Source organism: Cervus canadensis, chromosome 11 (genome assembly GCF_019320065.1).
Source record: "Cervus canadensis isolate Bull #8, Minnesota chromosome 11, ASM1932006v1, whole genome shotgun sequence".
Lineage (NCBI taxonomy): Eukaryota > Metazoa > Chordata > Mammalia > Artiodactyla > Cervidae > Cervus > Cervus canadensis.
Window position 1 is genome coordinate 25,548,165 of NC_057396.1, and position 64,728 is coordinate 25,612,892.

The 64,728-nt window shown below is 49.4% G+C and overlaps 2 protein-coding genes and 1 pseudogene across 3 annotated transcripts; 1 reads left to right on the forward strand and 2 right to left on the reverse strand.

Annotated features, from left to right (window-relative positions):
- Positions 1-3,422: 3,422 nt before the first annotated feature.
- On the reverse strand, positions 3,423-37,424 carry FXYD6 (FXYD domain containing ion transport regulator 6). 2 transcript variants are annotated; one of them, XM_043481528.1, is made up of 8 exons: positions 37,291-37,424; positions 9,310-9,372; positions 8,646-8,681; positions 8,449-8,523; positions 7,843-7,879; positions 7,078-7,127; positions 6,492-6,542; positions 3,423-4,607 (listed from the first exon to the last, which is right to left on the reverse strand). In XM_043481528.1, the coding sequence occupies exons 2-7, from the start codon at positions 9,365-9,367 to the stop codon at positions 6,514-6,516; spliced, it is 285 nt and encodes a 94-aa protein (XP_043337463.1). In that variant the 5' UTR covers positions 9,368-9,372; positions 37,291-37,424; the 3' UTR covers positions 3,423-4,607; positions 6,492-6,513. The 2 variants fall into 2 exon arrangements, with proteins under 2 accessions (XP_043337463.1, XP_043337462.1); XM_043481527.1 differs by having other exon boundaries at positions 8,646-8,684.
- Positions 36,988-38,097, reverse strand: LOC122449231 (proline and serine-rich protein 2-like). The gene is made up of 3 exons (XM_043480784.1): positions 37,914-38,097; positions 37,291-37,724; positions 36,988-37,143 (listed from the first exon to the last, which is right to left on the reverse strand). The coding sequence occupies exons 1-3, from the start codon at positions 37,969-37,971 to the stop codon at positions 36,988-36,990; spliced, it is 648 nt and encodes a 215-aa protein (XP_043336719.1). The 5' UTR covers positions 37,972-38,097.
- A 4,280-nt stretch (positions 38,098-42,377) lies between these two features.
- Positions 42,378-59,323, forward strand: LOC122449232 (annotated as a pseudogene).
- The last annotated feature ends 5,405 nt before the right edge of the window (positions 59,324-64,728 follow it).

Consider the following 64,728-nt stretch of genomic DNA (forward strand, 5'->3'; position numbering starts at 1 on the left):
TTCTTTCTCTCCGTGGCCTGGAGACAGGTATTTCCAAGGCTCCTCCCCTGGCTCGGGCAAACACACCTGACCTCCCCGCACACCCCCCCCCCGCCCCCTCACCCCGTCTCTCTCACGCTCTCTCCAGGCCCAGGGTGAGGCAGAATAGCCAGGGACAAGGTGGGGTGAACCAGACGGAGCTGGACAGCTCTCTTACCCCTCAGTTCTGCCAGCCACCCCTGCCAACCTCGGATCCCGGGGAGGGCAGAACTCTCCTCCCCACAGGAAGAGAAGGTGCCTGGTGACCTTGGGCTGTGCTTCAGCCTGGAGACCCCCTCACCCACCCCTCTCTCCCTGCTGCTTGCACTCTGCCTCTGACTCTCTTCCAAGAACAACTTGGCAACTTCCAATCCACAACCTGAAAAAAAAAAAAGTGAAAGGGGAGGGCCACAGCCCGGGGTGGGGATTGGGAGCAGGTTGACCTATTTTTATATGGTGCTAAGTAGCATAAACAGCTCATGCAAATAGACTTGAAAATTGTTGGAGTGGAATTCAGCAGGAGGTGGGGAGCAGGGGGAGCGGCTGGGAGGTGGAAGGTGTAGGATAACTAAGATTTCTGCCTGAAACCCTTCTGGGAAATGGCACATCACGGCAGCTTTCCTGTCCAGTCCAGCTTTCCCGTTCATTCCTTGTTATATTCAACCAAGTCACAAATATAAGCCATGTGCCCTAGAGGCTGAGTGGACAGACGAGGTCCTGCCTGCATGGAGTACGGGTCCAGAAGGAAGACATGCCTGGACTCTGGACTCCTCTCCCCTGGCCCACGCTCTCCAGCTAGACTGGCTCATCCATCCATTGGTTGGGGCATGAGGGGTCCTCAGTTCAGGCCTAGACACTTAGGTCATTCTGGGTAGGTTCTCGAGCCCATATTGCCCAGAGGATTCTACCTGTTGGTCCTTTCCCTCACCTTGAACACTTCCAGTGACAGGGAGCTTACTCCAGTCTTGGACCATCACAGCCTGGGAACTAAGGACTCACTCACGTGAGGCCGTTTTGCCTCCTGCTCACGTCCAGCTGACGGCCCTGGGTCCGTTCCCCTGAAGCACAGGGTCACACCGCCTTAGAGCTGCATGGGCCTGGCCCAGACCTTGGCTTTACCAGCAGCGGTGCAAACTCAGGTAGGTCCCACTGAGCCTCAGTTTCCTCATCTGTAAAATAGGGATGCCATCATATACAGCTGTGAGTTCTAAACCAGTTGGAACCCATGAAGCCCTCAGCCCAGGGATTGGCACATAAGTACATGGTAAATGTTAGCTGCCTTCATTCAATCATTCATTATTACTATTTTGATCATCAGTTTCTTTGTTCTTTATGTGTCTTGCTTCCAGACCACTCACTTCCCACAGGACCCTCCTCAGAGGATTCAGCTAGTTGATGCCCCGAAGGGATCGCCAGGCTCCAGCTGCAGTCTTACCAGCCCAGACAATCCTCTTCCTCCGTCTGGATGCCAGCCTCCTGAAGAAGGAAGCCAGGCCATGTGTGTGCTGTGAAGAACTTTGGAGACAGCCAGCCTGCACCCAACACCTAGCTCCTCCATCTGCCAGTCATGTGGCCCTAGACCTGTCACAGATTTATCAGAGAGGCCATAAAATGTGAATATCCAGCTCAGAGATCATGCCAGATCACCAGGAGGAAAAATAGGTAGGTGCTCAAGAGTCTGGCAGAGTAGAGAGAACCATCTTATGGTTTATGCTAGAGATGAGAACTACTATTTTCTATTGTTAACATAATTATTATGAGAAAAATCAGAACCTCCCCATTGGACTTTCTTACACTGGTTTTTATTGTTTCATGTTTTCTTTTCAATAATGAATGTGTGGAGAAAACCGCCAACTTATAAAAAAATTAATCTTATTTATTTGTTTGTTTATGGTGGTGCTGGGTCTTTGTTGCTGCACTCAAAGGCTTTCTCGAGTGGCGGTGAGCGGGGGCTCCTCTCCAGCGGCGATGCGCAGGCTTCTTGTTGTGGTGGCTTCTCTTGTTGCAGACTCGGGGTCTAGAGCATGCAGGCTTTAGTAGTTCTGGCACAGAGTTAGTTCCCCTACAGCAGAATCTTCCTGGGCTAGGGATCAGACCCATGTCCCCTACATTGACAGGTGGCTTCTTAACCACTGGACCAGCCGGGAAGTCCCTCACCAACTTTTGTGCATCTGGGGCCTCTAAGGATCTTCATTCGGCCTTTCTCTGCAACCACCGCAAAGCCTACAAACTCCGTGACCCACAGTCAGAGTTCCACGATTGGTGGTCGTGAGCTTATGTATACAAAGTGTGACCAGAGATGTTTCAACCACTGCCATCTCTGGGTTGACAGTGTTGAGTGCGATCTCAACTATAAGCCTCAGTCTTTTCAAGGGCCTGGGGGCCTGAGGGTACAAGCAGAGCAGAAGCACAGGCATCACACATGTCCCAGGGGTGACCAGGGCATGGCTGAACCCTGCAGTACCTCAGGACCCCGTGCCTTGTGATTCTGCAGCTCCAAACAACTCACAGAATCTAGACAGACTCTATGAAGATTTTCGGAGACTGTAAAGTGTTCCAGGCATTCTTATGTCTGAAGGAGACATAGTCCTTGCCCCCTAGGAACTGGGTCTCACAATAAAGACACACAAAACACTTGGAGGTGGGGGCCATACATGGATGACCTCCAAGGAAAACAGCCCAACAGCTGTGTTTGTTTGGCCAACAGTCCTTTTTTAAAAACTGAATTGGAATGTCTTTGGGAGGACACTCTAGGTGACCCCATGGCCCTATGCCCCATCTCTTGTGTCACTGCCAAAATGGACATTATCCACCTGGTCTCTACAGTAGGATCCAAGGCATAGAGTATTAAACACGAAGATACAAAGGCAGGAGCCAGTGTGACTACGTGCACAGAGAAGAAGGGACTTACCTGCCTTAAGTCCAAGAAGGCTTCCCAGAGGAGGGGGTATTAGGGTTTAAAGAGAGATGAAAGAGTAAGGGCTTTGCTCATAAGCCAAGTAACTCACCCACACCCCTCTTTGTCAAGCTCTTAGGTATTGGCTCCAGAACTGACCAGAGGGACAGGTTAGAACCTCTTATTCCAGGCCAGCAAGCCCCCAGGACTCTCCTCTCTCCAGGACATGTAGGAGGCACGGGTCAGGCTATGGGGTGGAGCCCGAACCCCGTGACCTGGGGTGGAAGCAGGAGGAGGAGGGGGTGCGGGCAAAGGAGGGGAGAGGAAGGGTGGCTGGAGAAGAAGCGGGGAGGAGCTAAGGGGTCAGGAAGCTGAAATAAAGAGCACCTGGCTGCCCTGCGGCATCACTTCCTCCCTCTGACCAAGGACACCCTCCCTTTAGCCCTTCGAGCACCACAGGTCCTACAGACATGCAGATTTCTGCACAGAAAGGAAAGCACCACAGAGCCACTAGGAAACAAGTGGTATTTTATTCCTTTTTGTCCTTGTTGAGGAGATCACGACACAGAGAACGGCAGTCCTGCTCACAGCGGCACGGTTTGGTCAGTTTCCACGAGAACACGAGGGGCGGGAGGGGCGGGGTCTGCCTTTCCACTCTCTTCACCACCTGGGACCTCCTGCTGCTCCCCCTGCAGCGGGGCTGCCCGGAGCCCTGCCCGCTCCCTAACTTGGTGCCAGGCTAGCAGAGGGGGCGGGAGCCGGCGCTGCTGCCTGGCCAGCAGGGCGCAGACAGCGAAGCAGAGGACCCCTGCTCTTTCTCCATGCTGTCCCTCCCCAGAGCACAGGCCCCAGCCAATTGCATCCATTCAGCCATCACCTGCCAGAGCCCCAGTTCAGGGATGAGAGCCTGGGTCCAGCCAAGCTGGCTATAGATGGGAGTCTCTGGAGCAGGGAAGGCTGGAGAAGGGCGTATGGTTCCAGAGCCCAGGGGGTTATTGCTGAGAAGATATGCAAGGGGCACATTTCCCCGGGGGCAGGGTAAGGCGGGGCATATGGGCACCAGGGACGGGGTTCAGCCACCTGAGGGCAAGGTGGGCTCATCAGCTCCTTGCTGGAACCTCCCGCTGCCAAGAGACCTCAGCACAGATTTGGTCCAGGGACAAGGACGGAAGCAAGGTTCTTACAAAAAGAGTGAAAAGTGGCCATGCAGAAGGATCATGAAAGTGATGTAAACCTTCCCAAGTCCCAAGCCAACTGGAGATTCCCACCAGACCCCCATATCCACCCTGAAATCAAGAGAAGGGACTGGTCTGCCAGAGAAAAAGCAGCCTCCCAAAAGTGGGAGGTGATGGGGCCACGGAGAGAGAGAGGAGCTGAGAGCCACGAGGCTCAGCTCTGGCCCAGGAAAGTGGGTTTGGGTTCACTAAAACACAACATCATCCACGAACAAGCAACCACAGAGACCACAGTCATCAGACACACACACACAGACACACACGTCACAGGAGGTGGATGAGACCACAGGCTCCAAGTGGGGGAGGCAGGGTTGCATTATTAAGTTGAGGACAGGTGTCGAGGGGCTGGGGACACATAAGTTCTTGGCTTCTCCTGGGGAAAGACCTGTTGCTGAAGTGGCCGGTTTTCTTAAGCATCAGCATTTGCATCTAAAGGTTCAAGCAGCTGCCTTCAGGTTCTGGAGGTTGAAGCAGAAGAGAATTCAAATTAAAACAAACCCCTGGCTTCCTTTCAAACCTCTTCATCCACGTGTCTCCCAGCCATTCCTTAGGGCAGCCCCTCTGCCCATGGAAACTCCTAAGATGAGACCCACTCCAAGTGCCTTGTTCCCAGTAAACCAAGGAGGATGAGTCTGAGAAGCAGGACCAGGAGAAGAAGGTGGAGGAGGGCATGGAGCTCAGAGGAGGGGCTCTCTCAGAGGGATGGAAGCTGGCAGATGAACACATGGAAGTTAAAACCGAGTTTCTTTATCAGGACAGCCTAAAGAATTGCTCACAGTCCTGAGACTCAGGAGAACAGGGTTTCCGAGGAAGTTCTAGTTTTTTGTTGTTTTTTTTTAAAAAAAGACAATTGTTGGCTCAAGGTTCCCTCCCTGGCGCCTCCCCACACGGCTCCCCAGATTCGGAACCACCAGCTGCCGTGACATGGACAGAACGCTGAGCCACAGTAGGGACACCTGCCACCTGGACTCGATCTATAGCCACGTCAAGCTGAGGCATCCTTGACCTCCCCAGGGCCCAGCTAGAAAATGGAGGTAATGAGCCTCACTCTGCCCACCCATGGAGCTGTCATGAGGATATAAAAGCACTTAGGAGTGAATTCAAATGCTCCACAGGTTCCCCGTGTTATTACCATCACGGTAAGAGCCGGTGTACCAGCATTCTACATCCAGAAATTTCTTTCAACTCACAATTTAGGATAAAGTATATCCTTTATTTGGGGCTTCCCTGCTGGCTCAGTGCTAAACAACCTGCCTGCTAATGAGGAGACACAGGTTTGATCCCAGGGTTGGGAAGATCTCCTGAAGAAGGAAATGGCAACCCACTCCAGTATTCTTGCCTGGGAATACCAGGAAGAATTCTAGTATCCCATGGATAAGAAGTCCCATGGACAGAAGGAGCCTGGCGGGCTACAGTCCACGGGGTTGCAAAGAGTTGACACTACTTAGCAACTAAACCACAACATATCCCTTATTTGTATGACAAAACAGGCAGCGTGAGCTAATAGAAGACTGACCCCTGTCCTGCTATATCCCAGTATGTTGCAGGGCACGCCATAAAGGGAGACAGGCAGGCGCAGAGGGGCGCGGTGAAATCCAGCCCTCAACTATCAGTACAAAGTCCCTGAGCCCAGGTTCCAGTCTGCTACTCACTATCTGGATGGCTTTTCTCTCTGACCTCAATTTATCCATCCATAAAATGGGGCTAAACCCCACCTGTCCTACTTACTTTTTCTGGCAGGCTTCAGTGAGTTTGTGTATGTGGCGGCAATTTGAAAACCGTAAAGCTTTTAGATTATTGCTTTCCTGCATTACTATAATGAACAATGGAAACGGATACTAAACAGTAACTTAATGCCCCTAAACGTCAAGAACTGATCATGCTGGTATGGCATTGGGGGTGGGGATTCGGGGCCTTATACTATTCTTCCTATTTTTGGGTAGGTTGGAAAGTTTCAAAATAAAATGTTAACTTCAAAGGATGGCCTGAGGAACTTGCTAAATCATCACCGGAAGCCATTGTCTTTATACTCCTTTGATATCAGGAGCATTTCACGAATGTTAATTCCCTCCCAAGTCATGCCCACGTGGCAGGTAGGATGACGCCCAAGCAACTTGACTGCTGGGTTGTAAGGAAGCTCTGTTTCCCACCTGCATATTCTGTGTGTGTGTGCGTGTGGTACGGGGAGGTTTTAGTCCATCTGTCTCGTCACCCTTCAGACGTGAGTTTCTGCAGCCGTGCACACTGCAAAAGCTAGCCCAGTTCTTCCCTGATGACTCCTCAGCCAGACTCCGGTCAGAACAGTGATGGTGACAGGAGGATGCGGGCAGACAGCATCTTACCTTTGTGCCTGGGGGCTGCACTTCAGTTCTCTGCTTTCTGGGGCTCCGTGGCTGGAAAAAGAACCAGGATCAAGCACAGTGAATGTATGGAGGGCGGTGAATGAACTTCTCACCCCAGTGGGCCACCCCCCTGCAGCAGCTATGCTTGTCTCGGACGTTGGGGGGAGCCTGACCCGCAGAGCAGATTCATGCAGACTGCAAGTCAGACAGACCTGGGCAGATCCCCGTCTGCTATTCACCTGTTAGAGGACATGGCATATTCCTGAACTTTTTGAGTCCCTCTGTTGTAAAATGTGGAGAGTGATGCCTACCTCCTGGGGTGGTGTGCCTGTTACTGAGAAGTGAAGCACTCTGAGCCGTGCCCAGCACTAAGCAGAGCCCCTGTAAACAGCGGTCGTCAGGAGCAGCAGCCTGTCTAGTGGAGGTGAGGGGTGACATGGGGCAGAGGACCTGGGGACCCCCCTCTGGCACCTGGAAACATGCCTGGCCGGCCAGCTCTCAAGCAGCCACATCCTTCACCCCAAGCTGTACAAGGACCCTTGTCCATTTCCCCTGTCCCACCTGGGCAGGTAGTCTTGACACTTACCATTTGCAGTGACGAGGTTCTCCACCTGAGCCTCCTCATCCCCAGGAGCCCTGCAGGCGGACAAGATGCAAGCCTGTCAGAGGTCTCCGGGGCAAACCCAGAGAACATCGCCACTCTCCTTGCTGGGGCAGGGCCCAGGGATTCATCTCCTCCAGGTCATGGTGGATCATTCTTCATTATGGGGCTCATGGGGTTGGGGGAGGTCAGAGGAATTTACGGGCACCCTTCGATGTTGGCACCCGAGGTGGGGTAAATGCTGGGAAGAGGTGTGTCCTGCCACTGACTTGGGACTTCTGAGGTCCAGGGTTACCATGGGGACTAATGAATGTGCCCTTATGTAGGGGCAAAAGAGTGAGCGAGAGGAAGCCTGAATTTCCACAAAAATCAAAGAGCTTCATGAATAAGTGACCTGCAGAGGAGCATCACAGGTCCTGGAGAGAGGAGACAGACCTCAAGAGAGACCCTGAGGCCAAGCCCAATTGCCTCAAGGGCCTCCAGACAAGGATCCAGCATCTCCTTCCTCCCCCTCCCCCACCCCACACATACATCAGAAAACGAAGGGCAGGCTGACCCTTGACGTTTTGACCTCTCCTTTGCCCCCAAGGTTGCCTGGCAACCCTCAAAACTTCTACCCCTACCCCAACGCACATGGCCTGTCTCTGAGATAAGAATCCAGAAATACATTCATTTGGGGTCACACACCACGGACCCCTCCCTGTCCCCTCCCAGCGTCACCCCGGGTGCCCACAGCAATGGTATCCTTACCGCGGCTTCTGATTGAAACTGCACTTGCATCGGCGACCTGAAAGGCAAGGAAACCATCCGGGTCAGCGTCTGGCTTGGCCAGAGCAGGGCTGCACTGAGGCTGTGGGACTGTGACTAGGAGCCTGGGATCCTGTGCAGTGCACGCCTTGCGCAGCTGTACGTGGCGATCCTTGGTTGGACGAGGGCTCTTCTGATGTCACGGTTCAACGCGTCTGTCTGCTTGACGACATGAGCGCTGACAGCTGCAAGCAGCCCAGGCTCACGAGGGGAAACAAATGCAGGGGGACACGCCTCGGAGCCCTCTAAGGACAGCCCCTGTCTCCCCTCCCCTGTGGCGTCCCACTCGCTCCCTGATGGATCCAGCCACCCCGCCCCTTTGTATCTGTGCTGTTTTCATCGAGTACTTATTTTGTTCACGCTTCACAGTTTCACTGAGCACCTATTATGTGCCCAGCAGTGTATTAGGTCCTGGAGATAACTAGGAAGACAGATGGGCTCCTTCCTTCTCCAGGAAAGAGAACTGCCAGCCTTTTATACCGTATGCCACCTGCTTCACAGCCACAGACATTGCCCTTAGCGAGTGAACAGAGGAACAAACATACTTACTGAGGATAAGCAGGATCCCCACCGAGAAGAGGACCACGGCAAACACCAACCCTCCGATTCTCAGGGTCTGGTAGTCTGCGAAAGGAACAAGAGTGAGAGACAGAAGCGGGGAAGGGCCAGGGAGAGCATGTCGGTCCCTCCCCTGGATGGGGTTGTACCTCCCCTCACCATCACCCAGGGTTACCATCACCACTCACCGTAATGGAAAGGGTCCTTTTCTTTCTCCTGCTCAGCTGCTGGAAAAACAAACAGGTGTGGTCAAGAGGAAGACAGCTCACGTCCTGATTCCCAAGTCTCCCACCTTGTCTCACGGGCTTCACTCCCCACAAAGGGATCCCTGGAAAGCAGGGCCCAGGAAGCAGAGATGCTCAGAGAAGCATGGAAGGGTGGGCCGGCCTGCCAGGGTCACTGCGGGGGCCAAAGGCAGGTGCAGCTCAGAGCCCGATCAGAGTCTTGTGTTCACAGGAGCTGCACGTACTGCCCCTTCTGAATCTTACATCATCCCCCAAAGGCAGGGGGATTTTCTTCCTGTGACAGGTGGGGAGGCTGAAACCAAGCAAGGACACGCGACTCGCACAACCTAGACTGATGTGCAAGTCTGGCTCCCAGGACTCAGGCTGAGTCTACAGGGACCTGCTGGGCTTGAGGGCAGGAACCAGTGGGGAGAGGTGGGCAGGCTGGATTGGGGGCTGAGTTAGCTGCTGCCTTCCAGGACTTTCTGTGCAGACTAAAGGCGGGGAAGCTGATCAGACATGTAGACTCTCAGAGCCCCCCACCCCAAGTGTCCCCCAGGGGCAGGACCTTCCATGAGAAAGGGCTGTGGCTGCCACCCTGCTGAACCAGGCCCTGAGGGGTACTCACCGCTGGCCAGGACCGCTGGGGCCAGGAGGCCGCACAGGAGGAGCAGCACCACTTCCATGGCGTCTGGGGACAGAGGGAGGGAACGGATTCTCTGGGTAGGAGACTCCCCACTCTAACCCTCAGCCCGGCCAGGGCCCCAGTTGGACTCCCACCCTGACTCCAAGCTCTCCCCTCAGATGGTTTGAAAGCCGAAGCAGCTGCTATTGACAGACTCCTTACAGAGGGTTCTGCAAGCTTGAATTCAATTACAATGGGATCAGTTCAACCAGCAGGCGCTGTGACTAATAACCCGTTTTGCAGGTGAAGAGCCTGAGCTTAAAGGAGGTGAATAACGCTCATGGTAGCAAGCAGCGGAGCCTGGATCCTAACCCAGCTCAGGAATGCCTCTACTAGGCTGCCTCTCTGGTGCCAAAGTCACAAAACCCCAGGGGTTTGGGGAGATCATCTCATCTGAGTCCTCCTCCCTAGTCCACCCAGAGACGTGGCCATCTCTAGCTCACTGAGATGCCTGGGACTTCTGCCCTCGTCCTCTACAACCGAGACCCACTGGTGGAAGTTCTATCAGATTAAAAATGGGGGCAGGGAGACCAATGCCCCTCGTGTCTAGCTAGGGGTGAGGGTGGGAGGCCTGCTGTTTCCTGGACTCTGTATAGTAAACCCTGAAGGGCTGACAGCTCTCCCTCAAGGTGCCCCCGCACCCTCTCACCTCCAAAGTGCCCAAGTCAGCTCCTCTCATAGACTCTAGTTCATAAACCTCTGAAAGCTGGTTTGGTTAAACAAAGGGAGCGTGGAGACAGGTTCTCGGAGCATCAATGTCTGGCCTCCCCTTCCCCAGCAGGTGCCTGAGACGTCTGCTTGAGCCCCTGGTCTCTGGGGTCAGTGGTCCCTGGATGGGCCATCTGCATGGAGGCCTAGGGCAGAGCAGCTGGTCCCTCCAGGGATGGATTTCGGTGCAGTTACACATGCCTCACTCCTGGGCTTAAAGGAGGGCACTAGAGAGCTAGAGAGGTAATGGGAAAGAAACCCAGGCCAAAAAAGACCAAAGCTGCTTGCTCTTTCTTAGTGGGGTGAGACTGGCCGCGGTCTGACCCCCTGCACGCTCTCTAGCAGCCAGGACCACACGTGCTGGGAGGGTTCATTCCTCTCCTGGCCCAGCAGCCTGCAGCCCCCAGTGGCCCTTCACCTCCGGGCCAGCAGAGGTCAGAATAGCTCCATCCGCAATCAAACCAAGGCAGTGACCCTGGACTTGGAATTCAAGAAGCATTTCTCATAAGACAGTCATTTGCTTTTAATGTTACTTCATTTAATATTTGTATTTCTTTTAAATTTCACATATTTCATATGTATAAAAACACATGTAATACACATAATGAAACAGTAAAAGGAAACACCCATAAAGAAGCTTAAGAACTGGCACTTTGTACACGCTGCTACATTTGTCTCTATTTCCTCCAACCCATCCCCCTTGCCTTACTCCCAGAGGTAAACAGTACTGTTTTTCAAATCTTTTGACTACCACTTCCACAGGAAATATTTTTTACATTGGAACCCAGTACAAATATACATACATGTAAACCAGAAATAACAATATTGCTAAATAATACTTAGCCTTAAAAAGGATGATGCCCTCTGATATTTTCTATTCTGTTTCTCTAAAAGAAGAAATGGCTAAGCCAATTAATGGCTAGACCCATAAATTAGTGGGTCACTCCTCAGTTTGAAAAATTATATTTGAAAAAAAAAAATTATATTTGAGAGATAAGTTTAGGAGTTAAGTCATTGGGTTGTACAAGTTATCAACTTTACAGAAAATTTTCAAACTATTTTCCAAGTGACCATCCCCACTTTAAAGTCCCACCACTGCATATGACTGTCCCTATTACTCCACATCCTTATCAATACTTGCTATTACTAGACTGCTTAATTTCTGCCAATCTAGAGGTATAAACTATGGTCTCAACTGGATTCCTTAGAAATGGAGTCTAGCTTCTGACTGTTGATTTGCCATGCCTGTTTCTTCATCAGTGATGGGCTTTCATGTCTTCTGCTCAGTGTCCCAGTGGGCTGACATCACTATTATTCACTTATTATTCTGCATACTAAAGTTTTGTCATTAAGTATACTTGCCTTTTTACATTTTTATTGTCTCTCAATGAATACAATTTATTAATTCCAATGTTACTGAATGCAATGATCCTTCTGTCTTGTTTAAAGATATTCCTTGTCACCCTGAATCAGAAAGAATTTGCAGGACTTCCCTGGTGGTCCAGCAGTTAAGACTCTGTACTCTCTATGCAGGAGGCCAGGTTCCATCCTAGTCAAGGAACTAGATCCCGCAGGCCAAAACTAAAGATTTCACACACGGCAACTAAAAGGTCCCACATGCTGAAACTGAAGATCCTTCATGCCATAACTAAGCCTCAGTGCAGCCAAATAAATAAATCCTAAAAAAAATTGTTTTCTTCTAAATATCTTAAAGTTTTGTCTTTTACATTTAAGTCTGTATTCCATCCAGAATGAATGTCTATGGAAGGCATGAGGTTGGGATCCAATTCTTGCTTTTTCCACCTGACAATCAGATGTCCTGGATAGCACCATCTGTCAGTATCTTCCCTCACGATGCGCATGGCCACTAGTGTCATGTATCTGGTTTCTGTTCAGGTGTGGGTCTGTTTCTGGCCTTTCTGTTTGGATCTATTGGCCAGTTTGTCTGTTCCTGCATCAAGATCACTGTTTCAGTTACTATAGCTTTATGGTAATCTTCCCAAGAGGTGGGAGAAGCCGTCTCGTCTTTTTCTCCTCTCTTCTCTGCCTCTCTTGCCTCTTCCTTCAGGAATGTCTCTGCTATTCTTGGTCTTCTGCTCTTATATGTAAATTTTAGAGTCAGTCTGTCAAATTCATTCAGAATGGTTTGGATTTTCATTGGAATCACAATTCATCTATTCCCTTGTGGCTCAGCTGGTAAAGAATCTGCCTGCAATGTGGGAGACCTGGGTTCAGTCCCTGGGTTGGGAAGATCCCCTGGAGAAGGGAAAGGCTACCCACTCCAGTATTCTGGCCTAGAGAATTCTATGGACTTCTCCTAGAGAAGTCCATGGAGTTGAAAAGAGTCAGACAAGACTGACCAACTTTCACTTCACTTCATAGAATGTAGGGACAATTAACATTTTTGTGATATTGAGTCCCCTATCTATAAATAAGTCTTTTCATTTCTTTAGATCCTTTTCAATGCTTTTTTTTTTTGGCTCTGCCACAGGGCATTGGAATTTTAGTTCCCTGACCAGGGATTGAACCCGTGCACCCAGTGGAAGTGCAGAGTCTTAACCACTGGACTGGCAGGGAAGTCCCTCAATGCATTTTAATAAAGTTTTATAAAGGATTTCATATAGGTCTTGCACATCTTCTGTTAGATATATTGCTAGGTACCTTATTATTTTATTGTTATTTAAAATACTATCTCTTGTGTTTTCTAATTTTTGCTGGTATGGAGAAAGATAATTGATTTGTATACATTGATCTTAAATCCAATAATCTTACTAAACTCTCTTACTAATTCTAATAATTTACCTATAGATTCTTTTGGGTTCTTTGTGGACATATCTATAAGTGATACAAGACTGCTTCTTTTATTCTAACAGAAGAATATACTGTTTATTTATATTTCCTGTCATACTGTACTGCTAGGACTTATAGGAAAATGTAGAATAGAATCAGTGATAGAAGACATACACACATACAGTCTTACTACTAATTTTTTAATTTGTATGTTTATTTTTAATTTTCCCCCAGCTTCACTGTGACATTATAACATTGTATAAGTTTAAGGTGTACAATTACACCATAAGGTTTGTTAATACGTCCATCACCTCACATAACTACCTTTTGTCTGTGTGTGTTGAGACTGGATAATGAAAATGTGGTAAATGTATTTACATATGTGTGTGTGTGCGTGCTTACACGCTCAGTTGTGTCCCACTCTTTGTAACCCCATGGACTGTAGCCCACAAGGCTCCTCTGCCCATGGGATTTCCCAGGCACAAATACTGGAATGGATTGCCATTTCCTTCTCCAGGGCATCTTCCCGACCCAGAGACTGCACCTGCTGCACGGCAGGCATCTCCTGCATTGGGATATTATGTAGTTATAAAAAAGGACATTACTGATTTTAAATAGATTTCTTCTAACATTTTAGAAGCTCCCCTCTAATCCTGGTTTTCCAACATGTTTCTGTTTTATATTAACTATGAACGAGCACTCTACATCTGTGTTTTTTTAACCTTTAATCTATCAGTTAAGTAAAGTGAATGTAAAATTATCTAACATTAAACCATCCTTGTATTTGTGGGATGAAACCAATGTATTTTAAATGCATTTATGTGCATGAGTGAGACTGGGCTGCAATTTTTATTTTATTGTATTGACCTTGCCTGGGTTTGGTATCATGGCAGTACTGGCCTAATAGAACAAGTATTTCCTCTCTTGCTATTCCCTGGAAGAGATTGCAGAAGATTGGAATAAATATGGTATAAATAAATAGTATGTTCTTTGAACGTTTGGTAAAACTAAACTATCAAATCACCTGACTTAGTATTTTCTTTGTCTATTCAATGAGTTAATGGTTACGACACTCTTAGGCTTCCCAGATGGTGCACTGGTAAGAGGATCTACCTACCAATGCAGGGGACACATAAGACGCAGGTTCAATCCCTGGGTCGGGAAGACCCCCTGGAGAAGGAAATGGCAACCCACTCCAGTGCTCTTGCCTGGAGAATTCCACAGACAGAAGAGGATGGTGGGCTACAGTCCAGGGGGTTTGCAAAAGAATCAGACACACCTGAAGGGACTGAGCGCGCGCACACACACCCACACAGACACACACACCCACACACACACACACACACACACACCCAGACAGACAGACACACACACACACCACTCAAGATTTCTACCTTTTTCTTGATGGACTGTAGGCCACCAGGCTCCTCTGTCCATGGGATTTCCCAGGCAAGAATACCGGAGTGGGTTGCCATTTCCTCCTCCAGGGGATCTTCCCTGAATATAGTTAGTGAGTTATAATTTTTATAGAAAGGTTCCCTTTTCTATTCAAATTTATTGCCATAACATTGTTTGTAGTATTTTCCAGCTATCATTAGAAATCATTAATTTGTTGGATCTGAATTATGTTTTTTAACATTGTTAATTTTGTTTAGTTGTGATGACTCCCTTCTGTCTTGATTTGACTCACTAGAGATTTAACTGCTTTATTAGTCTTCTCAAAGAACTAACTCTTAATTTTGTTGTTCCTCTTTATGGTGTTTTAAATTATTCTTAATTCTACCCTTATACATTCCTTGGGTTTATTCCACTGTTTTCTCTTTAGAATTGTCTTCTTTTATTGTATGTTTAGTTCATTAATATTTAGCCTTTCTTGTTTTCTAATATTAGCATTTAAGACTATAACCTTCTAAGTGCCACTTTTGTTCCAAATATAAGCTTTGAAGTGTGACTTTTTGATTATTGTTTAGTTCTTAGTATTTTAGACTTGTGCTATAATTTATCTGACCTGTGCATTAAGAAGCATGTTTTTTAAATGTTCAAATGTATAGTGATTTTAAATTTACTTTTGTTACTAACGTCTAACTTAAGTGCACTGTGGTCAGAGAATGTGCTCTGTAGGATTCAGACATCCTGAAATTTATTGAGACTTGCTTTATGATCTAATATGGTTTTCACTTCAAAAACTATATTCCATGTATTAAATTACAAATTCTTTTATTGTTGGGAAAAAAGTTCTATATGCCATTGCGTGTGTGCATGCTAAGTTGATTCAGTCGCGTCTGACTCTTTGTGACCCCATGGACTGTAGCCCACCAGGCTCCACTGTTTGTGAGATTATCCAGACAAGAATAGTCGAGTGTGTTGCCATTCCCTTCTCCAGGGGATCTTCCCAGCCCAGGAGTTGAACCCAGGTCTGTATTGTAGGCAGATTCTTTACTGTCTGAGCTCCCAGGAAAGCCCCTGTATGCCATTAGACTAAGATAATTAACCATATTGTTGAAATTTCTGTATGTTTTCTCATATTTTGACTGTGTGACCAATTTGAGAAAGTTGCCTTAAAATCTACCACTGTGAGGAAGGATTTATAAATTTATCCCCAAATTTCTTACAATATTAGTAAGTTTAAAATTGTTATACTGTCCTGTGAGTTGGCTCTTTTAGGATTACAAATGAATCCCTTCTTAAATTCAACTTTACTTTCTACTTTTCTTTATGCATTGTGTATATCTTATCATCTTACAGTAAACAGCTAGATAAAAAAAATTCAACCTGATTATTAACTGTCAAGTTTGCTCCATTTAACTTTATTGTGATTACTGACATATTTGGTCTGATTTCTACCACCTGTTTTTCCCCCGCTTTTCTTATGTGTATTTCTCTTTTGATTTTTTTTCTAATTTATTTTCTTCCTCTACTGCTTAAGAAATTATCCAAGTTATTTCTAGTCTTTTAGTAGTTACCTTTGGAATTTGACAATTTGTATTTTCTATAGACTGAATGTTTGTGTCCCCAAAATTCATGTGTTGAAACCTAACTCTCAATGAGATGGTATTTGGAGGTAGGCCCTTGGGAGGTAATTAGATCATGAGGTGGGGGAGCCCTTATGATGGGATTAGTGCTCTTTTATAAAAGAGACCCCACAGAACCCTCTTGCCCCTCTGCCATGTGAGGGGTCAGTGAGGAGATGGCTGTCTATCAGCCAGGAAGCAAGTGTCTGTCATCACTGAATCTGCTGGTACCTGGATCTTGGACTTCCCAGCCTCCAGATCTATGAGAAATAAACATCTATTGTTTATAAGCCACCTAGCCTCTGAACAGACCAAAACAGTATTCAATTTCACAAAGATTTAATTTGTTTTTTTGGTTGTGCCACATGGCTTGTGGGATCTTAGTTCCCCCACCAGGGATCGAATGTAGGCCCATGGCAGTGAAGCACTGAGCATTAACCACTAGAGTGCATGCGTGATCAGCTGCCCCAGTCGTGTCCGACTCCTTGCGGCTCTATGGACTGTACGTGGCCCGCCAGGCTCCTCTGTCCATGGGATTCTCCAGACAAGAATACTAGAGTGGGTTACCATACCCTCCTCCAGGGGATCTTCCCAACTCAGGGATCCAACGCAGGTCTCCCGCATTGCAGGCGGATTCTTTACCAGCTGAGCCACAGGGAAGCCCAAGAATACTGGAGTGGATGGCTTATCCCTTCTCCAGCGGATCTTCCCTATCCAGAATCGAACCGGGGACTCCTGCACTGCAGGCAGATTCTTTACCAACTGAGCTATCAGGGAAGCCAAAATGTATAATAGTTAAAAGGTAAAATATTCTTCTTGAAAAATACACTCCCTTCCTGACACATATGCTATTATTGTACAAAATTTCAGTTCTGTTCTTAATTCTATGAAATAGGTATTAGTGTTTGTATTTCTTGGAAAGAAACACTTGTCTATAGATTCACCTGTGTGTATGGTGGCCAGCCTTCAAGAGAGCCCCCAATACCTCCTGGCATCCACACCTCTGTACATTGTCCTTTCACAGTGCGCCAGGGCTAGTCTGGGTGACCAGTAAAAACAGGGCAGAACTGATATGCTACTTCCAGTATCAGATTATAAAAGGCACCACAGCTTTCTTTTCTTACTTTCTCTCTCAAGGATTGCTTGCTCTAGGGAACGTTACCTGCCACGTTTTAAGCATGCTCAGGCATCCTTGTGGAGAGGCCCACATGGCAAAGAACCGAGGGGCTCGGTTCAAAAGCCCATGAGGAAGTAAGCCTCCCATGAACCACTAACCGAGCTTGATCATCCAGCCTTCGCCGACCATCACCCTGGCTGCCAGTTTGACCACAAGCTCATCAAAGGCTCAGAGCACAACCACTCAGCTCCACTCCTCCTGACTGCTGACCCTCAGAAACTGTGCGAGACAATAAACATCTGTTGTTTTAAGCTACTGTTATGTTGCGACAGATAACTCATGGCGTGTATTTACTAACCCACTTGTTTATGATTCCTTTTGAATCTCAGGCATCCATCAAGCCATTTTCTTTATTCCTGGAGAACATCTTAGAATTTTCTTTAATGAAGACCTACTAGCTGTAAACTCTTGTTTTTCTTTATCATCTCACCCTTCTGGGGGGCAGATCTAACATTCCCCAGTAATTCCAACCTTTAGTAGTCAAGCCTTTGTCTAATTCCCTCCCCTGAACAGGGGCAGCAGCTGGGACAGCTTCTAGCCAGCAGAGGGGTTATGAGGCAAGCAAGGCCCCTCCAGGGAAGAGGAAGGACAGAGGTCAAGAGTCCCAGGCCACCAGTCACTGCTACACCTCTCCACGGCTCCACCTAATTACCTCCATAGATGCTGAGATTCAAGGAAATCCCCCCACCCCAACACACACACATACACACTGAATTCCTAAACGGAGTTATACAATTCCAGGTTCTGCAAGGGATAAACAGGCGAACAAGACAGGGGGGCAGTGTGTGAAAGCAGAGGACTCAAGATATTTCAGCAAATGTGAAGAGAGCTTCACAAGAGGCGGAGACTACACTCGAGGAGTAGCCAGCATGGCAGGCACAGAAAAGGGAGCAGGGAATACAACAGGGCACCTGGGAGGTTTCCATGGAGGAGCTGACATTCCAGCTGAACCTTGAAAGCAGGATGGGATTCTGAGGGACTGGGGTAAGAAAAGAGAAAAGGAGAGGCATTCCGGTAGAGGAAACAGCATGAGCAAAGGCAGTGAGATGGGAAAACAGGGATCACAAACAGTATTCAATTTCAAGTTCAGTTCAAGTTGCACCTCAAGGTACTTCATTCAGGAGTGGCCACCTGAAGTGGCTTCCTCAGAAGGATTCTGAAGGAGGGCAGGTAGATGTGAGGGCCTTCATCCATCTGTGATGTCTGCACAGCGCAGGAGGGGCCGTGACAGCCATCTGCCAAGTATTTGCCATTTTGAGAGTAAGATACCTTCCAAAACAGTGAATAATCAAGTTGTGTAAAGCATGAGAGTGTGGGTGGTGAGAATTCTGATAAGAGAGCCGGAGTCAGCCTCTAGAGGATCTTGCATGCCAGGCTAAAGAGTAAAGACCTGTCTTTGTATTCTAAAGAAAACACTTCTGATCAAGTTACAGTGAGCTGAAAGAAATATTGTTACAGATTTGGAAAGAGACCAACTCTCCTCCTTCAAGCTGCTGCCCAGGCCAGAACTACACCAGCCACACCTCAGCATAAGCCTCCTCGGGGGACCTCTTGGCCCCCACACCCATTTTTAAAAATCTCGCTGGTCCCTCTGGCACTGCCCCTGAGTCAAGTGGCCAAGGACGCAGACAGAGCCTCTGAAGGGACACAGAATGTCTTTCTCTTGTGGCTGCACCGAGGAACTCTATCTCTTTCTCCTCTCCCTCCTACACAACTGCCCCCTCTCCGTCCTACACCACACATTCCTTTCTCCCAGAAAGGAGGTGAGGCTGCCCAGGGCTGGCCGAGGGGAGGGGGAGGTTAAGAGGTGGTAGGAGTGGTAAACCTCATTTCCAGGCCACAGAGTCTAAGCAGTAGATGAAAGGGTAGGGGGGGGTGGATCTTTGGAAGATGAAAAAGCAAGGCAGAGTTGGATGGAGCTAGGAGAGAGGGTTCAGGAACATCACATTAGCCACCTGCATGTGTGAGGATCATGGACCCCCTACCTGGGAAAGCCTACGGACTTGGTCCCCTGGAATGGAGATCTGGTGAAGTCCTCACTTTTAGACGGGGGTGGGGTATCTCTGGAACTCTAGATCTTTCAGACCATCCTCCCCATCTGGAAAATGGAACCAGCCACCTTGTGCTTCCTCTGAAGCATCTTCAGAGAAAGAATTCAGTTTCCACTCATTTTCCTGCTCCGTTCCACGCTCTCATTTATCTTGACACTGGTGAACAGCTGACACTTCCCGCGGCAACAGCCTGTCCATGTTAATTTCCCTCCCTGATCTCTCTGCTGTCTGCACAGTTGCTTTTCTGCATGTGCAGGAGAGAGCAATCAGAAGAGTTTCTCTGGTGATTATCTTTCCATACTGAGTCACATAATTTCACATAATTGCCGGGTAAAAGCTGCTCAGAAAGAGAAGCCACGAGCTGATGATATAGCATCACGCTATATTATTTTTGATTCCACGAAGCAGTGAGGTAGATCAGAATACCCAGTTCTATTGTGAAAATAACTCAGAAACAACCTCCCTTTAAAATGCACAAGCTCCAAATTACAGGGAAACATTCTCATCTCATCCTCATCTCTGTCTCACTCAGCCCCCAAGACCTCGCTCCCCTTCCCTGGCATCCCACCCGCTTGCCTTCCCTAGGGTTCAGCCCATCAAAAATGTGCCCAGAGGGAACACCAAGGCCTGGGTCCTGGCAGGATCCCCAAAGAAAGATAAGGCCCCCTCCCTAGAAAGGACATGCCGGAAGGGGACCTTTATGGGGTCACAGAATGCCTGGAAAAGTGAAAGTGTTAGTCGTTCAGTCGTGTCTGACTCTTTGTGACCCTATGGACTGTAGCCCACCAGGCTCCTCTGTCCATGGGATTTTCCAGGTAAGAATACTGGAGTGGGTTGCCATTCTCTTCTCCAGGGAAGCTTCCTGACCCAGGGATCGAACCTGGGTCTCCTGCATTGCAGGCAGATTCCTAACCATCTGAGCCACCAGGGAAGCCCTAAGAATACCTGGGCTCACTGTTTAGGCTAACTGGTTACCCTGGACTGTTATTGCATGCCAGGGGACAAGATTTAGCCTATGATATATCCAAATCTTTGGAACAAAGAAGCCTGTAAAAAGAAGATTTTGCTGTGTATAAATAGGATATAAGCATGATGTGAGGTATACCAGATGGACTTAGAACCACTGAATGCAAGTGAGTTAGAATGATTGAGATGAAAGCTCTTTATTTGAGGAGTCTGAAGTGCCAACAGAGAAGTGATGTAGCCAATGCATCTACCCAGAACTCACACCCCCAGCTCCTGCCTGCGGCTCTGTTATGCTGGCACTGGGCGCCGGGCAGGCCAGGACTGGAGGAGAGGAGTACCATGAGCGAAACAAGCAGGCTGGGCAATGCCTGAGAGCTCTCCGGCAGCCTGGCTGGAGCCAGGAAAGAAGACAAGGCACCTCAGGAATGCGGTGACCGAGGCAGTGAGGAGGGAGGAGAAGCACTGACAGGCTCCTGGCTCTGCATTAGAAGATTATCTTGAGGGAATTCTTTGGTGGTCCAGTGGTTAGAACTCTGCACTTCCACTGCAGGGGGCACGGGTTCGATTTCTGGCTAGGGAACTATGATCCCACATGCTGTGTGGCTTGTCCAAAAAGATAAAGACCGCCTTTGGTTGGTCAGATGTCAAGGGGGCCGTGCTGGCTCCTGGGAAGGCGCCTGTTGGAACCACGTCCACAAAGTGTCTTCAGAAGGCCTGGAGGCCAATGCCTCACTCTCTCAACAGGAGGCAAAGAGATGATCAGAACAGTCCTTTCTGATTATTCTGGCTGGGCTGTGTGAGTGAGTCGGTAAAGAACCTGCCTGCAATGCAGGAGACCCAGGTTCAATCCCTGAGTCAGGAAGATCCCCTGATGAACCCACTCCAGTATTCTTGCCTGGGAAAATCCCACGGACAGAGGAGCCTGGCGGGCTACAGTAGATGGGGACGCAAAGAGTTGGATGTGACTGAGCAACACACACACACTTATCACTGTAGCATAGATATGAATGGTCTAAGGCCGGGCTAACGGCTGAAAGCAGAGACTAAAAATTATCACAGACAAACTGGTCTGATTTATGGGGGAAAAGGTGGATGCTTTACATTTCTAAGACATTAGTAAGTCTAACTGTTTGGGAGGAAAATATTATAGAAGGCAAGAAGTCTGATCTCTTTGGAGTCAGGGGCCTGGCTCCAGCAGCCATTTCAAGCCTCCTTAGCATCTGTTTCTATGAAAGGGTTATGCACACCCTCCATGAATGGTACCTTTGGTCCTCAATCATAACTGCTCACAAATGAGGCTCAGGTGTATGGTCAGTATAATCTGGTGGATGAGGCCCAACTCCCGGCCTGGCTTTGATGTGCACTGTGCTTTTATGAGAACGTGGGCGACATAATGCCTCCAGGCCACACAGGCTGGAATGTTGTCTTTGATCTTCTCGGGCACCCCTTCCGCCTCCCTGGTCTCCCCACTCCCCATCCCCGCTAGGGCAGCCAGGCGTCCTCTACACTCAAGCAAACCATCACCTCCACTCACATGCAGCTGCCCTTCTCTCTAAAGTGCTCATCACCTTTTGCTTCCCAACTTAGATGCTTTGATTCAAAGCTCTCTTGGGATTTTATGTAGAGGAGAAAAAGAAAGCAAACAAAAGGACAGTCATCACCTACATGACTGCTGTCTGGAAGCGCTCCCGAGGGTTCCTCGGGGGTCCTTCCTGACTGAGCTCAGCACTCCTCTCCACCTTCTCTGTACCAAGCTGCTTTCAGGATGGGGAGTGTCTGTCCCTCGCCTCATGTCCCATGTGACAAGTGGCCTGGAATGGAGGTAGGGACCACACCGTGGCCTCAAACCCCCACAATGTACCCTATACTCTTGGACCTTGAAGCTCCCAGAGATCAGCTATCACCAAGTTTCATCATCTGTTTTTGTAAAATGCAAGGTGATTCTTCTCTGTCTTTGGCCCCTTTGGGAAGGTTCAAGGGGGCTTCTCTAGTGGCTCAGTGGTAAAAGAAGATCCCCTAGATGAGGAAGGGGCAACCTACTCCAGTATTCTTGCCTGGGAAATCCCATGGACAGAGGACCTGCACGGGGTCACAAAAGAGTCGGACGTGACTTAGCAACTAAACAACAACAGAAGGCTCAAAACCCCCTTTCCTCATATAGCTGCAAGGTACAGCTGCAGCTTTCTTGACTGTAGAAGCCTCCATACAATGCTTCCCGCAGGCCCATCCACATGCGGCAGAACTTGGAGCCAATGGCATGAACCTCAGGGACACTGAGGGCTGGAGCTCGTGCAGGTACACCAGCCCCGCCCCACTCACACTGCACACTTCCGGGAGCAGAAGCCTGGACCACAGTGTGAAAGCAGATGTGGAACCAAGACAGGTGAGTCTTCTAGGTGAGTCGTCCAGCTGTGAGCTTGGCTGTAGGAATAAGCAAGGTGCTGGCGACTGGCAGTTTGGGAGTCAATGGGACCGAGCCCTACTGGGAGCATTGGAATCATTCTATGGACTCTATGGAAGGAAAGGAGAATGCTGGGATGGGAAGCCCATAGTTACAGCCCAGTCTGGGGCCAGGACTGGATATAAGAAATGATAATAATAATCATGATAAACAGAATATTGGTCAGGTACTATTCTTACTACTTTAAATATTCATTCTCATTGACTCTTAAAAATAGCCTGGAAAATATATGTTACCATCAAACCTATTTTAAAGGGAAACAAACTGAGGCAGAGAAAGAATGGGCCCTTGGATGAGAGCTGGATTCCATACTTCTGCCCAGCTCAGCCTGCCTCCCTGCTGAGGGAGGAAGGGTAATCTTCCTGCTGCGAGCCCAGGACTCCAGCGCCCCCAGCCCCACACCCCAGGGGAGGGTTCACACCCACTCAGGGACAAAGGCCACACCGGGCCACCTGCACTGCTGCTCGCAGAGGGCTCACGTCCCTGGCAGCTGCCACTCCAGTCCTTGCTGCTGTCCCAATCCGGTGGGCTTAGGCTGCAAGGCTCGGGCCCGGAGAGAGTCAGATGAACTCTGTAAAGAGGGGACTCCTACCTCTGGGTAAACATTTACCAACCAAGTCTTAGCGTCGCTGGCCTCATACAAACCCCTGAGAGAAAAACAGTGGGATTCACAGTGTCTGCCAGCTCACCCCCAAGAGAGAATTTTCTATTCCCTTGTGGATAGAGAGTTGTTCACTGGAGAGGGTGTTTTTTTTGGTAAGAGAGTATGGAATTTGTGCAGCTGCTTAGGTCAGAGTTGACAGCATAGCATGGAGGGATCTGGAAGTTCAGCCAACCCCGCTGCCCACTTTCCAAGGCCATTATAAAAGTCAAGTGAGGTAATATACGTGAAGGTCCTTTGTAAACTGTAAAGCTCTGTGATAACAATACCTAACAGCTATTAGGCATTCATGGCATGCTAAGTACTGTTCTAAGTGGTTTATATGTACTAATTCATTCAATCCTTACGGTAGTTCTAGGAAATGGCTCCATTTATGATTATCCTCAGTATACAGATGGAGAAACTGAAACCAGAAAGGATAAGCAACTTGTCTAAAGTCCTAGAGCCAGAAGGTAGCAGAGCCTGGATTTAGACCCAATCAATCTGGCTCCCAAGTACTTGCTCTGAATCTCTCCACCATCCTGCCTCTCTGCTATTCAGTGGCTTTGGGGGCTTGAACTAGTCACTCTACCTCTTGGAGTCTTTGCTTCTGAAACTGTAAAACAGGAATCTCAGGAGCTGTGAGGATTAGGTGAACTAGCCTCTGTGCATAAGCAGTTATCATTCACCCACATCCATCCCTTTGGTATCTCCTTTTGGAGAGTAGACAGCTCCTCCCCAGCTCCAACCTTGAAGGTCTACTGGAGGCTGCCAATCACAGCCCCTCCCTTGGTGCTAAAAGGACTGGGTTTGAAACTTCAATGTCCCTCAGGGGTTGTCACACAGTCTGAAGCAATAGAAGAGGGTTCACAGCAGCCAAGGTGTGAGATGTGGGGGTGGGGGAATCTGGTGCAGAGCAGCAGCTCACCAGGGAAGAGCTGGCAGGAGAGAGAAGCAGGGAAAAGAGATGGGGAGAGGGTCCCGGCCAGGTATGCTCTGGGCGGCCCCACAGGCTCCCTGTCTTGCCTCAACCAGATGCAATGGTTTGGATCATTTGCAAGGAAGGGGTATCATGTCACAGCAGGAAGTCTCTGCCTGGTAAAAAGCAAGTGCTTTTAAAGTATCAACTGCTGATGCTATTAATATCATTATTCCCCCCCTCCTTCCTCCGCTTCCGCCTTGATTTTCTAGCTTCTCTTGGGAAATGGGGAAGAGAAACAGAGAACAGAGCTGGGGAAAGGCCCCAGTGGCCTCCTTTCACTTCCCTCCACCCCTGGAAGGCTCCAGCGTCCCCACAACAGGAGCGGGGACAGGCCCGGTCCACAACAGAAGCAGGCAGACCCGGACTCAACAGAATCAAAAGGCCTCCGGGGGCCACTGCCGTCTTCTTCCTCCAGAAAAACAGGCTGCATTACCCAGGGCCGCCGACAGGAGGCGTGAGGCGCGCAGATCTGCCTGGCGCAGCTGAGGCGGGTGACGTAGCCTCCCAGCACCAAGTGCGGGAGCCCGCACCCAGAGACCCAGAAGCAAGACAGAAGACATGAGACAGAAAAGGAAAGAAATCCCAGAGAAGAGAAGCTGACCAGGGGAGGGGGCCCAAAGAGAAGTGCAAGAGGGGCAGGCAAAGTGCCCCTTATTGGCAGGCTGGCCAATAAGAGGAGCCACATAAGATAAGACGGTAGGATGGCATCCCGGACTCAATGGACAAGAACTTGAGCAAACTCCAGGAGATAGTGAAGGACAGGGAAGCCTGGCGTGCTGCAGTCCATGGGGTCACAGAGTCAGACACGACTTAGCGACTGAACAACAAAGAAAAGGCGCTCCTGATGAAAATTGAACAAGGGATGGACAAGGTGGCAAAGCAAGAAGAGGCTGGAGACTGCTGAGAAAAGAAATCTACTTTGGAGAAACATCAAGCAAGGCTCCACGCTGTCTTCCTCCCCATGAACCCCCAGCTGGGCCTCCATCCTTGGCTCCCCCGGAGCCTTCACCAAGCCCTGCCTTCCCCAGTCACACCAGTGCTCCAAAGAGTAGTAAAAGGAAAATGTGCCCGGGTGGGGTGTGGAGAGAAGGGTCAACAGACAGCTGCAACTCCTGGGAGAAGCCAGTTCACATCCTGCTCTGCCTGCAGGGCGGCTGCCCCACAGAAGACACAGGGTCTCTGCTGTCCCAGCAGCCTGCTGGGCAGCGGCCAGGGGCCTGAGGCTTAGCCCTGGTGGAGCTCAGGTGCCCCACCCCACGGTCAGCACGCCTAGTCTTCTTCCTAACCCAGAGGCCTCCCAGAAGAAGCCACTGCCTCCCGCAAGGGGCCCCTTCAGGGTGTCTCCCTAGGAGGCCTGGGCTCTGAGACTCCCGGGGTGGCGGGGTGGGGGGGGGCGGGCAAGCGGACTTCTGCAAGATTGGGATGCTGTATCCAGGACACCCTGGTCCTCCTGCCTCCTGGGTTTAAGGGAGATTGGAGTAAGGTCTATCGGACCAGAGACTCCTGTCCTTCAGCCTCAGACCCTCAAGTGTACCTGTCGCTGTTGTAAGACAAAGGGGGACCAACCATGTTGTGTATGATCCACCCACCCTGCTCCCTGCCCATGATGGCTGAAGGGGATGATCACAGTGATGGTGGTGATGCCCCTAACATCAAACATCTGTAAGACGCCTGACTTACCAGACAACTTCACAAGCATCAGCTCAAAGGAACATCACAGCTGCAGGAGATGTTGGATATGAGGCCCATTTTACAGATTTGAGAAGGTGAGGCTCAGAGTTACATCACTTGTCCAAGGCCCCGCAGCTAACAATGGCACAGCTGGCATCGGCCCCTAATTCTGTGGATGCCGCATGCTAGGCTTTTTACACTCTTACTTGCTGCCTTCCTGGCAAATGCAGCAATGCATGGGCACTAAGGGAAATCAAAATGCTGACTTTACTTAAGACCAAGCAGGGCTCGTTGGATGGAAGTGTTCTGACCCAGTCCAGGGGAGAAAAAACAGGACGAGAGAATAACCTAGATAAAATTGAACAGCTTTAACGTTGACACCAATGATGTCATTTTCTTCCCCTTTCACGGTTTCCTGCCCAGCTCTGTTCTGTCCACTATGACTGACGTGAAGGCTGGGACCCCAGAGCTCCTTAGGAGGCAGGAGGGCTGGCTCATCCGTCAGCCATCACTGGACCCCAGCTGTTCACATGTCTTCCTGTCACTCACTCTCAGCTGAGCTTCACACCATCATGGGCTGTCTTCTCTCCCTCGCAAGCCTCCCCACAGTACCTGGTGCTGGGCACCCTGCTGCTCTGTGCCCAGCAGAACATCTGCATCTATGCGGGAAGCAAGACAGTATCCCAGACGGGTTGTAGGAGGTCCTGGCCATTGGAACCAGGCTCACAGGGCATGCCAACAGACTACCAGCCCAGCAACTGACAGCCTTTCAGAGCAGGTTGCCAAGCTGCAGACCCCACACTCCCGTTTTTCTTCTGGTCTGGCTCAAAATTAGATTAAGGTGTAGAATTGAAATAAAGACGATCCCTACTCAAAAATATATCCATACCCACAACATTCTCCAAAGGAGAGAGTTAATTCCACCAAACGTTTTGTTTGAAAGGTAAATACTTCCAATCCTAACAGTTATTTACATCTTGGCCCAAGTTATTGAATTAGATTGATTTCCAAACAGCTAAGATCTGCCTGCATTTAGGTGGAGAAATTGGTAGAGAAAAGGAGGATAATTTTGGAACGAGGAATAACTTTGGAAAGAATGGTATCATTATTCTTCCAGGAACCAAATTAACAACACGTACTGATGGCCTCCTGTTGTCCAGGACCTCAGTCATCACTGGGGGAGCTGCAGCAACAGAGTCCCTGCCTCATGGAGCTTATAGTCTCACTGAGCTCCCAGGGTTTGCTCCCCGCCTCCGGAACACCACGTCCTATCTGTGGCAAAGTCCTAGCCGTGCCTTCTCCTGCAGGATCTCTATAAGTTTCTCTTCCACTGCTCACTGTAGTTCAGACCCTCATCCCTGCTCCCCTGGGCTGCTGTGGTACCTTGCATAATACAGTAGTGCCTGCTTGCTCAGTTGCTCAGTCGTGTCCGACTCTTTGTGACCCCGTGGACTGTAGCCCGCCAGGATCCTCTGTCCATGGGATTCTCCAGGCAAGAATACTGGAGTGGGTTTCCATGCCCTCCTCCAAGGGATCTTCCTGACCCAGGTTTCGAACACACATCTCTTAGGTCTCCTCCATTGGCAGGAGGATTCTTTACCACTAGCGCCATCTGGGAAGCCCAACACTCTAGTAGCTGTACCTATCTTTCACTCTCTCCCTATAATCTGTCTTGGACATTAATTGGACTGATTTAATACACCTAACGTATATGCTGATCACTTCTCTATCAAACTCAAGTGTATTCATGGTGTTTCCATACCCTAATTACTTTTTAAAAAATCAAAACTTTTAAGCCTGGCATATATACCTCTATATCTTTTCTACCCTTCTAGTGTTTCCTCCCAGTACTTTCAGCTAAGATGATCTACTCCCATCCCCCACCACAGGTGTATCGAGCTTCAAGCCACTGAGTATTCTCTTCCCTCCACTGAGCACGGCCTTCCCTTCCCTGTGCAGTCCAGTTCTCAATCCTGCATCTTAGGATCACATGGAGAGCTTTTGTATAATAATAATAATGGGGATCAACTAAGTCCCACCAAATTCTAAACTCTGGGGGTGTGACCAAGGCATCAGTCATTTTTAGAATCCCTCACTCATGCTAGGGCTTCCCCAGTGGCTCAGCGGTAAAGAATCCACCTGCAATGCAGGAGACGGGTTTGGTCCCTGCATCGGGAAGATCCCCCCTAGGAGGGCATGTCTCCCCATTCCAGTATTCTTGCCTGGAGAATCCCATGGACTGAGGAGCCTGGCAGGCAACAGTCCACAGGGTCACAAGCAGTCGGACACGACTGAAGTGGCTGAGCACGCCAACACACGCACTCGTTCCAGTGTGCAGCCGAGGCTGAGAAACGCTGTCCTTGTCCAACTGCCGCTCCAGCCCATGGACTGAACTGCAGGCTTCTTTCTCCAGACTCAAAGAGCACCTGTGATCTGTCATTAGCACTGACTTGCCACACAACACATTCTGGTTTATGCTCTCTTTTTAACAAGGTTCTCCTGGCTGGAAGGTCTCTGTTACCCCATGACTTATAAGAGCTGGGGTGGTGCAGACAGCCACTGAGTGCTGGCTGACAGACTGATGTTTGTCTTGAGGAAGGGAAAGAGCACAGTTCCCATCACCAGGCTTTGGAACTGTGCAGAAGTGGGGGTGCAGAAAGGGACTGGAAGCCTAGCCCTCCCTGTCAGTACCATCAGGGATAAATCATGCTGATGGTACAACACAGCCTTGATTTGGTGTGGTGAAAATCACACGTTACCTCTGTGATCTTCCTCCACCAAACCCGTAAGCCAAGAAAAACATCAAAGTCCCCATTGAAAGGTATATCTACAATGTACCTGACCAGTCCTCCTCAGAACTCTTAAGGTCATCAAAAACCAGGCAAGTCTGAGAAAGGGTCACAGCCAAGAAGAGCCTGAACAGACATAACTAAATGGAATGTGGTTATCTGAATGGGATTCTGGAATAGAAAAAGGACATTAGGGGAAAACTAAAGCAATCTGAATAAAGATGGTCTTTACTTAATAATAATATATCAACATTATTTCACCAATTGTAACAAATATACCACACTAAGACAGTAATCAGGAAAAATGTGCAGGAGGGTTGTATTGGAATTCTCTGTACTAGCTGTTCAGTTTTTCTATAAATCTAAAATTTTTCTTTAAAAGTCTATTAAAAACAATTTAATAAATTTTTAATTCCATTAAAAAAACAGAACAGCTCCCCAACCCCATCAAGCCCATGTCTGGTCACATTCCTGGCAAGCAGCTTGGAGCCCTGTGCCTGCTGGTGATGTCCGATGCTTCTGTAACAGGGGCTGGGCTTCTATGGTTCAGAACCACAGAGCCAAAAACCCAGCAACAGCTTTTAAAGCTGCCTTTTAAAACAAGTGCTTTAGGTCCAACTACAGGTCCTGGATGGATCTACGGGCTTCAGAGGAAAATGCAACGTCTTCCCTTCATTTGCATGTTAAATGCTCATCAAATAAGCATTAAACATCAAGTATTCTGTTTAATAGCCTAACTACAAAATTCCAGAGAAGGGCTGAAGAGCATAGAGAAGTCAAAGCCTGGGACTGAGGAGACAGCAGAGGGTGGTGACATTCTAACAGGCTGAGGGGCTCCCGGCGGCTGTAGTCGCTTCACTGAATTCCTGCACCGCCCTGAGGCGGCTGGACTGCGGACAAGCAGGCCAGGGGTCTCTGGCCCAAATCGCTGCAGCTGACACCCACCAGGGTGGCCCCTTCCTCCCATCAGGCCTGACAGGGTCTCCTTGAGAAGCCCCACCTCTGGGTCTGCCCCACCATCCTTCCTTCATGGAGGAGGGCACCCACCTCCCAACAGCTGGGAGGCTGCAGGGTGGGCCTATAGGTCCCCATGACTCAGAGTTCTTCCCAGTCCTCAAGCCCAGGCCCAATCCAGCCCAGCTGCGCAGGGGGAATGGGAGGGACAGAACCCCTTCATCAAGCACAGAGAACTTACTGTTTGAACAAGGAGGCGCCTTTATCTTTAATGTGGAATTACTTCTGAGGAAAAGGAAAAGAACTGACCACAAAAAGAAATAAAGCCCTCTCTTAGAAGCAACACACCAGACTCACAAAGCACAAACACAGGCCTGGTTTCTAAAAAGACTCCCTTGGAAAGACCCCAAGCTGGCCCACCAGCAGGGTCGCGGGGCCTTGCTGCTACCCCCCAGCCCCCCATCACCGCCGAATATGACGGTCTTGGCAGTGCCAGGCCAGCCGTCACCCATGGCTTCCCCTGACAGCCCCCAGAGGCGGGGACACACGGCAGCATTGTGCGGCTGACCCCGCCACAGGCCCAGGACACGAGCTGTCTGGAGCCAGGGAGCGGGACCAGACCTGCCGCCTGCCAGCCTGGGGCCCATGCCCCTGCCCCCGGGGGGACCTCAGTCCAGTTCCAGGGAGTCAGGATGGTGGGCCGTGGTGCACAGAAGCCCCAGGCCAGGGCCCTGGGCAGGCTTGGGCGGGTATGAGCGAGTGAGTGACTCAGGCCAGCCACGGGATCCCCTCCCCACGCCTGCTGACAAAGGACCATTCAAGACAGGCCAGACAAACAGTCCCAGCAGCAGAAACAGAAACTCAGAGCAGCTGCCAGGACCAGAGGCCCAGGGGCCAGGCCCATGAGACCCTGCCCACAGGCAGACCGCAGTACGGGGCAGCTTGACTTGCCCCTTCCACTCTCTCTGCCCAACAGCCCATTGCTTGAAAGCAGTTGAGCCCACAGGGCACTCTGTCTGTGCTCACACTGACTTGCCTGGTGGTGGAAATGACATGGGATGATCCCTGACCTACGGGCCCGTATACTCGGAAACACACTGAACCTGGTCACTTGCCTGCGTGGAGGTTTACCTGACTTGTTTGTCTCAGCTTCAGGAAACGTACTGTCTCCTCCTTCCTGTTACATGCCTCATTGCCCCAGTCCCCACAGAGCCAAGGCCCATGCCTCTCCCCAGGTTCCCCCATTAGACTATGAGCTCCGTAGAAGGGAGGCACCTTTCAGGCATTCTCTGAATCTCCAACACTTTGCAGAGTGGCTGCTCAGTTAATGCCGATGACTGAAGGATCAGACGCTCAGCACCACTATCCTTTTAAGTCAAATCCAACCTAAGCTCAAAACAACTCGAGAATCTGTGTGGAATTTTAGAGGAATTTTTAAACTTTCTCAGTGCTCCCCTCCCCCCATTTCCTGCTGCCCACTCTCCAGGTCTCCATCAAATCCCAGTCACCAAAATACAATGATGAATCAGCTTCCCTGCATTGCATTCGATCCTTAAGCACTTCCCAGACCTCCTGAGCTGTGCGCAGTCCCTCAGTTGTGTCCGACTCTGCGGGCGCATGGACTGTAGCCCGCCAGGCTCCTCTGCCCACGGAATTTTCCAGGCAAGAATACTGGAGTGGGTTGCCATGGCCTCCTCTAGGAGGTCTTCCCAACACAGGGATTGAATCTGCACCTCTCGTATCTCCTGAATTAGTAAGAGGATTCTTCACCACTAGTGCCACCTGGGAAGCCCCCCCAGACCTCCAACGAGGTCAAATTCCTAGTTTTCAAACTCTACCAAAGGAACAGACGGACTAAGATGACACATAGGCAAAAAGCATGTCCACTTTAGGTGTGTGTGGTATGCACCTGGGGATGAGTGATAGGCAGGAGACAGCTTGGAGGGGCAAGTGGGCTTTCAACATGTCCTGGTGGGTGAGGACTTTCTCCCACATATGTTCAATTCACAGATGCTCACTGGGCTTCATGTCTGACACCATGCCCCACCCTGTCTGGGGAAAAAATGGACCTTGCCTTTGAAGAAGCAGGAGGGGGTGTGGGGAGTAGGCATGGACATAAGTAGCTAAGTACAGGCCCAGTGGGACTGTCCTCTAAGGGAAAAAGCAACAGAGTATTTCAGGGGTACCAGGAAAAGGAATGTTTGTCTGTTTACTAAGAAATGTGCAGACTCTGCAATCGCATGGACTGTAGCTTACCAGGCTCCTCTGTTCATGGAATTTTCTAGGCAAGAGTACTGGAGTGGGTTGCCATTTCCTTCTCCAGGGGATCTTCCCGACCGGTGGATCAAACCCAGGTCTCCCAGGTCTCCCACATTGCAGGCAGGTGCTTTACCCTCTGAGCTACCAGGGAAGCCCTTACTAAGAAATAGGAAAAGCTATCTTAAAGAATGAGCACTGGAGAGGGGCCTCAAAGGACACTGTAACAATAATGAGTGCTAAGTCTCTTCAGTTGTGTCCAACCCTCTGAGACCCTATGGACTACTGTAGCCCCAGCCAGGCTCCTCTGTCCATTGGGTTCTCCCGGCAAGAATACTGGAGTGGGTAGCCATTTCCTTCTCCAAGGGATCTTCCTGACCCAGGTATCGAACCCTCATCTCTTATGTCTCCTACACTGGCAGATGGGTTCTTAACCACTAGCACCACCTGAGAAGTCCTAAAAAATTGAAAGAAATTCTAATAATAATAACAATGTCATTATTATTATTATTATAGCAGTTAATATCTAGCAAGTGTGTTCTATATGCTAGGCACAAAGAAGCACTTGACATAACTTAGCCCTTCTCAATCCTCATGCCCATTTGACAGATAAGGAAACTGAGGCTTAGAAGAGTTAAGCAAGCTAGGGAGTGTCAGCAGCCAGATTAGACCCCAAGTCTGTGCATCTCCAAAGGCGACCATCCCCTGTTCTGCAGGCCGAAGTAAGGGTTCATTCCTGCTAGGGCCTGAGCAGAGGCAGAGGGTAGGAAGTCCAAGGCTCGGGATGATCACATGGAGAAGGTGCCTGGACGATCACATGGAGAAGCTGCGGCCGGGACCCAGAGAGCTTCGAGGGCCAGTGCCAGGCACCTGTCCTCACCAACAGGCATGGAGAGGTTGGAATACTGGCCCACAGGATCAGTGGTAATTAAAAGCATGAGGGCTGAGAAAGTGGAAGGAGAGAGAGCCCGTCACCATGGTCTGGGTGAGAGACTGCAGCTGGGCGAGGTGAGAGGGTGCAGGGAACCCGTGAGCTCACACCTGAGTGTCAGGTACCGGTATTATGTATGAGTGAGAAGGGGAGAGAGACTACAAGTGTGAGCCACACATGAGCGAGTGCGGGGGCCCTGCTTGTTGAAGAAGGAAGTTGGGGGGTCCTTCTGGGTGGGAGGTGGGGTGAGGTTAGCCAGGGAGAAAGGGAGGGACCGGGCAGAAGCGCTCAGAGGAATGAAACCATAATCTCAGAGGGCTCTGGGTCCTGGAAAGCCCGCAGGGCCTGGTGTAGGAGAGGGACTCAGTTAACAACTGTTAAAGGGATGTACGTGTGACCTTAAGACCTTGCTCTGGTCCCCTCCCGAAGACTGGCTTTGCCCTCCAGCCACGTGAGGGTCACTGTCATTCTAACTAGCTCCTCCCTCGTCCCTGGCCCCAAATCAGAGCTTCTGAGCTGCAGCAGCCACATTCCCACGGCTGCAGCCTGGTCCCCTGGGCCCCAGCGCCCCTCCTGAGCCTCCCGCTCCCCCGCGCGTCTTTGTAACAAGTGTGTTCCTGTGTGGGCTCCAGGCTGACTTCATACTTTCCCAGGTCAGAGTCTCCCCGCCCCCCTTCCCATTCCAGGGCGGAGAAGATGCTGCCAAATGGGATCCAAGGTTTTGTCTCGGCCAGAGATATTCTGCTTCTCATCAGAGACAGACAGCCCTGACCAGCGCCTCCTGTCACGCTCTCCAGCTGCCCCAAGGCTGTCTGTCCAGAGGATTCATAGACCCAAGTGAATCTGGCCTCGTCCCTCCAGAGACCACATTTCCCAAGGCTCCACCAGGCCCCGGCTGTCATCCTGACAAAACAGACCAAGTGGACATGGTGTCCAGGAGGGGCCAGGGGCTGCAGCCTGGGAGAAAAGAACTCGGTCTCGGATTCTTGAGCATTTCCTGTCTCACAGGGTGAAAGGGGAGCGTTCTCAGGGGTGACCAGAGACCAGCCCCTTTCCTGCTCTGCTCAGTTACAACCCTGTGTTATAAAATTATAAGCACAGTTTGGCACCTGGAGAGAAAAGGGATCTTTTTCAAGACTGTATAATCTACACAAACTGGGAGTAAAACAAATGCCTTAGAAATCATGAAATCTGACCCCTCTACTGGCAGATGAGAAAACAGAGGTCTAAAATCTTGGAGGCTTTTAGGTTCCATCTGTGGTCAGGGAACTGAGATCTAGCATGCTGCGTGGTGTGGCCAAAACTAAAAAAATAAAATAAAATCATGGAGGCTTTCGGGTTCTATCTGTGGTCAGGGAACTAAGATCCAGCATGCTGCGTGGTGCGGCCAAAAACTAAAAAAATAATAAAATCGTGGAGGCTTTCAGTTGCTGGAGATCAGTCTAAGCCATTCCTGACTATCACCAGAAACCCAGTTTGCATCTAAAAGGGATATCTGTGATATGAACGCACTTCCCCTTGGAGCACAGCCAGGACTACACCTGGGTCTGCACCCCCAGGCTCTCCTGCTTTATGCGGCAGGCAGGGGCGGAGCCTCTCATAACGTCTGCATCCTCAGGTGTTCAGGCAGAAGCTGGTGAGTGATTTGTTAGACAGTGACTCCTGGGGACTGCCTGGCACAGTCTCCATCCAGATGGCTGCCAGCGAGGTCCGACGGGGTCAGGCTCTGACTTACAGGGATCTGATGCTCTGGCTTCCCTATGGCTGCGGGGAGTTTCCAGGGTCTAGAGAACTGCTTCTGCTCCCTCCTCTCCTGGCCACATTCTTCAAGAAAACAGAATGAAGCAGGCTTCCCATCCACTAGGGCACCCACACTTTGAAAGGGACCTGGTAGTCCCCAGATGATTGCTGGCAACAAAGGAAAAAAGGCAAGTGATGTGTGACAGGAAGTGTGGGGGGTCACAAATCCTGGCTGAAGAGTCAGAGGCCTCAGCCACAGTGGAGTGTGTGACCTCCATGCCTCAGTTTTCCCATTTGCATAATGTCCCAACTGGATGTCCCCCTTCCGGCTCTGAGAAATCTAGGATTCTGAGGTCAGGGACTGTGTCTTCCTCATGATCCTGGCAATGAACACATAGTAGGTACTTAAAGCAATTCACTGAATAATTGAATGAAAGGGGGCCCAAGTCAGTCCAAAGATCACAAGGTGGCCAGAAAGGAGACCCTGGCCTCCAGAGTCTACCACCAGACCCAGAGAGAAGCTACATGTCTTGGGAAAGCTCTAGCAATCCAGGAGCCCTTGGCAAACTGGCTTCCTAACCAAGACACACAGATGTGCTTAGAGGAACCAAGGAGAAAGCAGGAAAGTGTCCCTAGGGGATAGAGGGCAGCCTGGACACTCCTTCCCCGCCCACCATCACCCTACCACACTTTCTAAATACACCTGGCTCCTCTCTTGCCTGCTCCTCCTCCTCCCAACCCTCCTCCAGGCTTTGTCTCCTCTCCCTGCCCTCCCTGCTCTCCTAACAGTCACACCTTTCCTCCTTTCTTGGAGGAGGCTCAGAGCCTCAGCTTGTCTTGGAGCTGCCTGATCCCTTGTTAGGCAGGAAGGCTCAGGGGCAGAACTGAGATTCCTAGGAGGGGCCAGGAGCCTCAGGCTTTCTTAGGGTCCAGGCAGGTAGGAAGCAGTGTGGAGAGATTTAAATTCTGGTCCATGCCCAGCCTCTTGCATCTAGCACGAAGGAGAGGGGCTCCCCTTTGAGGGAGTCTGGAAATGCATCTCCCCCCATCTTCTGCAGAGTTCTCAGGGCAATGTTTCCTCCTAGCCTTTTTGAGCCTTCCCCTACACGCTCCTCCACAGAGCTGGATGAGGCAGGAAACCGCGCTCTCTCCTCCAGCTGGAGACCTGTTCAGAAGAAGTAGTGTGTGTGTGTGTGTGTGTGTGTGTGTGTGTGTGTGTGTGAAGGGAAGCAATGGTATATGTTATTGCTGGTCTGTGTGAAAACACACACAGTTCAATGACAGGTGTATGTGTAGCCTTGTGGGTTGTGTGCTGTGGTTTGATATATGCACGATGTATTTGGTGTGTACATGGTGTACATGTGATATGATATATGTGTGTGCTGTGCGTTTATGCAGTGTGTGTGGCAAGTAGGTGTGTGTCTGAGTGTGAGGGTGGTGTGACGAGCGTGCATGTTTGGGGTGTGTTTGTGATGTGTACTGTGTGTTGGGGGAGCTGGAGTGGCTAGGGGCAACATCAGTGTGAGGTGGGAGCTAGCATTTCAGGGTCTCCTACCCAGAGAAGTCAGGGATAATCAGTATCTAGGCAACCATGTTGGGGGGAGGGGAGGAGATATGGAGGTGAGGAATGGGCAGAAAAGGAGGGAGGCTGAGAATTGAAAAGGGGTTTCCATGGCAACTACTGGGCAGGTCACGTGAAAAAGGCCAAGGCAGAAAGAGATACAGACATCAGCGCATACACACGATGAGGGCCCTGGGACCCCAGAGTGGGGGCCCTTCCACGGGAGACATGGCTGCCCACTGATCCATCTCCAAACCTGGAAATCTGGGCCTAGGCAGAGCACGTGATGCCAAGAAGACAAAGGAAGTGGAGACAGAGGCCACACTGGCGGGGAGAAGCCCTGGAAGCCACAACCCCAGAGGCTGGATGTGGGCAGCGGGGGGTCTGGCCAGGCCCATTCTCCAAGCATGCCTGCTCCCTGCTCCCACCCTCGGGTGCTTCTTCCACCAGCCACCACTTGTAAGTGACCAGAAGCAAGTGCCAGGAGCCCCTTCCAACTCGGCAAGGAAGCCCAAGAGACACAATGGGGAAGGCTGTGCCAGGGCCAGCCCTGCTGGGGAAAGAGGGCAGGGTACCAGGAAAGGAGGGGATGGGGGTGGGGGGACCAGGGGCCCCCTGGAAGAAGCCAGGACGGGTTAGACAAGAGGAGAGGAACACTGATGCAGACACTCTCATGAACCCATGCCCTGGAACGCCAATCCTTTTTTTACCTGCCCCTCCTCCCGGTGCCCAATGCCCAGCCCCAGCTCCCTGTCCCCCAAGCGCCAAATCAGCAAGTCCCATTTTGCATGGCTCGTGTGTGCACACTCACAGCCAGCCACCTCCCCCCGTCTTCACAACCGCACACTCAAGTGTCAACAGCTCCCAAGTAACAAAGGGAAAACTATCCCCCACCCGCCCTGGTACGAGGAGAGCAGCCCTTTCCCCCTCTCCCTAAACCACAGCCCCAAGCTCCGAGCAGCAGCAAACGCCTTGTCCGAACAGCTTCATCCCCACCGCCACGTCCTGTCTCCCCCCTCGACGGCCCCTCTTCTCTTCCGACGCCCACCTCCCCTTTGGGTTTCCATCTCCTACCGGGTCTCCGCTGCCCTAGCGGTGTGCCTGGCGAGAACCGCTCACACCCACCGAAACAAACCTACCCTGGCAGCATCCTGGCGCCGCGCGATCGGTCCCCACCCCAGCCCCTCTCCCTCCCGGTTGGAGGAACCCAACTTCACCACCTCTGCAGCCGCTTACCTGCGCGGCGTGTCCCCTCCGAGACAATCCCAGGAGGACGAGTCGAGTCCGGAGGAGCCTGGGAGTGGCGAGGCTGGGGGAGGGCGGTGGGCGAGGCTTTCGCTGTTTTTCCCGCCTCCCCTGCTGGGAAGGGTGGGGGCGGGCTGGAGCGGCGGGTCCGGCTGGGGTGGGGAGTGGTGCGCGGGGGCTCGGCCGGGGCTGGGCTCTGGGGACCGCGGTGTCACCATCCGCCGGCCTCCGGGCAGCGTCGGCGCGCGGACCCCCTTCTCCTCGCCCGGCGCTGCCCGCCCCTCGAGCGCGCCGCCGCCGCTCCTGGGTGCGGGCGGGATTCAAAGGGCAGGCCGCTTGGAGAAGCAACAGGAGACGGCCGCCGCGGGGACGGGCCAGCGCGCGCGCGCATCCGCCGCCAGCTGTTGCTTTTTGGTTTTCCTCGGCTGAGGGTGGGCAGGGAGCAAGACAAACACGATGACAGAGCTAGGTCTCTCCGAAATAGTAAACCCGGGCGGGGTGGGAAGCGGGGAGGAGGGCGGGGAGGGGGACGGAAAAATACGAGAAAATAACCCAGCACCAGACACTGCAACCCACGTTCACTGGGAGGCTTGGCAGTTAAGGGGAAGGCGCACCTAAAGCATGAATGGCTGTGTCGTAGGCGCGCGCGCCGGCTCTGGCTGGAGTTGTCATTTTCAGCGAGAGCCCGGTGGGCTGCTGGAGGCGGGGGGTCGCCGGAACCACAGATTTGCAGCCCAGATCCTCCTCATCGGGGCCCCCTGTCCTGCCCCTGCAGGGTCACAGTACTGCCCCCGTCCCCAGTCCACTTCTCAGGTCCAAATTCGAGAACCACAAACCTTAATGAGGAGATTTAACTCCTAGCTCGGCCACTCCGCCCGTGATGCGACCTTGAGCACAGCGCTGAAGGGCGCTCTGGAGCCTCAGTTTCCTTCCTCGTGAAATGGCAGTGAGAACACTGACCTCCGGGGCTGAGCCCGGGCGCAGAGTGGGCGCCTAGCGAGCAGGCAGCTGCTCCGAGGAGCAGGGCCTGTAGGAAGGGCTCCAGGCCAGGTGCTGGCAGAAACCGCGGATACAGCGAGGGCTGGCCACTCGGTTGGTAGCCAGGAAGCCACGCTGCCGGCCATGAAGCTGCCCAGACGAGCCTGGAGGGGGACCGGGCAGGATGGAGCCGGGAATTCCTGGGAGAAGCTGTCCAAGCCATAGAGGGGCCACAGGGGCTTCCTCAAAGACCCTGTACCCTAGAACCACGGATACTGCCAGCCTTACCTCAACACTACCAGCCCTGGCCCTCAGTTTTCTCATTTCTGACGTGAAGGAGAGGGATTCGATAATCCAAAACCACCTTCCAGATGGACCCTCTGTGACTGAATTATCTGGAGAAATGGTCCAGTCTCAAAACCCCAAGGCAGAAAATAAACATGGGTTCCAGAAGGCTTTGCCCAGATGTGGAAGCCATGAGTGGCTACTGAGAAAGAGTAGGGAATGCTCGAGAGGACAAGACGCCTCCATGAGCACTGGACCTTGGACAGAGTGGACGCCTCACTCTGGCCCAGTCCCCAAAGTTCCTTGGGTGCCCATGAAAATCAAAGCTCTTTCATCAAAACCTGGCTCAGATCTCTCAGATCCGTGTGACTTTACACGCATTTGCCCCTGTCTGTTGCTCTACACATGAGCACTTGGTTCCAACTGCCCTTCTCCCTCTTCTCTTCGCTCTGCTCTGAGAGATGAAGCCACATCACTCACAAGGCCCGTGTCCTTCGCAGACGCGCTTGAGTGCTCCCAGCTGCTACCTCACTGTGTCGTTTTTCAGAGTTTCTCCTGGTGAGAACACTTCAGACCCCGGCTCTGCAAGTCTGTTTGGGAAAGGACAGGCCAGGGGAGCAGAACTCCAAAGCCATGCCACCTGTTAACACCAACCCTTTTCTTACCAGAGCATGCCATGGTGTTTGGCCAAATTACTCAGGTGCCTCAGGGCAGCAAAGAGCCACAGAGGAACAGTAGGAGCTGCATCATGTGTGGAAGGGCTGAAAATGTGCTTCTCCCCGGTCCATCCAGGGCCGCAGTGAGAGAGTTTGGGGTGACACAGCTATGGAGTCACACCCAAGCTTGTTCTGGCAGGAGTCCTGGCTCCCTTCTAGGAGAGGAAGAAACGCATCTAGCCCCTACGACACACGCGGATGTCAGTGAAAAAGGTCACCAACTGCCTCATTCTTTCCACACATTTATGGTATGAGGAGCTACTGGGCACTGAGCCCCGGGCCAAGCTCCAGGCTGCACAGTGAAAGAAAAGTCATGGTCCCTTGGAGCCAATGGGACTTCCCTGGTGGCTCAGCCGGTAAAAAATCTGCCTGCAATGTAGGAGCCCTGGGTTCGATTCCTGGGTCAGGGAGATCCCCTGGAGAAGGCAATGGCTACCCACTCCAGTCTCCTTGCCTGGAGAATTCCCTGGACAGAAGAGCCTGGTGGGCTACAATCCATGGGGTCACAAAAAGTCGGGCACAACTGAGAGACTAATACACACTAGAACCGATGGGTGAGGTAGAGATTTATCAAATAATCCCATGGATAAATGTGTCATTAAAATGGTTTTGAGCCCTGAAGAGGTAGCATTTGAGAAGCAAGCTGAAGGGTCAGGAGGTGTTATGGAGATGAGGTGAAGGAGCCAAGAGTTGGAGTGACAGGTGGGGTTGGGAAACGATGATTCTGACAGGGGAACAGAAGCCACATGTGCAAAGGCCCTGAGGCAGAAGGCACATGCCTGAAAGGAGCCGCTGTGGCTCTGGAACAGAAGAGACAGGCTGGAGAAGGATGCAGACGCCAGGCCAGGCAGGCCTGGTGGTTCCTGGGTGAATCCAACTCTTATTCTTAGGACAGTGGGAAACCTCTGAAGGGCCTTCAGAGAGCTGTTGCAAGCAAGAATTGGGGAGTGGCAGACTCTGCAGTGTGGGGGATCCCACAGTCAAAGGTGAGGAACTGTCAGGAGAGCAGGGCTCATGTGAAGCTGGGAAATGGGCCTGCACCCCAATGAAGGGAGCCCTGCATCTCCAGAGGCCAGGGAACAAGGAAAGAGCTGGGCGGGGGTACCCGGCCACAGTGACAGGAGGACGAGAAAGGACAGAAACCGTCTCTAAAACCCTCCCCACCCCCACCCCTCCAGAATAAGAGCCATGCCGAGACTTAAGGTTCGGAAGGGCAGTGTAACCATTTCGAGCTTACAGACTCACCTGTGCTTTAAAGCTGAGCGAAGTACTTTGCAATAGTGCCGCTAAGACCCCATGTGGATAGCACTTGCCCCCAGTTGCCTTGTCCTGTGGCAGACACAGACCTTCAGCATGTCAGCAACCCCGGTCACACGGCCATGGACAGCAAGCAGAGGGCCTGCAGGGAAAATTAAAAGAGCAAGACCAGAAGCCATCCGAGGAGACCCCTGGCCTTCCTAGCAGGTCCCTTTGGGTGCTGTTTCATCCTGGGGTGCAGACTGCAGGACCCAAATAGACCCTGCCCACCAGTTGTTTACTCTGGATCCATTTGTACTCATTCTGCTTTGTAGGAATTTGAAGGCATGCTATCCCAGACCTCAGACAAATGCTAAGCCCCCAGATCCTAAGACAGAACTATTTCCTAAGTCCTTGCTGAAAGAGTTCTGCTCACTTCAAAAGCACTCCTTGGTCATGCTCCCTTCCTCCTTTCCTGATCTTTCCCCAACTCTTCAGCTTCTCCCTCAAGCAGCTGCGTTGGGCTCTCTGTCCTCTGCTCTGCATTGTTCCTGGACAGTCCAATCCACGATCATGATTTTGCCGCGCACTTGGGGCTGATGACCCCCTCTCTCAGCCTGTTCCTTACCCCAGAAACCCGGAGGAGTTATCTCCAGGGGCTCAGCGGTACTCACACTGGATCCATCATCTGACCCCGCCCCCCCCCCCCCCCCCCCCGACCCCTGCCAGAGCTGATTCTCCTTCCCTGCTTTTCCTTGACTTTGGAAATGGTACTGCTCCAATACTGTTATCATCTGGAAAAGTGTGTGCCATCCTTGTGCCTCTCCCCCACTGCTTCTCTTCTAGGTCAGGCTCCATGGTGCCAGCCTCCCATTGGTGCGTCTGCCTCAGTCTCCCCACCCTTATGCCAATTCTTGTTTGAAAATTAGTTTCTACAACACTGATGTGATTCAAACCTTCCTAGGCTCCGATTCTCTACAAGTTAAAATCCAACTGCTTAAAATCCAGCATTCAGTCTTTACCACCCGACACCCACTTACCTTTTCTGCTTCATCTCCTGACCCATTCTCTGCCCTGCCTTCCCCGTCTTATCACTCTGGTCACCTCAGTCTTGGCAAATGCTCTTCCCCAGACCAACACAGCCACTCACAATTATTCAAATACCCTGCCTGCTTGCCTGCCCCTAAGCTTTTGTTCACATAATCTTCTCTGCTTAAGACATCCTGTCCCTCCCTTCTCTACTTAAATGAATTGCATCTACCATGCAAAGTGAAATTCAAATATCACCTTACTGAAATTAAAGCTGTCTTGTCCATGAGGTCATGGACGGCATTGTCTCTGCATCTATGCATGTACATACCATAGTCTGAATTTTTCTGTGTTTAATTTCATGTGTGCCACCTACCAATAAGGAGACAGCAGTTTGATCCCTGGGTCAGGAAGATCCCCTGGAGGAGGATGTGGCAACCTACTCCAGTATTCTTGCCAGAAAATCTCACGGACAGAGGAGCCTGGAGGGCTACAGTCCATGGGGCTGCAAAGAGTCAGACATGACTGAACACACACGCATGAGACCCTAGTAGAATGGGAACTCCTTGAGATCAGCCAGCCGTCTTACTCCATTTATACACCCCACTGTCTTGCATGGTGACCCACTTATAATACATTTAAGTGAATTACAGCTCATGATCCTACCCTAGGCCCCTCTCCAGATGCATTTTGAACACTTTCTTCTGTGATCTCTCTCCAGGCAGCAACCTTTCAGCTTAACCAAAGGGTCCTCAGAACTGGTTCCCTGAGCACTGGTACCCTGGGCCCAGACTACACCTGTGAGATGCATTTGCTTTGTTCTCTCGTCCCAAGATGAAGCGGGTAAGGAAGCTAGGGCTGGTGAGGCCCCAGGCAGAGGAGAGGAGGCCAGACTGCCGGGAGAGGAGGAACAGGTAACCCTGACATGACATTGGGATTGAAAAGCAGGACTTCACTGACTGTGGATGGAGCAGTAGAAACTGCAGAGGATGGCAGACACCACTGGTTTTCCAGACCAGGTCTGCTGCTGCTGCTAAGTCACTTCAGTCGTGTCTGACTCCTTGTGACCCTATGGACTGTAGCCTGCCAGGCTCCTCTGTCCGTGTCTTCTTTTCCCCTTCTATCAGAACTTTTTTCTAAATCAGGTCCAAGAGGTTTGGTTTATTTTTTATTTATTATTTTTGGCTGTATTGGATCTTGCTGCTTTACACAGGCTTTCTTTAGTTGCAGCGAGTGGGGGCCACTCTGCTGTGGTGTGCAGGCCTATTGTGGTGGCTTCTCTGGCTTCAGAGCACAGGCTCTGGGTGGGCGGGCCTCAGTAGTTGCAGCGTGCAGGCTCAGTAATTGGGGCTCACAGGCCCTGGAGCATGGGCTCAGTAGAGTTGTGGTACACGGCTCTAGTTGCTCCACAGCATATGGACTCCTCCTGGACCAGGGATCAAACCCATGTCCCCTGCGTTGGCAGGCAGACTGTTAATCCGCTGCACCACCAGGAAAGTCCTTGTTCAGTTTAAACTGCCAATTTTTCAATAACTAGGGGCATTCACATGATCCAGTTTTGGCCAAGGAGATGGGAACAGAATTATACTGAGGAAGAATTCTAAGAAAGACACAGTAATATGTCCCTTTTGCCCTTTGCCCTTTTCCATTTGTTCCTTCTTCTGTTCCCTTTCTTCTTCCTCATCTTCCTGCTCCTTCTTCCCCTCCTCTTTCTTTTTTCTAAATTAGACTATAGTTGATTTATAATATTGTGTTAATTTCTGGCATACAGCAAAGTGATTCAGTTATACATATATATGTACATACACGTATATGTATATGTACATATATGTATGTGTATATATATACACATGGCTTCCCCGGGTGGCTCAGTGGGTAAAGAACCTGGCCTGCAATGCAGGAACCGCAGGAGATACGGGTTCGATTCTTGGGTCAGGAAGATCCCCTGGAGGAGGGGGAGGGCACAGCAACCCACTCCAGTATTCTTGCCTGGAGAAACCCATGGACAGAGGAGCCTGGTGAGCTATAGTCCATAGGTCAAAAAGAGTCAGACATGACTGAAGCAACTGAGCATGCAAGTGTGTGTGTGTGTGTGTGTGTGTGTGTGTGTATACACACATATATACATGCATATATATATATACATATATATTCTTTTTCAGATTCTTGTCCATTATAATTTATTACAAGATATTGAATATAGTTCTCTGTGCTATCAGTAGCACTTTGTGGTTTATCTGTGTTATATATAGTAGAGGATTGATGCTCCAATGCTTTGACCACCTGATGGGGAGACCCAACTCATTAGAAAAGACCCTGATGCTGGGAAAGATTGAAGGCAGGAGGAGAAGGGGACGACAGAGGACGAGTTGGTTGGATGGCATTACCGACTCAATGGACATGAGTTTGAGCAAGCTTCAGGAGATAGTGAAGGACAGGGAAGCCTGGCGTGCTGCAGTCCATGGGGTCACAAAGAGTCAGACACGACTGAGCGACTGAACAACAAAATGTGTATGTTAATCTCAGACTCCTAATTTATCCCTCTCCTGCTTTTACCTTTGGTAACCATAAGTTTGTTTTCTATATCTTGTCCTTTTTTGGTCAGAAACACAAGTGTGATGCCTGGAGGTGAAGCAGCCATCTTGCAGCCATGAAGAAAAAAGTCTCCAACTCAGGATAGCAGAATAGAAAGAAAGGAAGCTAGAAGGAGCCATCAGCAACATCTGAATAACCTAATTCCAAAGTTCCTGTTATATGAGAAAACTCAGCTTCTAGTACATAAATTTTTTTTCCAGACTAAGTTTTTTTAAAAGATGAAGACAGGAGGATGGGGGTGGGGGGAAGTTTGTATAGGCCAGGCCTCCCCTCCTTCTATAAGCTCTGGGACTGCTGGAGGCTGTCAGCGGCTCTCCTCACCTCTATCAGAGGTGGCACCGGCTGACACCCCCACCCTGCCCCAAGTACATACATTGACTGTTACTGGTTTTCTGTTCCATGCAGCCAACACAATCCTAAGGGATACAAGTGGGGAGAGAAGCCTTTAATCACGAGAGAGCAGAAATTCAGCACAAGCCTTCCTGCCCTAGAAGACCTCTGCCTGCCACTCACAACCCCACAGGCACGTACCTGACACGTGCCAGCATATCAGAAACACAAATCTCAGCATCTCTCTTCTTGGAGTGGATCCTGCATGGTCCCTTTCCTTCGCTATCTTTATCCAGATCTTGATTTTTGGAAAGGGAAGAAAGCAAAGACAGTCAGGGCGGGGGAAGTCTGAAATAAAATCTCTCCCTATCTTCCCGCAGGAAAACTATGACATATGTCAGGAAACAAGGCATGCCAAAGCATGGATGAGATTTGTTTCTAAGTGAAAAATTCATCCCAATCCCATTAGTCTGGAAAACTTAAACTGCTGCCTGATTAACTTAAACTTGTCTTGTAAGCATGTAACGTCACCGTAAGGTGCAGATTTCTAATTATGAGCACACTTCTTCCAGAGCTGCTGGTTATTCAAATTGGAGCACATGATCACTCCTTCCCACCCCCCCAGCCTTTCCACTCTGCAACTATGCACCCATTTGTCCTTTCCTAGTGAATGCAAATGGGAGAAAACTGAGTGATGTTGCCCTTTGGATATAATGATGTCGGAAATTCAGTACATAATGGCTCCCTAGACAAGACCAGAATAGCTTCGTGTTTCTGTTTTCCCCATGCACAGAGGAACTGACAGCCTGTTAGCGTAAGCAGGCATCTGAACTCCCTGCCCCTCCCTGAGTTCCTGAAGCCAGCTTTCAGGCGAGAGACACTTGTTTATCATCATATACTTTCTTCCAACCCACTGGATCCGGGCTTGGAATAGAGGCTGCAGCTGAGTTTGGGGGCCAGGAAGAACCCTAAGGACCCAGCAGGCATCTCCATTCAGTCTATAAACCAGCTTTGCAAATAGGCAGTAACCCACTAGCCCAGACACGTTTGCCAGGCAAGTAAGACTGTTCTGAATCCACTTATTATTTTGTGCAGCCCCAATGTCATCTCCACCCCAAAGCCTGAGCTGGAGTTTAGGGGAAAAAAAATAAAAGTGATTTAGGGCTGGCAGATTGTTGAACTTCTGTACAAGGAAGTTTCACATGAAGCCTGAAGATTGACTGCCACGAGGGCAGAGGAGCTTCCATACAGGGCAAACTCGGGTGCCGATCAGCAACCTACAGTCTCCCAAAGAGGACCCAGCAGTAGCCAGAGGCCTGGCATCCTGGCCACTTGTGGTCATGGAGCCGCTGCCTCTCAGTCTGTTTATGATGGACTCTGTGTCCATCGAAAGCTCCCCTGTCAACCCTCCTGTAATTCACTTGTCTCTTTGATGATACTGTTCGTGTAATTGCCTCTCAGACCAGAGGCGTGTTTGATGTCTACCTTTTAAAGCATTATCTCTATTGATTTTCATTTGTCAGGCCTCGTATGGAAGCTTAGATGTAGTTAGTGGGAGGTGATGGGTATAAAATGTTCCCCATTCTGACCGTTTATTCTAACAGTAAACATTTATATAGCCCTTGGCACACAACTCCTTCCCGGCACCTTGTTAAAAAGAGAATCCACAGCTGTCTTCCTAAGTTTAACTCAGAACTTTCTTTCAGAATCAGAAGAAGGGTTGCAATGATTTCACCCAGGGAATAATCTAAGTTGTTTACCCTTACGTGGTGCCTACATTTTTAACCCTCTCCCCAACTAGCCAATATAACTGGGGTGTGTGTGTGTGTGCATGTGTGTGCTCAATCGTGTCTGACTCTTTGCAGCCCCTAGGACTGTAGCCCACCCGGCTTCTCTGTCCATATGATTTCCCAGGCAAGAATACTGGAGTCTGTTGCCATTTCCTTCCCCAGGGGATCTTTCTGACCCAGGGATTGAACTCACATCTCTTGCATCTCCTGCATTGGCAGGTGGATTCTTTACCACCGTGCCACCTGAGAACCCCTATAATTTCTGTATAATAGGTACTTGTTGAATGCAAAAGATGGGAATGAAATTGACAGAGGAAACCACTACACAGCAATAATTAGTTCCCATGTAGGTGCTGTGAGGCAGTCTGAAGTTGTTTCTTGTCTGACAGCAAGGAGAAAAGGAGAGACAAAAGCAGGCTCCCTGAGACACAGTTCACAGATGTTTGGCCCAGCAAATTCATCTGGAGACTATTTTTTAAATTATGGTAAATTGTGTTTCCAAAGATGGCCTCTCCCTTCCCACAGGCTCATCTGCAGTAAACTTCTGTTACTCCTCCCACTGAGAAGTGGGGTCTCTTTTCTCCCCACTTTCAATCTGGGCTGGCTCTGTGGTTTGGTGTGAGCAATGGGAAGAGGCAGAACTACATCGTGTAACTTTCTAGACTGGGCCTTAAGAGGCCTGCAACTTCTGCCTTAAATATTTAGAATGCCACCTCTTAGAAGCCTACTACTGTCTTGGAAGAAGTCAGACTACCCAGGAGGGAGAGAGAGACACCACGTGGACATGCCTAGCCTAGCTGAGCTCCCAGCTGAAAGCAGTCCCTTGAGTGACACTTGACCACAGACCTCTGAGTGGGGGCCCTGCCAGAATTCCTGCTCCTCAGATGAGTAAGTGAAATCGTTGTTGTCTGAAACAGAAAATTTGGTGAGCATACTGTCGTATTGTTTTCAGAAGATTTGCAATCCCGATGATAGTGTAAAACCCATAACCTTGATGGAGAAGGAAGGCAATTTAATATTTCACCCGGATCCAAAGGTGCATCAAATTAAAGGACAGCTCCAACTGGCAAACAGGTGTTTCATGATGGTATTCAAGGAGAAGTGGCTGGTGATGGACAATTCAGAAATGCTTCCCCGAAAGGTGGATGGTTCTTTAAAAAGTTTCAGGTCACAACCATTGCAGAAAACACTGATGCCCAACATGCTGGTTCTCAGTCCAGGAAATGTGGGTCTTCCAGGTATTAAAATAATAATAAACAAGCAAGCGAACAGAAAATTTGGGAGCATTTTGTTTTGCAGCCATAGATGACTAAAACAAGATGACTGGGCCCAACCCCAAACCCACGGATCAGATTCTCCAGGGCTGCAACCTGGGCATCAGCGTCTTTACAGACCCTCCCTGGCGCTGAGAAAGAGAGCTGGGTCTCCCCCTAACTCCTCCCGTGGCACTTCATCCATGGCTCATGGACTCAGTGGGTCGAAGCTTCAGGAAGCCAGGCCAGAGACACAGGGTGAGAGAGATCAGACAGCCTTAGAAAGGCAGAGTCCTGAAAAAACAGGGCATAAGGGATTTCCCCGAGGACAGCCCTGAACTTGACACAGGAGGAGAGTCAAAGGAAACAAGGCCATGGAATATTTGAGTGGGATGGGACCTCAGAGAACATTTTGTAAATTGGGACCCAAAGGCCCAGAGAGGAGAACTGACTGACTCAAAGTCACAGAGCTTGTTAGTGGTCTAGTGGGGACCAGAGTGAGGTCTCCTGAGTACCGGCATATCCTTCTTCCCTTGCCCAACCCATCTCTAGGGGTTCCAGGGTCCTGAGGAGATGAGAAAACTCACACTTTCCTAAAGGCAAGGAAACTGTTTAAAAATATTAACTAAGCTGTGTATTTACGAGTGCCAATTATTAATATCCCAGTTAAAGTGGAAATACCAAAATCCTCCAAGAGAAGGATCAGAGTAAGAAGCGGAACTAATCAAGGATGTCTTGCTGGAAGACTGGTGTGGAGCTGGGGTGGGAAAAGAGGCGGCTGAGGCTCAGAGGTTGAAAAAGAGATGTGAGGGAGGTGCGGACGGATGCACTTGGCAGATTCAGGAGTCCTGCCAGGAAGGCGCAGGGGTTTGTAAGTTTCCATGTGGAGCCTGTTTTTCTTATCAGCAGAGGAGAGAGAGGAGTGACTGGCTGGTGCCCAAGCTGGAGGACTGGACACAGACTTCCTGAGCACCCAGCCTGGCCCTGCTGTGCTGATAAGAAAATTGAGCAGGGCCTGGGAGAGGACCAGCTCCAGGGGCTGAATCAGTGAGGCTGAGGGCTTCTGAATTTGGTGTCAGGCGTCTGTTTTCAGCCCCTTTCTCCACTGAAAGTCCAGCGCCCCCCCCCCCAACCTTCATCATTAGGGGAGGCTCAGAGACATCACCCAACTGATGTTTCTTTTCAGTTTCCCATTCTTTCCTAAGAACTGCTGGGCATGGAGCACACAATTTAAATGTTCCCCACTGCCCTTGGCCAGGATTTAACGAGAGAAGGGATTTTACCCGTAGTAGGACAGGTCAGGGCTTTCCAGGTGAAGCTAGTGGTAAAGAATCCCCCTGCAATGCAGGAGACTTGGGTTTGATCCCTGGGCCAGGACGATTCCCCTGGAGGAGGGCATGGCAACCCACTCCAGTATTCTTGCCTGGAGAATCCCATGGACAGAGGAGCCTGGCAGGCTATGGTCCGTAGGGGTCAAGAAGAGCCGGACACAACTGAAGTAACAGCACACACATATGCATGCAGAAGAGGCCAGTGCCAGGTAGAGGGATGAACTCCCCTGGGATCAGAGTGAGCAAAAGAGCGAGACTGGTAAATTTACTTCCTTGGCAAATAATTCCTGCTCAGCAGGGAGATCCACAATGCTGTCTGCAGTTTCCATGCCAAAGAACAGGTTCTTCTGGAAGACCATGAACTGGTTGCAGAATAAGCATGGATAGTCACTAATTAGAATTGAGTGCTGTTATCTGTCTTAAGCAAGTTTGTTAACTTCTCCGAGCACCTATTTCCTCACTTGTGAGGGTATTTTTTTTTTAGATTTTTTTTTTAATGTGGATCATTTAAAAAAATCTTTATTGAATTGGTTACCGTATTGCTTTGTTTTTTGTTATGCTTTTTGGCCACGAAGGTATGTGGGATCATAGCTTCCCAACCAGGGATCAGGCCCACATCCCCTGCACTGGAAGACAAAGTCTTAACCACTGGACCACCAGAGAAGTCCCTGAAGATGTATTATTGATGGTCTCTATCCTATGGGGTCATTATGAAGATTGGTAGGGAAAATATGTATAAAATACCTACCGCAGTGCTTGGTGATGACAACTGCTCAATAAACATTTGTCTCTTGACTTTCCTGTGCTGACCACACACACTTCGACCAGCTCTAACAGACAACCGTAACTGACACCTCTCTTGGACCTGGGGTGTACCAGGCAGGTAACTAGGCACGTCCTACTCCTTCCCACACAACAGCCTCGAGTGCCAGGGGTTACCGATCCCCATTTTCCCCTGACCCTCTTTGCAGTGAACTCTACCCTGTAGCAGATCACTGAGCCAAAAAGTCCTAGCAGATGCAAAGAGGCAGGACAGCAGTGACGGCAGGGTCTGAGGGATGCGCACTGCTCTGACCCGTGTGCCCCTGCAGATCGCCAGGAAACTGGGTGTTCCAGGAGGGGTGACCCCACCCCTATCTGGAGGACCACTGATCCATCCAGTGTAACTCATCAAGATGGTTTGGAGAGTGACCGAGAGGACTGAATGCCTTTTTCTGGTCTCTGGAGAGCCTTCGGGAGGTAATACAAATACCAACAGCCAATGTTAACTGAGCCTGTACCACAGGCCTAGCACAGCCCTGATGAGTCCGCATACGTCCTCTTCATTTCTGATACACGCAGGGGTGAGCGGCAGCTGAAAGCGAGAACTTAGTTCCCTGACCAGGAATTGAACTCTGGTCACCTGGGTGGAAACCTGGAATCCTAACCACTACACCAAGGGCCAACAGTTAGAGTCTACATCCCCAGTCCTCATCTGCCTTGAGAGGAAAAATCTAACAAGGATATAGACAGTATAAAGGAAAGGAAAGTGTTTATTAGGAAAGCACAGTACATACAGAAAGACACATGCGCAAACTCAGCAAGAGAGTACAGAGTCACACCTTTGGGAAGTTTAAATCCTTTATTAGAGGGCAGTCTTCCAGGTCTTTGTTTTTCTCTTGGCCAACTGTCTTTCTTTGCCCCATAGCTAATTTGTCTCAGGACCCTCTCCTGGGTGTGCACGTATCCTCAGCCAAGATGGATTTCAGTGCAAGGGCGTCTGGGTGTGTGGAGGGGGATGACGAGACTTACTATTGTTGTAACCATGCGTTATGGGAAACAAACTCACTCAGAAGGACAATGAAGATAGTGGAGTGCAGTTTATTACACCGGTGGGCCTAAGGTAGAGTCTCCTCTTAGCCAAGGACCCTGACCAGTTTTTGTGAAAACCTTATATACCCTAAGTGTACTTGCTCAAACCCACCTTCCCAAACTCCTTGAAACTAGTCTGGACAAGGTAAAAGAGAGATACGATCAAAGTTAACCCATGATTCATGTGCCATAAGCCTAGATAGTTAAACAGTGGAGGTTTATCAATAGGCCAGTGGTCATATCCTGATAAACATGATGGAATTTACGACTTTGTTCTGTTACAGAGATAATTAGCATATTCTTTTAGGCAACGGAGAGTCCAAGTACAAGTCCTGAGGCTCTTTTATCCAGGGGGTCTGGTTTTCCATTGGTATGCCATTTCTATAGACACCGGGCACAAAGTTCAGAGTCCATTGGGAGGGTGACCATGCGTGTACCTAATGTCCGCAGCCTGGCGTTAGATGGAGTCCAGCTCTGTCTGTTTCCTCCTTCACTATGGTCTGGCACCCCCGGCCTTTTTGACCCCATGGAGTTTTCTGCACATGTGTAGTGTCTCTTGCCCCAAGGATGGGAAATATGTGACCTCTACATGTTTTAAACAGGGCTTAGTCCCTCTCTGTTCCTGCCAGAAAGTGTCCAGGGTCAGGCTATTTAGCCTATTCCAGTTGTTTTTGCAGCAGAGTACAGTCAGGAGACTGGTCATAAATATGGAGCATGGAGCCCACTTGTCTCTTGTCTCAGGAAAAGTAAACAGGAGGCTGGTAGTAAGCGTCCAATCTGGAGCCTATCCCTTTCTTCCTCAAGAAGTGTGAACAGGGGACTTTTGGAAATGTCTAGCCTGAGCCCATCTCTCTCCTCTCTCACCCTCATTTAATCCGCACAACAGCCTTGCAATACAGATCCTTTTTCTGTCACCGTTTCTCAGACATGGAAACTGAACCTAAAGAATGAAACAACCTTCCCAAAGTTGCTCAGTTGATCAGTCGCAGAGCCAGGACCCAAATCCAGGTGCAAAGCAGATGTTTGTTTGGGGTTTGTTTGGTGAAGATGCAACCTTAGCTCATAGCCTTCAGGGGTTCTACACTCCTGGCCACTTCTCCCCATGAGGAGACCAGGCTCCCCAGGTCTCCCACAATGCTTTATCCATGACAGAAGGACACCTTCTCACAACCACCAGCCACCCCCCACCACCCCGACCCCTGCCCTGTATTGGACTGAGGCCCTGCCCCCCACAACCCCCACCCCTACCCCCACCCCCAGCCCTTTCTGTCACTCTGCATGCAGAGTCATTCGCCAGGGATAGGCAGGAAACTGCTTTCTTTGTCCCAGCAACCTGTTTAGGGGAAGTACTGAGAGGCTTTTTTTCCACTCCAAACAGGCCATCTCTCTGGCTGTCCCATTGTGAAATTCCTGCTTCCTGCACTGTTGAGATTAGATTTCTGTCTGTGATCAAAGAAGAGTGGCTTGTGGCTGTTCTATGCAGAGACTGGTAAGAAATAGGCACTTGGCTGGAGATGCATTTGGCTGCTGTCATTATTGTCATCATTTGAGATCTGCTGAGTGCCCCAGAGTGCCTGCCCTAGACTTGGGAGTACTCAGAGAGGACAAAGTCAAGAGAGATGGAGTGAGCTTCCTGCTGCCAGGATGCCTACATGCAAATCTCCACCTGCAAGTCAAATATCCCAAAGCCTGGTGCACACAGATGTGTTCAGATAAACTCATCCTGTAGGAGGAGTTCGAGAGTGTAAGCAAGCGTTTAACCAGCTTTGTTAAAACAGAGCACTGCACTCCACCCCCAGGGGACCGCACTCTGAGAACCAGCGCACTAACAATGCATGTACCAATAGCACTGAGGTACCCACACATGTGTTCCAATGCATGTACATGCACAGACATAACTTGCTCATAACTTGCTACCTCTTCAGCGTCCTCTGGCCCCACTCTCCCCTTCAGTCTTTGGGCTTCAGCTTCTCCAGCCTTCTCTGCATTCTTCAAGTCCTGCTCCTCCTACCTCAGGAGGAAAAAGATAGGAGAGCAACCAATCGAGGCAGAAATGCTCCTGTGTGGTGTGGGCAAGTGTAGAAAAAAGATGCTTCCCACCTATCAGCAAACAGAGGATGTTATGGCCAGGAAGCCACTGCAGCCACCCTGCCGGTGTGCCCTGAGGGAACTCAGGATGGAGACAAACTGGCTGCTGGCCGTCAAGCCATCAGCCTCTGTAGCTGCTCCCAGCTGACACTGAGGGGATTCAGGATGGAAAAGAACAGGATACTGACCCTATATAATATATATAAGGTACATATCAAAGGAATGATTTTTTTTTCCTTTTTGCTGCTTGGCATGCAGGATCTTCATCATGTGAGATATTAGTTCCCTGATCAGGAATGGAACCCATCCCCCCTGCCGTGGAGGCACAGAGTCTTACACTGGACCACTGGGTACGTTCCCAAAGGAACGATTTCATTAAGCTAAACTCTTGCATCTTTCCATACAGAGTAAATAGCTAAAGTTCTGGGATAACAGACTTAGACACTGTGGAGGTGTAGAAGTTAAACAAACTCTTCTGAAAAACAGCGTAGCATTTTCAGTAAATACATAGACAGCCCTACTTACAGGAATGTACCTTTAGATCATTGCTTCAAAATGAAGCATGCACAAAGAAATTTATGACGTTAGTGTTTGTAAAATCAAAATCTGAAAACTAACTATCCTATTTGAACATCATCTAATTAAATTGGTACATGGATACTATGGGGGCTTCCCAGGCAGCACTAGTGGTAAAGAACCCACCTGCCAAGCAGATGACATAAGAGACTCGGATTCAATCCCTGGGTTGGGAAGATCCCCTGGAGGAGGGCCTGGCAACTCCACTCCAGTATTCTTGCCTGGATGATTCCATTGGCAAAGGGATGTGGAGGGCTACAATCCATGAGGATGCAAACAGTCAGACACGACTAAGCACACACACACACACACACATACTATGGAGTATTCTACAGTTATTAAAGCTGATAATATCCACCCCCTTGGGGAAGATGTATATCTCTTATTGCTGAGAATAAAAGGAACCAAAATACAAAATAATCTGTAAAATATGACCCCACTCATAAAAAATTGTAGACCTCTCGCTATGAATGCATAGAGAGTATTCTAGAAAGATTTTACCAAAGTGCCAAAAATATATACTTCTAGATGGTGAGATTTAAAGTGATTTCTACTTTCTTCTTTGCAGTAGTACCCACTATTATAATAGTTGTTGAGTAATTAAATGAGATCATAAACTGATGATGTGGAGAGTTTATGCTTGACACATAAACGGTACCTTTTATATATATTATTTTATAGTTTTTAGGATTGTTTGGATTTTTTAAAATAAATGCTCCTATAGTGAGAAATCCCTGTAGGAGGACATGGCAACCCTCTCCAGTATTCTTGTCTGGAGAATCCCCATGGACAGAGGAGCCTGGGGGCTGCAGCCCATTGGGTCTCAAAGAGTCAGACAGGACTGAGCGACTAAGCACAGCCCAGCACACAGTGAGAATTAAATTACAAAGTTACAAACACAGTCAAGCTTTAAAAGAAAGAGGCCAGAGTAGAAAGGGGCGGGGAGGGGATGCCATGATGTGTGTGTGTGTCCCCCACCCCAACCACAAGTCCTGCTCCCAGCATTCAATGCAGTCCTTGGACTAGTGAGTGCTGGTGACAATGTGTTGAATCCAGCAGAATTTGGGGCATCTATTAATCCTGTTAGAAGGATTATCAGAAAGAACTTGCTGGAGTTCTGATCTCTAGTCCCAGCCTCAAAGCAGACCCCACCCAGATTTCGTCTCTAATATTGAAACTCTTGGCCATGCTTCCCCAATCCCAGGCAGAATGATCGATGTGTTTCTTACGAGACATAGAGCTCTGGCTGGCGATACATCAAGCCCAGGACGTTAAGAAATGCAAATTCCCAATCACTCTTCTTTCTCCCACCCACTGAGCTCTTCATTAAACTGCAATTAAATTAGCATCCCTCTTCTTCAACGAGACCCAGCATCACCACATAAAGCTGACAGCCTTAGCCCTCTACACAGCTGAGATTGTTCACTTTTTCCTGAGGGTCAGCAGGGAGGATGAGATCAAGATGTGGCTCCAGCAGAATTTCCAGAAAGTGCCTATCCAAAACCAGTACCCATGGATGTCCCTTTTTCGTCTTGCTGTATGGTCTAGTCTGTACACGTGTGCTAAGTCGCTTCAGTCATGTCCGACTCTGCAGCTGCCTGCTCTGTAGACTGCCAGGCTCCTGTGTCCATGGGATTCCCCAGGTAAGAACACTGGAGTGGATTGTCATGCCCTCCTCCAGGGGACCTTCCTGAACCGGGATCAAACCCCTGTCTCTTAGGTGTCCTGCATTCCTAGGCAGGTTCTTTACCACTAGCGCCACCTAGGAACTCCCATGGTCTAATGCAGCTGTCCTCAAAGTGTCCCCAGAAGGTGTCCTGAGACTTTTCAGGGGGTCAGCAGTGTCAAAACTATTTTCATAATAATGCTGTGATGCCATTTGCCTTTTTCACCGTGTTGACTTGGCACCAATGATACGAAAGTAATGGTAAGCAAAACTATCACGAATTAAGGCTGCTTACCACAAATTGAGGCCACAGCACCAAACTGCATATACCAAACTGTGTGCATAGTCACTGTGTCCTTCACCAGCTCACACTTGCCAGATTTTAAGAGCGTCTTTGATGAAGTGGTAACAGTAGTGTGCCTGCTGAGTCATGTCCGACTCTTTACAACCCCATGGACTGGAGCCCACCAAGTTCCTCTGTCCATGGGATTCTCCAGGTCCAGGCAAGAATACCAGAGTGGGTTGCTATTTCCTTCTCCAGGGGATCCTCCCAACCCAGGAATTGAACCAGTGTCTCTTCTACCTTCTGCATTGGCTGGCAGATTCCTTACTGCTGAGCCACCAGGGAAGCCCCTCAACGAACTGGTAGAAATTATTAATTATTTAAAAGTATTCATTACTTAGTCTCAATCCTGAATACATGTCTTTTTAGTACTCAGTGTGAAAAATGGTAAGTGTGAACAAGGCACTTTAGGTGTATCCCAAAGTGCTAAGTTGTCCTGAGGAAAAACACTTGCATTTTTGAGCTGCAAGCTGAACTAGCCACTTTTTTCATGAAATATCATTTTTCCTTTAATGAAAACTAACAGACAGATGGCTATTTAGACTTGATAGTTGGCAATCACTTTCTCAAAAATGAACAAAATTAGCTTGTCACAGCAAGGAAAATAGCAGACAATACTGACAATATTTGTTGCTAGGGACAGAACTTAAGCTCGCAATTGAAAATTAGAATTTTGGAAAATTGTGCATCCTTCCCCATGGGCTTGACTGATTTCCAACCCTTAAATACTCTTCTAATGAGAGCAGTAGTGATATTAACACAAATTATTTTTGGTATTGTATAATGAAATATGTCAGCATTTGGAAGATGTTCATAACTCAGAATCAGTATTTTCCAAATGACAAATTCATTATGTTACAAAATTAGACATGGGTCAAAGACTCATTCAGGGCTTTCCAGGTGGCTCAGTGTTAAAGAATGCACCTGCAAAGCAGGAAACGCGGGTTCGATCCCTGGGTCAGGAAGATCCCCTGGGGAAGGAAATGGCAATCCACTCTAATATTCTTGTCCGGAGAATTGCATGGAGAGAAGAGCCTGGTGGGCTACAGTCCATGGGGTCACAAAGAGTTGGACACAACTGAGTGACTAAACAACGACAAAAGACCCATTCAGAGTGCAACATAGACCAGAGATTTTAAAGTAACTGAGTAAAAAAGTTCATTGACATTTTCGATTCCACATTGCAGCTGACCTTTAAGAAACTGCCACTTGTCAAGTCTGAGTACACCAAGTATCAAAAGTATTCATAATTATCTGAAAGGCTAATAAAATATATTTCCACTTTCCAACTCTATATTTGTATAATATTGAATTCTTTGTGTATTTCAACCAAAACAGCATATCACAACAGACTGAACACTGAAGGAAGAATGAGAACCCAGCTCTTTCATTAAGCCAGACATTAAAAACAGTTGCAAAAATGTAAAACAATGTCACTCATCTCCCGCTCTTTTGTTTAAAAATATTATTTCAGTGAAAACATTGTTTTTGTTAATATTTAATTACTTAGTTATAAATATAATGAAATGGGAACAAGATCTGTATGCTAAAAACTAAAAAAATCTAGATGAAGGAAATCAAGGAAAATCTAAATAAATGGATAGACACGTCATGTTCACGGTTTGGAAGACTCAGTGGTTAACATGTTAATTCTCTCCCAGCTGATTGTAGATTTACACAATCACAATCGAAATTCCAACAGGCTTCTTTATAGATCTAAGCAAACTGGTTCTAAAACTTCTATGGAAATGTAAAGAGCTAGAATAACCAAAATGATGTTGAAAAAGAACAGACTTGGAAGACTCATCCTGCCAGCTGTAAGACATACTATGTTCCTACTGTTGAGTCACTCAGTTGTGTCTGACTCTTTCATGATCCCATGGACTGTAGCTGGCCAGTCCATGGGATTTTTCAGGTAAGAATACTGGAGTGTATTGCCATTTCCTTCTCCAGGGGGTCTTCCTGACCCAGGGATCGAACCCATGTCTCCTTCATTAGCAGGCAGATTCCTTACCACTGAGTCACCTGGGAAGCCCAAGACGTACTATAAGACAGGGTGGCACTGGTCAAGGATAGACACATAGATCGGGGTTTCCCTGATGGCTCAGTTGGTAAAGAATCCACCTGCAATGCAGGAGACCCTGGTTCGATTCCTGGGTCAGGAAGATACGCTGGAGAAGGGATAGGCTACCCACTCTAGTATTCTTGGGCTTCCCTTGTGGCTCAGCTGGTAAAGAATCCGCCTGCAATGCGGGAGACCTGGGTTCGATCCCTGGGTTGGGAAGATCCCCTGGAGAAGGGAAAGGCTACCAACTCCAGTATTCTAGCCTGGAGAATTCCATGGACGGTATTGTCCATGGGGTCGCAAAGAGTCAGACACAACTGAGTGACTTTCACTTTCAGACACATAGATCAACAGAACAGAATAAAGTCTAGAAATACACTTGCACAAACATGCTCCATTGATTTTTTACAAAATGCAAAGACAATTGGATAGGAAAAGTACAGTCTTTTCAACAAAAGATGCTAGAACAACCTGGCATTCATTTGCAAACAAAGAAACAAACAAACAAAAAAGTAGACCTCAATCTATAACTCAATGATATCCAAAAAGTAACTCCAAATGCTTCTCGGGTTCAAGTGTAAAATTTCAAACAAAATTCTTAAGAGAAAATATCAGTAAAAGATCTTCTTGCACTTGGATTTGGCAGAGTTCTTAGCACAGTCCTATAAAAAAAAAACCTGATAAATTGGAATTCACCAAATTAAAAACTTGTTTTGTAACAACACAATTAAGAGAACAAAAAGGCTGGTCATATGCGGAGAAAATATTTACAGATCATATATTCAGCAAAGACTAGTATTTGAACTATGTAAAGAACGCTCAGGACTTCCCTAGTAGTCCAATGCTTAAGACTCTGAGCTGCCCGTCCAGGGGATGCGGGTCAGATCCCTGGTCAGGGAACTAAGATCCCACATGCTGCCTGGCATGGCCAAAAAATAAAGATAAATACATAAATCTTTAAAAAGAAAAGAACTCTCAAAACTCAACAATAAGAAACAAACCAACAAACAGGCAAAGGATCTGAACAGGAATTTCACTGAAGACGACAGGTAGATGACAAATAACACATAAAAACATGCTCAATATCCTTAGTCATCAGAGAAATGCAAGTTAAAACCACAATGAGATGCCATTGCACACCTATTAGAAGAGCTGCAATAAAAAATTCTGACAACACCAAGAACTGGAGAGGATACAGAGAAACCAGAACTCTCTCTTTTTTATTGGAGTATAATTGCTTTACAGTGTTGGTTTAGTTTCGGCTGTACAATGAAGTGAATGAACCACATATATGCATACGTCTCTTCTTCCTTGGATTTCCCCCCTTTTAGGTCACCGCAGAGCACTGGGTGGAGTTCCCCGTGTTATACAGTAGATTCTCGTTAGTTACCTATTTTATACATGGAGCAACTAGAACTCTCACGCAGCAGGTGGAAATGTAAAAAGGTACAGCCCCTTGAAAACAGCCTGGTAGCTTCTTACAGAGTTAAACATACGATAACCATAATGGGCGGCGACCTCGGACGGCGGACCGCATCAGCCGGGCGCGGCGGCGTGGAGCCCAGCCGCGGCAGTGCCGCTGCTTCGCGGAACCCGCCACTGGGCCCAGCGCCTATTTGCCTCACAGACTGAGGGGGAGCTCACAGTGACCCAAATTCACAAAGAAAAGTTTCTTTGAGCTACAGCTATCAAAGTCACTGACATTTCAGGAGGCTGTGGGGCAATGTATGAAATTAAAATTCAATCAGAAGAATTTAAAGAGAAGAGAATTGTTCAGCAGCACCAGATGGTTAATCAGGCACTAAAAGAAGAAATCAAAGATATGCACGGATTGCGGATATTTACCTCTGTCCCCAAATACTGACCATACTCCGGCTGCGTTGATGCTGCTGCTAAAACTATGGATGAATCTTACTACCACCGTTCTTTCCTCAGCATATGACAAAAAGTTTATATATTTTGTTCATAGACGTTTTCATATTGTAATCATAGAAGAATATGGTATCTACTTAGATATTAAATTAAAGGCAACAACAACAACAAATAAAAGATAACCATAATGTCAGGCTTCCCAGGAGGCGCTCGTGGTAAAGAACCCAGCTGCCAATGCAGGAGACATAAGAGATGCAAGTTTGATCCCTAGTTCAGGAAGATCTCCTGGAGGAAGGCAAGGCAACCTACTCCAGTATTCTTGCCTGGAGAATCCCATGGACAGAGGAGCCTGGCAGTCTCCTTACAGTCTGTAAGGTCGCAAAGAGACAGACAAGACTGAAGCGACTTGGCATGCATGCATGCGTGCAACCATGATATCACCTAGGGTAATTTATCGTAGAGAATGAAAACTTAGGTTCACATGATAATCTGTATACCACCATTGAGATCTGTGGTGATCTTGATTTCTGCCATGATCTCATCAAGAAAGAATGGCTTTTCCCCTAAAGAGAAATTATTTGCCTTTGTCATAGGTCAAAAAATTCCGACACACTGGTGGTGTACATAAAAGAGACAGGCCTGGACTTCCCTTGTGGTCAAGTGGTTAAGAATCTGCCTACCAATGCAGAGAACATGAGCTTGATTGCTGGTCCAGGAAGATCCCATATGCCTTGGGGCAACTAACTACCTTGGGACAACCACAACTACTGAGATTGCGCTCTGGAGTCTGTGTGCCGCAAATTCTGACGCCTGTGCCTAGAGCCTGTGCTCTGCAAAGAGAAACCACAGCGATGAGAAGCCCGCACACCACAACTGGAGAGTAGTCCATCCATCATAACTAGAGAAAGCCCATCCAGCACAGCCAAAAACAAACACTTGAATGATTTTTTTTTTTTTTTAAGTGACAGAGACAGGTCTGAGCTGTCTGCAAGGAGAGAAGGGCTTTGGGGGTTGAAGAGTGGAGAGCAGCCTGAGATTGACCCAGGGAGAGTGGGGCTCCTGAGCCTAGGGGTACAGAGGGCAGCGGGTTTGTGAGCTACTCCTTTTACCTGTAATCCCCTAAGGGGACCTGTGATGGCTGCAGACTGGGAACTCCACCATGAGCATGGTGGACAGGCTCTCCTGGGGCCGAGCTTCTGGGGGAAGAACATGATAAGAGATGTTTTCCAGCCAGGATGAGGCAGTTCAAAGTCAGATTTTAATCTGGTTTTAAAAAGAAAGATGACATTTCTTGTACTTTAATGATGTGGAGCAAATTCCTACTGGCTCCACTGATGTTGGTTAGAAAATCCAGGGTGAGTATATACCCCGAGAAGAGAGCTGGTGTCCTAGGGACACCATTAATACAGTTTATGGAAGACAGAAGGGGCAGCCAGAGGGTCAGGAGGGGAACTGGGAGAGATTGATGCTGCAGAAGCTGAAGCAATTTCACAAAGTAGGAAGTACTCGAGAGGGAAATGCTGCAGCTTCAGAGCTCCGGTTAGATGAGGACTGAAAAAGTTTCCATCAGATTTGGCAACGTGGCGATTCACGTGACGTGACGGGGTAGGAGCCAGATGGCCGTGGATGAATCAGTCCACCAGGAACAAAGATGTGTGTCCCCTCACGGCCCTGAATTGTCCGCTTCTTTGGCTGAGCAGTCAGATGCCACCAGGGCAGGACCAGGGACAGGAAGCCATCCTGGTTCCATCAGTGAATGAGAGAGCTGGGTGAGCCCAATTCAGTGAGTTGCCATGGCTCAGAGAAGCCACCAGTAGAGGAGGGCATCTACCCCAGGTGGTAGTCTCATCTGCTTGGAAGATCAGGCCATTGTTAGGAGACTAAGAGGAAAGTTCCTAAACCCTGAAGATAGAGTCAAATTTCCCTCTCCTATAACTCCAGTACCCTTACCTGGAAGATCCCATGGATGGAGGAGCCTGGTAGGCTTCAGTCCATGGGGTTGCTAAGAGTCAGACACGACTGAGCGACTTCACTTTCACTTTTCACTTTCATGCACTGGAGAAGGAAATGACAACCAACTCCAGTGTTCTTGCCTGGAGAGTCCCAGGGATGGGGGAGCCTGGTGGGCTGCCGTCTGTGGGGTCGCACAGAGTCAGACACGACTGAAGCGACTTAGCAGCAGCAGCAGCATGACACTTGTTGGGTGGAGGGATATGAGGTGAAAGATCTGTCCTTTTTGTTTCAAATTTGACATTTGTTGAGAGATCATAATATGCCAATCACTTTGCCCTGTGTGTTTACATGCATCCTCCCACTTCATCCTGCACCAACGTGTGGGCCGGATACACCCATGTCACATATGAGGAAACAGAAATCGGCTTGCCTAAGACCAGAGCCAAACAAGTGGCCAAGCCTGGAGGTACCTGGAGGGATTTTTACCTCCAGGTGGTTGGTTTCCAGCTCCAAGGTTCTCTCCACTGCAACATAGCATAATTAGGAGGAATTATTCCAAGAAGGGGCTTTCCTGGTGGCTCAGTGGTAAAGAATCCTCCTGCCAATGTAGGAGATGTGGGTTCAATCTCTGAGTTGGGAAGATCCACTGTAGGAGGAAATGGCAACCCACTCCAGTGTTCTTGCCTGAGAAATCCCATGGACAGAGGAGCCTGTCGGGCTACACTCCGTGGGGTGGCAAAAGAGTCAGTAGGACCAGACATGACTTAGCGACTAAAGAACAACAGCAACAACATTCAAAGAGGATTCTGGGCTCCTTCCTCATTTGAAAAGGGAAGAACTTCTGGGACTTGGGGCTTAGACAAAGGAGACGGTTTGTCATATCCACTGATCTCGCTGGCAGGAACTGAGTGTGGAGGACCAAAGGCCAAGCCGTGCTCCTCCTTTCTCAAAGGACTCATCTAATAAAGCCTCCTGCCTGGGCCATTCCAGCTGCTTATCTCCAGAGCGTGGCCCTCCATGTTCCCTGGGTGGGTCCGCTGTAGGACCAGTATGGAGCTTGCTCCCTGGATGGGTGGCAGTGTCAGGGAACAGGAAGCCTGAGCCAGAGCAGAGGAGGTAGGGAATGAGTGGCACGCGCTTCTTGGAGTCACCCACACACATCGAGGAGACGTGGAGGCATCCTGGAGCCGTGGCGTGTCATGGAATCAGAGGGAAACCATCCCCTTGGGGACTGGGGGTGTGGGAGGTGCCAGGGGGCCTCCGCCCATCCATGAATCTTTTGTCCTGGGTTCTAGAAACTGCCTGCTCTAAGTTCTGGTCATGTGGAGCTCTGAGGGATGTGCCCATCCTCCCGGGGTATTGCCCACCCTACCCCTCGCAAAGCGGAAGCCTGGTGGAGAACAGAAAAATCTGCAGAGCCAGATGGCAGACCCCAGGAGGGGGCAGCTAGGAAGACTCCACCTGTTTTTTAAAACAGCTTTTAACATCAGACAGCCTGGATTCAAAGTCCAGCTCTGCCACTTAGCAGCTGTGTCTGGGGGAAGCTTATTTCACTTCTCTTGGCCCCGTTTCCTCATCCGTAAAACAGAGGCCATAAAATGCCTGCTCCAAGCTCACAGGAGATAATACACACCAAGTGTTGCACAGAATCTGGCACACAGCAGACATTCAGCAAAGGCTAGCTGTTCTTGTCATTATCCTCCTCATTGTCATTACGAGGAGCTCTCCATGTGCATCTCCCAACGTCCTTCCAATTTCATCAGAACATTGGCTGAGCAATTATGGGCAACAATAGCTCTTGGGAATCTAACCAAACCCCAGAGGCAGCTGGATGGGCAGCGAGGCTGTAACTGGCTCCTCCTCCAAAGTGTCATCTCCATCTGCCCCATTCCCAACGCATTCACTTGACCCTGCCCCTCTCCGCAGGGAAATTCCAGGGAAATTCAGCCGTCAACAGAGCTGACAAAGCCAGAGAGTTTTACTGGTGCCTGGAGAATGCCTGGGACCCAGTGAACATAGGACAGTGTTGCCAGCAAACCCTCCCCTCAGTACACACACCCATCTCCCTGGAAATTCTGGATCAATTTGGGAAGTCCCATCACCCACCCTCCATGAGTTTTTTTCTTTTATATATATATATATATATATATCTCTAAGGTACTTTGGCTTTCCAGGTGGCACTAGTGGTAAAGAACCCACCTGCCAATGCAAGAGACTTAAGAGACATGGGTTCAGTCTTTGGGTTGGGAAGATCCCTTGGAGGAGGGCTTGGCAACCCACTCCAATGTTCTTGCCTGGAAAATTCCGTCAACAGAGGAGTCTGGAGGGCTCCAGTCTACGGGGTCGCAAAGGGTCGGACACAACTGAAGCGACTTAGCAAACAGCACGACATGGCTAAGGTATCTTAGTCTAGCTGGGAAATTCCGAGGCTCTCCCAGCCTCTTCCTTAATTTTTTATTTTTTTATTTTTTTGTTGCACTGGGACTCCGTTGTGGCACACAGGTTTTCTCTAGTCTCAGTGAGAGGGGGGTCCTCTTTGTCGCGGTGTGGTGGCTTCCCTTGTTGCGGAGCACAGGCTCTAGGTTAGAGAGCTTCAGCAGTTGCAGCACTTGGGCTCAGCAGTTGTGGTGCTTGGGCTTGGTTGCTCTGCAGCATGTGGAATCTTCCTGGACCAGGGATCAAACCTGTGTCCCCTGCATTGGCAGGCGGATTCCTATCCACTGCACCACAAGGGAAGTCCTTATGATTTTTATAGCCTTTATAGATGTCCTGGGCCTAAGGAATACTTTTATTTTTCCCATCTAGAGATTGCTTTTTCTCCTACCTCCCCCAAACATGCACACGCCTTGTTGTTCAGTTGCTCAGAAATGGCCTAAGCCCTAACTCTCTGCCCCAAGGCCTGGCTTCTGGGATCTGACCAGCTTCCTCTGGGAGACAGAGATGGCTGGTTTTCCTCCAAAACAAGTGTTCACTCCTGCCTGGGAACTGCCCAGGACCGCTTTTCTTAGGGCCTTTCCCAGTTGATCTAGTTGGTGCCACATGACATATGGACAACCATAAAATATGAGTGAAGTGCTATGGATCACTTCTGAGTCAGAGCATTTAAGAAATGGATCTGCCTTCATGTATTCTTTCCTCTGTCCTCTCACTGGAAGCAGATGACAAAGTCACTAGGCTGAAAAAAGTCTGAGTCCCTGAAAAATCACGTGGAAGCAAGTCTCCTGTTGGCTGTACATCCTCATTGGACCCTTCGAAAGATGAGACATAAACTTTGATTGGGTCAAGCCATGGAGATCATGGGAGATTGTGGGCTCTGTGACAGCAATTGTGTTACCCCCACTGCTCATCCAGTGAGCCTGGCACATGCCCCCTCCTCGTGCTTTGTCATGCAGATGGAGCGAGAAAATAACTGGAGGAAGGATTTGCCCTCTCATTGATGGGGGCGGGGTTGGGGGGAGGGAATTAAACACTC

What these genes read in the sequence shown, in the direction of transcription:
- FXYD6 (XM_043481527.1), bottom strand. Translation starts at nt 9,367, where the DNA reads ATGGAAGTGGTGCTGCTCCTCCTGTGCGGCCTCCTGGCCCCAGCGGTC. An exon ending in AAAGGACCCTTTCCATTACG is followed by an intron (nt 8,524 to 8,645) that starts GTGAGTGGTGAT and finishes TTCCTTTCGCAG; the next exon opens with ACTACCAGACCCTGAGAATC. An exon ending in GAACCTCGTCACTGCAAATG is followed by an intron (nt 6,543 to 7,077) that starts GTAAGTGTCAAG and finishes TTCTTTTTCCAG; the next exon opens with CCACGGAGCCCCAGAAAGCA.
- LOC122449231 (XM_043480784.1), bottom strand. Translation starts at nt 37,971, where the DNA reads ATGACAACTCCAGCCAGAGCCGGCGCGCGCGCCTACGACACAGCCATT. An exon ending in CACAGCCATTCATGCTTTAG is followed by an intron (nt 37,725 to 37,913) that starts GTGCGCCTTCCC and finishes GCCCACCCTCAG; the next exon opens with CCGAGGAAAACCAAAAAGCA. An exon ending in GGAGGGGACACGCCGCGCAG is followed by an intron (nt 37,144 to 37,290) that starts GTAAGCGGCTGC and finishes GCACACCGCTAG; the next exon opens with GGCAGCGGAGACCCGGTAGG.